The sequence below is a fragment of the Aethalodelphis obliquidens genome, unplaced genomic scaffold, assembly GCF_003676395.1.
Source record: "Aethalodelphis obliquidens isolate GAN/ISIS:26980383/991018 unplaced genomic scaffold, ASM367639v1 scaffold104, whole genome shotgun sequence".
Taxonomy (NCBI): Eukaryota; Metazoa; Chordata; class Mammalia; order Artiodactyla; family Delphinidae; genus Aethalodelphis; species Aethalodelphis obliquidens.
The window spans coordinates 1,715,422-1,774,049 of record NW_020838048.1 but is presented as its reverse complement, the minus strand read 5'-3'; the positions used below and the strand labels follow the sequence as shown (position 1 = coordinate 1,774,049).

The following is a 58,628-nucleotide window of genomic DNA, read 5'->3' as shown; positions in this document are numbered from 1 at the left end:
TCTCTCTCTCTCTCTCTCTCTCTCTCTCTCTCTCTCTCCCTTCCTCCCTCCCTCCCTCCCTCCCTCCCTCCCATTTATTAACTCACAGTTCTGTAGGTCACAGTCTGGGTAAACTTGATTGGGTTCTCTGCTCAGGTTCTCACAAGGCCAGAATCCACTTGTTGACTAGGCTGGGTTCTTTTCAGGAGGCTCTGGGGAAAAATATATGCTTTCAAGCTCATTCTTATTGTTAGCAGAATTCAGTTCTCTGTGGTTGTAGGACTGAGGCCCTGTTTCTTTGCTGGCTATTGGAAGGGGATTGATCTCATCTCCTAGAGGCTGCTCTTAGGTCCTTTCCATGTGGCTCCCTCCTTCAAGCCAGCAATGGAGAACTTCTCATGTACTGAGTCCCCCTTATACTTCTACTCTCTGACTTCCTCTTCTGCTGCTCTACTGTTTCTTGACTGTTCCTCCTTTGTTTCTTCATTCCCTCCCTTCCCTGATTAGCAACTGTTCCAATCTGCCCTTTGGAACTCAGGGAAGGTCAAGGAGGCTGAAGCCTCTTTCCTGCAAATAAGAAATGGAGCTGGGGAGGAGGACACGGAAAGAATCTGTACCAGGGAGGGCCCCACAGGGTCCTGCTCCACTTCAGTATTGCTTATAAACTTCATAAGATTTCAAGCTAAAATCACAAGTTTAAATCAGTAATTCAAATACATATTTTGAATTGGTATCACAAAGCTGATTGGTTATTTTAATAGGATAAATTCTCTCAAATGTTAGAAACACCTTAAATAGCAAATAGGTATAGGTTATTCTTAACCACAAAAATATTAATGCTATAGTTTTGATTCTCTTAAAAATTTTTTCTGAATTCTAACTTTTCCTTGGATTAAAGGATGTCTATCCACTAAGGAAACATAACTGTTTCCTTAAGCATTAAGCATCTTAATGTTTTCATTCAAGCAATTATGGCATCCTCCAAGAATGTTGGGTTACCTCTCTGGGTGATGTTTAGGCTTGTCTTCTAGTTCCCTGAAAAGAGGCCCATGCCTCAGACCCTATGAATAGATGCTCATACACAACGCTCAAGGGACACACTGAAGGCTCTTTATAGCTGACACATTAATGCTTTCCACATGGGGTGGTCTCACAGCTCAATTCCATGTAATCTGAATCTTCAGTTCACCAATGAAAGCCTGGAACCTCTCCCCCAAATCTAAATGATGAGGTTTTGAATATATTTGCCTGATGAAGATACTGAATACTTTCTCCTCCAGCTCCAGAGTCCTGAGTGAACCCTACAGTCTTTTTATATCCTGACTATCTAGTAAAGTCACAGTACTATAGTTATTAAAATAACTTGTAAATGGAAAATGGATTGTGAGGGCAAATAGAGAAGCAGGAGGAAGGGTTAGGAAAGTATCTCAGTGGTCCACAGGAGACATGATAGTGGCCAGGACCAGAGTGATGTAACCAAGCAGGAGGCTATGGGGCCTTCCCAGGACAGACCCTCCCCACACGTCCTCTGCCTGCCTCTTCTCTGTTGAAAAGCTGTAGTCTCCCAGTCCTCCCCTGACTCATAAAAGTCTGGCTCAAAAATTAATGATTGTATTGCTTTTGGAAAATTGGGCTTTATTATAAAATATTTTTGTTCCAAATGACTTACTAGTCAAGAATCTGCTAAATATTATCGTGATGGTTAAATATGATGTGTCAACTTATCTAGGCTATGGTTGGTTGGTTGATCAAATACTAGTCTAGTTAAGGTATTTTGTAGATGTGATTAACATCTATGATCAGTTGTCTTTAAGTAAAGGGAATTACTCTCCATAATGTGGGTGGGCCTTATCCAATCAGTTGCAGGCCTTAAAAGCAATAACTGAGGTTTCCCCAAGAAGGAGCAATTCTGCCTTAAGACTGTTACAGAGAAGTTTTGCCCGAGTTTCTAGCTTGCTGGCCTACCCTACACACCCAACTACTGTCTGAGTTGCCAGCCTGCCAGCCTGCCCCTACAGATTTCAGAGCTGGCAGCCCCACAATCACATGGGCCAATTCCTTAAAATAAATCTCTTCAATGTATGTTATATAGGTATATATGTTATATAGGTATGTATGTATAATGTACATACACACACATACATATACATACACATATATCCTATTGGTTCTGTTTCTCTAGAGTTAGAGAGACTGATACAGTTAATTATTCACATATTTCATGTAGATAAAAATTAATAAGAAAACTACATTTAATGATCAAGAAATGATCCTTGGGGCTCCTCTAATTATGTATACTACCTCAGGTAAATCAGAAGTGTTTCAAACTTTTTTTTTTTTTTTTTTTTTTTTGCGGTACGTGGGCCTCTCACTGTTGTGGCCTCTCCCGTTAAGGAGCACAGGCTCCGGATGTGCAGGCTCAGCGGCCATGGCTCACGGGCCCAGCCGCTCTGCAGCATGTGGGATCTTCGCGGACTGGGACACGAACCCGTGTCCCCTGCATCGGCAGGTGGACTCTCAACTGCTGCGCCACCAGGGAAGCCCTGTTTCAAACTTTTGATGAATGGAAGAAGGAGGAAGGGAGGGAGGAATTTCCATTTGCAAACTGAACTGTTCTGGAGTTTCTGCTTGGAAATAGAGATGAAGGTTGTACCAGCTGGCCTTGCTGCTGATAAAGACCATCCTCAGTACCTCTTGGAGGCCTCACCATGTGCCACTCATAAAAGAAAGGGGATGATGAGTTGTTCTGCATAGAAGCTGAGGAAAGAGATTTCTAGAGACAATATGGCATTGATAAGAAATTATTTCAAATTGCGAAATGCATCTGTGTAAAAGAAAAGTACGGAAAAACCTGCACATTCTTTTGTTAGCAAAACTGAATTCAGCTAGATAATCTTTCCCATATTATTACAAAGCGAGTTGTACATTAATTAGCAAGCTCTCCCAATAGAATGAAAGGCAGCTGATTTTCTAAATCACTTGCTTACTAATACATGATTGCAATTTAATAGGCCGCTATGAATAACTTATTTTTAGGACATATGTTTTGCATGCCATTATTTTCACAAAGAGATGTTTTGTCATATAAGTTGTTTTTCATATCCCTGACAGATGTGTATATAAGTAGAAAATGATATAAATACCTTCATAGGATCATAGGCCTAAATGTAAACGCAAAAACCATAATATTTCTTGAGGGAATCACTGGAAAATATCTTCTTGACCTTGAAGTAAGCAAAGATGTCTTTAAACAGGACCCAAAAGGCACTAACCATAAAATAAAGTCATTAACCACACTTCATCAAAATTAAAAGTTTCTGCTCACCAAAACACAACATCAAGAAAACCCACAGACTATGATCAGATTTGCAATAATCCATGACAAAGTACACAAATCCAGATGCTAAAAGGAACTGCGACAAATCAATAATAAAAAGACAACTAAAATTTTTAAACGGGACTTGAAAATACACTTTGCAAAAGAAAATTATAGATGACCAATAAGCACCTGAAAAGATACTCAGCAACACCAGTCATCAGGAAACGCAAAGTAAAACCACAATGAGATACCACGATACATACTATAAACCTAGTAAGATAGTTTAAATGAAAAGATGAGCATGAACAAGTGGTAGCTAGGGTATGGAGCAACAAGAATTTTCAGACATTGTTGGCGGGGGTATAAAATGGTAGGATATAGCTTGAAAAGAGTTTGACACTTTCTTATATAGTTTCCATATTCTTAATCCTGGTATTAGACTCCTAAGTAGTTACCCAGGGGAAATGAAAATATATGTCTACAGAAAGACTTGTATGTAAATGTTCATAGGAACTTGATTCATAGCAGACAAGAACTGGAAACATGCAAATTTCCATCAACAAGTGAGTGGATAATCAAATTGTGATGTTATATTACTCAGCAATAAAAAGGAAGTACTGATACATGCAACAACATGAATGACTCTCAAAATCAGTATGTTGAGTGAATGAAGTCAGATGGAGAGAGTACATATGGCATGGTTCTATTTATATCCATTTCTAGAACAATCAAAACATCTATAGTGAAAAATTCAAATAGTAGTGGCTTGGGGTTGGGAGTGGAAGAGGTAGAGGGAGTTTTGACTGGAAAGGGACAGGAGGGAACTTTCTGGGGAGATAGAAATGTTCCATATCTTGACTGAGGCGATGGGTACATGGACGTATTCCTCTGTTAAAACTCCCTGAACTGCGCACTTAAGATCTTTGCATTTTACTGCCTATACGTCATGCCTCAACAGAATTTCCTTCTTCATGGGTAATATACATTGCTGTTTCCCTGCTTTCCCCATTCATAAGAGATTTTCCAGATCTCTACAGGACAGTCAAGATTTTAGAAAGTAAGTTAGATTGTTTTCAGAAGCTCCAAATAGAGCAATAGTCTAAGAAATTACAGCAACTATTCTAACACGGTTTTTACTAATGTTTAGCTCCTATAAAAGAGGCAGAATGAATGATAATAACTGAATCCTTTGCTCTATGCTTCTGTGGGCCATAACATCATGGACAGTACGCAGGCATGAGGTCACATAAGGAAGAGCAAATAGCATCCCTCCTTTGCAGCTCACCTGTCCTCATCAATGTGCCACTGGCTCCATACGTCATGGCATCTTATGTCTGTGTTCTGTTGTGACAGCTGTGTGGCTCTCAGGAGTCTGTGGTGGGGCTCTGTGTCCAGGCGGCCGTGGTCCCCTCTGAAAACGTTATTGGCTCGGTGGCCACCTAGGCCTCCTCAGTGACCCCCTCAGGCAATCCGAGCAAGCCTTCTAGTCTTCCAGCAGCACATGGGTGCCCCCATCACTTAAAAAAGACTCATATTTTCAGTCCCCTCTCCTTGCAACTAGGGCGTATGTCTATGAAATGGGACTGGAGGACGGTTCGAGAGCATGCAAGGGGCTATTTTCACAATGGCTCCTCCATTCTGCCTTGCCCCAAACCTCTGATTTTATCCCGACTGGGCTCTGAACGGTGAAGTCTTGACCTCTACCTAGTTCACCTCTAAGCCTTTGGCCCTGCTGTTTGAGGGGAACTTCAAGGAGTCGGACTCTCAGCTGCCTCCCTATTGGCTTGGACCTTAATAGACCACCTGGCTCTCAGCAACCCATGTTCCTGCAGATTCCAAATCCTGGTCCAGGTCCAGGGCCAACCACAGATCCAGGTACGGGGCCATCACTTCACTATCATTGGTCACTCTGAACGGAGGTTGAGAAATGGTTGCAAGTGGTAATCTGTTGATGAGGAAGCTTCTATGTGAGAACAGTTTAAAGAACTCAAAGATTAGCAGGTTTACATTATCCCAAATTTACCAATCAGTTTTCCCTATTTTGTAAATGTAGTTGAAAAAATTCCTACCTTATGTAAAACTTTGGGCAAGCAGTTCAAATTGGAATTTTGATATATTGAAATCTTTTTCTCAGTTTAGTGTTTTGAGGTGTACATCTGAATGGGAATTTTCTTTAAAATGCTGTAATGATGCATACACATTTCCAAATTTATGGGATACTAATACATTTTCATACATAAAGGATTGGATTGAGAAAATGGCGAGTTTTCCTGTTATCTGAGAAAAGTATTTTCTTTCAGATCCATGTACTGACCCTGAGCGAGCTTGCTGTCTGAAGGAGGCTTTGCTTTGGTCTCCCCCAGCTATCTGAGCGTAGGAACTAACTTTAGTGTATAGCAAAACCCAAGTAGCACAGCTTTATAGACTGAAATGAAGAGTTTCTGCAAAATTAAGTATGCATCACACTTGAAAACACTGAGGTCAAAGAGAAACTTACACCCTCTAAGGAAACTCTTTTGTCCTAGGCTGAAATGCAACAGACTGAAGTTCAATTTAGAAGGCTGGAACTATCATCTATTATTTTTTACCCTGGCCACCGCACTGTCAAAATGGAAGATGCGGCTAATCAATTACAGCAGCTGAGCTGGAATATTGCATAGCTTGTAATCTTTGAAGCTTAAAAGAAAATCCGTTTACAAAAATTTGGAGATACATCAAAATGACAAGGGGACTAAAAGTGCCATCACTTTTAGTTAACACCAGCCAGAGTTTTAGAAAGCTATAACATCCTCATTCCCCTTTCTCTTTACCTCTTCTAACATCTTCCAATTTGATCATCACCATGTCGTGGAAACAGAATTGATGGGATGCTTACAAAACAGATGTTTTCAAGGAATGCTAATAATATATTTAAACTGAGGATCTACCTTTCCAAGACGACATAAATTACAAGTGACAGAATACAAGGTACACAAGGATGCATTAAAATGTATACCACAGAGCAGACAAAATCACAGCAGATATTGTCCAGTCGGTATTTATTGAACACTCACTATATGATAGAAAGTCCCCAAATTTCTCCTGAAGAATTAATAATCTTTCACTCTGTCAAAGTATGGACTATCTGTTTAGAACATGACTCAAAAAGAAAAGTATAACAATTCACCGTACTCAGAACCAACAGGGGAAGAAGCAATAATATTCAGGATACTATCGTCTTATGACTAAATGACGAAAGAATCATACATGTGAGTGTGTATATATGTATATATATACTCATACACAAACATCATAATGATGAAGTGCTTTTCCTTAACTTCATTACAACTGAAATATGCTTGTGCCTTCTGATGGCGAGTGTTTTCCAAAGGGAACTCTATTAGTGGTACGGAGGTCCGATTGTTGTTGATACTTTGTTCTTCCTGTCTCTTTCTTTCTTTGCTTCTCTGCCTGAACGTAACTTTCTCATACCAAATACAGATTTTTTTAGCTCTAACTTCACCCAGCACATAGCAGTGAGACTATTCTGGTAGTGCATCCTCAGTTTCTCTATCACCACTCTCTAAGTCAGTGGTTCTCCACCAGGGGTGACTCTGCACCCCTAGGATCTTGGGCAATGTCTGGACATATTTTGGATTGACACAACTGGGGAAGGGATGCTACTGGCAACCAGTTGTTGGAGGCCAGGAATGCTGCTAAATGTTCTACAATGCATAAGCCAGCACCCCCATGGCAAAGAATGATCTAATCCCAAATGTCACTCATGCTGGGACTGAGAAATCCTGGTCCAGAGTTAGGTATAACCAGGCCTACTATGTGACTGGCTCACTGCTAAGCAATTGTATTTTAGGGTTTCTGATGCAGAAGGTTAAATTAATCAAACTCCCTGGTTTGTGGCACATTTTCATCATTGGACTCTACAAGGCCTGATTTTCTTTCTTTCTTTCTTTCTTTTTTTTGTGGTACGCGGGCTTCTCACCGTTGTGGCCTCTCCCGTTGCGGAGCACAGGCTCCGGACGCGCAGGCTCAGCGGCCATGGCTCACGGGCCCAGCCGCTCCGCGGCATGTGGGATCTTCCCGGACCGGGGCACGAACCCGTGTCCCCTGCATCGGCAGGTGAACTCTCAACCACTGCGCCACCAGGGATGCCCTCTGATTTTTCTTTTATTTATTCTCTACCCCCATTCCCCCACTCTACCACTCTAGTGTATTTGATGTGTATCTTTTATTTGTATATGACCTTGTATAGCATTTAGGGGTGTGTTTGTGTACATGTATTTGATGTTACATGCATGGCATTGGGCTCTAAACCCACAGCATTCTCTTCCTGACTTTTTTTCACACAGCACTGTTTTCACGATCTACCCACGTTGCTGTGTGCAAATCCAGTGTGCTCCTTCTCATTGCTAAGAGATATTCCAGAGTATGCTTTCACCACAGTTGACTAATAACCTCCCACACTCCCACCACTATAAATGTCATGATGAACACCTTCATAAATGTTCCTTCTGTATCTGTGTGAGAATTTCCCTGAGATATACATCCAGGAGAGAGGCTACTCAGTGCTATTTCAGATATTATCATAAACGGTCTTCAAAGCAATGCTGTGAGATAACAGGCATCATTGTTTTCTACTGTAGAGAAGGAACAACAGAAATGTCCAGGGATTACATAAATTGCCCAAGGTTACTCAGAAGAGCTACGATTTGAACCTCTATTTTCTGAAGCTCACACCTTACTTTCTCCTTAGAAACCTCCAGATGTAGAAGAGAATGAAGTCCAGAGCAGAAGCAGCACTGACAGAAGGGTGACATGGAAGGACAAGCATGAGTCTGTACTCACAAAATACTCTAGAATCGTCTACCCTTCCCCAGATGAGGTATCTTCCTCTCCAGCCTCTTATTCCCAGGATAAGAGGAGCAAACCTCACAGGGACAACTGAGCCTCTGAGTTTGCTCCTGACCCTCTGAGTTTCCTGAGCCTCTGAGTTTGCTCCTGACCCTCTGAGTTTCCTTAGAGGGTCAGGAGCAAACCACACAGGGACAACTGAGCCCATCACAGCCTGAGTTTCAAGCCAAAGGACACCTCGCAAAAAAAAAACCCAAATCTCTCCCGGTGTTGCAATGTCCTCCCCATTCATTCTTTCATTCACTTTCAATATTAATCAACCATCATTTCCACTTATCTTCCAGTTGAATCATGTTTTGAGAAGTCAAAACTGGATTTGGCTGTGACTCTTTGGACCAGGTACGCATAATGAAAGGACGAGGAGGCTAGTGAAACAGGCCAGGCTCGGGATCCAGATTCCCAGGCCTGGGTCCAAGTGTTATTGAACCACTGAGCAATTGTGAGCAGCTCAGCTTCTCTGAGTCTCACTGAACTGCCCTGGGAAAGAGGTGAGGTTTAAGATTTTGTTCCAATGCACCTTCAGGGTCAGTGAGGGTCCCTCAAGAGCCCTTCGGAATGGCAGAGTGTTTGGGAATGAGAGCTCCAGAACTCGCCCACTTCGACCAATTTTATATACAGTCGTCCCTCGGTATCCACAGGGGACTGTTTCCAAGACCCTCCTTGGATACCAAAATCCGAGGATGCTCAAGTCCCTGATATAAAATGGTATGGTATCTGCCTATAACCTCCACACATACACCTGTATACCTACTTAAAATCAGCTCTAGATTACTTATAATACCTAACGCAATGTAAATGCTATGTAAATAGGTATAAATACAATGTAATGTAAATAGCTGTCAGTGCATGGCAAATTCAAGTTTTCCTTTTGGGAACTTTTTGGACATTATTTTTCCAAATATTTTCAACCCATGGTTGGTTGAATTCGCTGACGCAGAACCAAGGATGTGGAGGGCCAGCTGTACTGACGTTGCATATAATAACGCATCTTTTTACCACAAAGGGTTCCAGCACTAACAAAAGATTTTGAAAAACGACTGATCACAGTGACTTTCAAACTCTGCTCAGTGCCAGATACTCTCTGCTTCTATAACAAATCCCCCTTCTCTTGTCCCCAAAGCTCTGGCTTCCCTTAACTTCCCCTTCTCCTAGAAAACAAAGAAATTGAAGGAAGAATCGTGTTAGAGGGGCCAGGCAACATTCTCCATTAGACACAATCAGCCTGGGATCCAGGGCCCACAGTATGTCTAGAGGCCCACACAAATTATTTGCATTTTCATTTCTTTTAAAATCACAAGAGGGGACTTCCTTGTTGGCACAGTGGATAAGACTCTGCACTCCCACTGCAGGGGGCCCAGATTCGATCCCCGGTCAGGGAACTAGATTCTACATGCCTGCTGCAACTAAGAGTTCACATGCCACAACTAAGGAGCCTGTGTGCCGCAACTAAGAAGCCCGCATGTCACAACTAAGGAGTCCCCATGCTGCAACTAAGGAGCCAGTGAGCCACAACTAAGGAGCCCTTGAGCTGCAACTAAGACCCAGTGCAACCAAATAAATAAATAAATAAATGATTTTTTAAAAAATCAGAAGAAAAAAGAGGATAATAATAACGTATATATAAAAATGACTCCAGCCTGGATTAGATTTGTCTTCACGCCAAAACAGTAGTAAATAGTAGTAGTAATAAATAGTATTAAAAGATAATTTTTAATACTTTTTGGTGGAAGATGGGGCCCACGAAGGTATCATGGGCCCTAGCAGTGGGAGATACATGACCTCTGGGAGGCAGATCTGGGTTCAGATCCCTGCCTTTCCCTTCTTGGCTGCCTGTTATTTACCTGTGTGTCTCAGGCTTTTGTCAGCTCAACGGGGACCCAGATCCCCCTGAGTTGTTGTTGGGAGGCGTAAGTGAGCACGTGCGGGAAGCTCTGGCCCACAGGAGCTACACCCGCGCCTTAAGTGAGGACGTGGGCAGGAGTTACATCCGCGCCCGGCCTCCTCCTGACGCATGCTCTTGGCACAAGCCTCCAGCCAGATCACACAGGTACACGTTTCAGGAAGCACTTAGCCAAGCTTCGCTCCTTGACCTCGCCTCTAAATTTCTAAAATCTCCTGCCAGATAATTCAGCCCTGCTTTGTTCTCTCTGTGAGGGATTAAACAGAAATCATAGAATGGTCTTAGAATACCCCCTGCTTCTCTGTGGAAAAAAATCCCAGTTTTGACAGAAATAAGCTGATGTAAACGCAGGAGCCACAGCCTGCACCTCACCCTTTCTCATTTTTCCATCCTTTTTTTTTTTTTTCGGTACGCGGGCTTCTCACTGTTGTGGCCTCTCCCATTGCGGAGCACAGGCTCCGGACGCGCAGGCTCAGCGGCCATGGCTCACGGGCCCAGCTGCTCCGCGGCATGTGGGATCTTCCCGGACCGGGGCACGAACCAGGACCGGGGCAGGCGGACTCTCAACCACTGCCCCCCCAGAGAAGCCCCCCTTTCTCATTTTTATCCCCCAGAGCTGAGAAATAGCCAGACCTGACAATAGAAATAGAAATGAACAGAATGTATGGCTTCATTGACATGAAAGATCTGTCCCTGGAAAGGTGCGCCTTTCAGAAACACACAAAAACTTTTAAACTTCGAGGTGAGTATTTGCTGTTTTAATTTTAAAATAAGAATATAAGGGCTTCCCTGGTAGCGCAGTGGTTGAGTCTGCCTGCCGATGCAGGGGACACGGGTTCGTGCCCCGGTCCGGGAGGATCCCACATGCCGCGGAGCGGGTGGGCCCGTGGGCCATGGCCGCTGAGCCTGAGTGTCCGGAGCCTGTGCTCCTTAACGGGAGAGGCCACAACAGTGAGAGGCCCGCGTACCGCAAAAAAAAAAAAAAAAAAATATATATATATATATATATATATATATATAGCATTAGCAAAACCACTCCAAGTTAAGAGCACACTAAAAATCAAGTGGAACTTGTAAGGCCAACTGGCCCGAGGCAGGGGAACGCAATCCGACTCACAGGTTGTATCAGACTGAAACTTTCCGGACCACCCAGTTGCAGAAACTGACCTGGAGACTTTCCGGACCACCCAGTTCCAGGAACTGACCTGGGGACTTTCCACCCGGCCCAGCCTTCCCGCCTTTCGAGGGGCGGGACTAACGGTCCCTCACGATACCCGAAAAGACCACCAAATAAGGAATACCCTGCGCCCCGTCCCCGGATTCACCACACCCCTTTCCCTTCTTCCCCTATAAATTCTGCCCAAACCCCCGCCCGGGCGCGACTTCTCTGGCCCCTTTCTCTCGGGACAGTGAGCCCTGTCCAGGAGCGTTCCCAAATTAAGCTTGTTTAAGCTCTCCTCCGTCTTTGGTGCCGTTCCTTACATTTAGTGCCGAAACCCGGGAGGGGTACCAAGCCCCGGGGTTACCGCGCGGCCTGCTCCTCCCCTCCCCCAGGAGACAACCAGGGAACCTCTACTCATCCACCCGATCCGGCAGAAAACGGGGTAAGTCCCCCTCCCTTGTTCCCTCCGACCCTCAGAGTCCCTGCCCACCGGACTCCCTGTCCTTAATCGCGGCCACGTCAGGGACTCCTCCGTCCTCTCTCCGGGCCTCGGGCAACTGTGGAGACGTCCCAATTGCCTGACCGCTCTCCGACCCGCCGGGCCTCGGGTGATTGTGGAGACGTCCCAATCGCCTGACCGCCCTCCGACCTGCCGTGAATTGGAGACGGAGACCAGGGACGCCTCTCTCCCTCTCCATTCACTCAGGGACAGACTAGGGGTCATGGGAACCTCACAATCGAAACCAGATCCTAAGACGCCCCTGGGGTGTCTCCTAGCCAATTTTACAGCCCTCGGTTTCTCCCAAATCTCCGTCGCTGACGGCTTATTTTCTATTCCACTGTGGCCTGGCCACAATATCCTCTAGACAATCAATCCAAATGGCCTCCTGAAGGGACTTTCGATTTTAACATCCTCCGTGATCTAGATAATTACTGCCGCAGAACGGGCAAATGGTCCGAGGTCCCCTAGGTCCAGGCCTTCTGGTATTTGCGCTCCCGCCCTTCCCTCGGCGTCGATTGTTCCACTTCCCAGATCCTTCTTGTCAAACAGACATCTCCTACATCCAAGCCCCTAACTTCCTTTGACGATGACCCCCCTCCACTAGCCGACCCACCCGAATCTCTCGCCTCTCCCCCATCCAGAGCTCCTCTCCAACCTCCACCCTACCCTGAAGCGCTCCCTCCTCCTCCCGAACCCGCTCCCCCGCCTCCCTCAACCGTTTCTCCTCCCACGCCCCTTGCTTCGCCAATTAGTGCACATACATGCTCTCACGACTCCCAAGATCCAAATCTCCTCTGCCCTCCGAGGGAGGTAGCAGGAGCGGAAGGATTAGATAGAGTTCATGTTCCCTTTTCCCTCCAAGATCTCTCTCAAATAGAAAAGCAATTAGGCTCCTTTTCTGCCGACTCTTCCCGCTACATCAAAGAATTTCGCTCTCTCTCAAGCTTACGATCTAACCTGGCACGATATCTTTGTGATCCTATCTTCTACTCTGACCCCTGACGAGAGGGAAAGAATTCAAACTGCTGCCCAAAACCATGCAGATCAGGTTCACCTTACCGACAACTCCATGCCTGTCGGAGCGACTGCCGTACCTGGCACCGATCCAGGCTGGACATATCAGGATGGCCAAGATGGCCGCCGTAAACGCGACCTCATGATCCAATGCCTCCTGGCTGGCATGCAGGCTGCCGCTCATAAGGTGGTCAATTTTGAAAAACTAAAAGAGATAACCCAAGAACCTAACGAAAATCCAGCTATCTTTCTCAGTCGCCTTACAGAGGCCTTAACTCTCTACACCCGGCTGGATCCCGACACGCCGGCAGGGGCAGCGGTCCTAGCCACCCATTTTATCATCCAATCAGCCCCGGACATCCGAAAGAAATTAAAACGGGCAGCAGATGGCCCTCAGACCCCTATTCGAGATCTGGTAAAGATGGCCTTTAAAGTCTATAATGGCCGTGAGGATTTGGCAGAATCCAGCCGACAGGCTCGGATGCACCAGAAGGTGGCCCTCCGAACCCAAGCTCTTGTAGCCGCCCTAAGGCCGGCCATCTCCCATGGATCACAGCATCCACGGGGTCCGCAAAAGGCAACCCCGCCAGGTGTCTGCTTCAAATGCGGAAAAGAAGGCCACTGGGCTCGCCAGTGTCCCAATCCCCAACCTCCTTCTAAGCCCTGTCCCAGCTGCGGGCTAACGGGCCACTGGAAGAGTGACTGCCCTACGACTGGCCCTCCCTCAGGCCCTCCCTCAGCGTCTCCACGCGGGGGGCAGGCCGACCCAACGGCATTACCACTCGAACTGCTGGGATTGGCTGACGACTGACGGCGCCCGGACTCGAAGACCCCCATCACCCTCGCCGAGCCCAGGGTAAAGCTACAGGTAGCAGGTAAGTCCATCTCATTTCTGGTAGAAACGGGGGCTACCTATTCGGTCCTGCCTACCTATTCCGGGCCAGTTTCTCCTTCCCAGATCTCGGTCATGGGTATTGATGGCAAACCATCCTTCCCACTCCAGACCGGTCCACTCCCATGACATATCGAAGGACTCCCTTTTACTCATTCCTTCTTAGTCATACCATCCTGCCCAGTTCCCTTGCTAGGCCGAGATGTCCTTTTCCACTTAGGGACCTCCCTCCAGCTGGTTAGACTTGACCCTAAAGTCCCCTCTTCCCAACTCCTGCTTCCTCTTCTCGGCCTGTCTCTAGAACCCTCCCCCTCCTATTCCCCTCTTCCAATCACACCGAACCCAATCAATCCCCAAGTCTGGGATACTTCTAAGCCCATAATAGACTCCTTATCCCCACTGACTCTCCCTGCAACACCCCCATCCTGCCTGTCCGCAAGGCCTCTGGGGATTATCGCCTGGTCCAGGACCTCCGACAAATCAATGAGGCCATAATTCCTCTCTACCCAGTAGTACCAAACCCATACACCTTGCTCTCCCATATCCCCCCATCCACAACCCACTTTACGGTTCTGGATCTCAAAGATGCCTTTTTCACTATCCCCCTACATCCCGACTCCTATTTCCTCTTCGCCTTTACCTGGACGGAGCCGGATACTCATACTTCCAGTCAGCTCACCTGGACAGTTCTTCCCCAGGGCTTCCGCGACAGTCCTCACCTCTTCGGTCAGGCGCTGGCACGGAACCTCAATTCTTGCTCCCTTACCCCCAGCACACTCCTTCAGTATGTAGATGACCTCCTCCTTTGTAGCCAGTCTCTCAGCCTCTCAAGACAACACACTGCAGCTCTCCTCAATTACCTTGGCTCTCGTGGTTATCGGGTCTCCCCAGCCAAGGCTCAGTTATCTGTATCTTCTGTAATCTACCTGGGGCTCCACCTTACCCCCACCATGAACGGTCAAATAGCCGACCGCACCTGGATTATCCGTGAACTCCAGCCTCCGGAAACAGCGGAACAAATTCTCTCCTTTTTGGGCCTTATAGGATTTTTCCGGCACTGGATCCCTAACTTTGCTCTTCTCGCTAAACCCGTATATCTAGCCGCTAAAGAAACCCCTCAAGGACCCCTCACCTCTCCTTCCGCCGTTCGAGAGGCCTTTCTCACCCTCCGTAACGCTCTGATATCTTCTCCTCCCATTTCTCTGCCCAACCCAAACCGACCTTTTCACCTTTTTGTGGATGAACGGGCCGGAATAGCTACTGGACTCCTTGCCCAGCCTGTAGGGCCTTCCTACCGCCCCGTGGCTTACCTCTCCAAACAGCTAGACCCAACCATTCGGGGATGGCAACCATGCCTTCAGGCCCTAGCAGCGGCCGAACTGACCAAACAAACACTCAAACTGACTCTGGCCCACCCACTAAGCGTGCTTTCCTCCCACCGGCTGGTCGACCTCCTAGGCCACAAGTCTCTCTCCCTCCTGGGCCCCTCCCGCATCCAAGAGTTCTACCTGCTGTTCATTGAAAACCCTGCTATCTCCCTCGACCTCTTCCCCCGCCTAAACCCGGCCTCCCTCTTGCCTATCTCCGATACCGGGACCTCCCCTTCCCACTCCTGCCCGCAAGTCGTAGAGGCCCTCAGCCCGCCGAGAGAGGGACTCTTTTTTTTTTTTTTTTTTTGTGGTACGCGGGCCTCTCTCTCACTGCTGTGGCCTCTCCCGTTGCGGAGCACAGGCTCCAGACGCGCAGGCCCAGCGGCCATGGCTCACGGGCCCAGCCGCTCCGCGGCATGTGGGATCTTCCCAGACCGGGGCACGAACTCGTGTCCCCTGCATCGGCAGGCGGACTCTCAACCACTGCGCCACCAGGGAAGCCCGAGAGGGACTCTTTGACACCCCTCTTTCAAACCCGGACCGCACCCTCTTCGTAGCATGCTTGCTCCCTGTTTTCTTAGGTTCCTTCGCAGGCGCATGGAGGAAGTCTCTCGGGTGGCCACAAACCAAATGCTCCCCGGCCCTTACACCTTGCTTCCTACAGAACCCCCCACTGGTCTCCCTTAAGCCTCGGACCTCTGGTCGTCTGACTCCCCTTTTGACGCCCCCATTCAGCAAGAAGTAGCCAGAGATCAGAACGCCGCCCCATTACACCAAAGATGTCGGGATGTAAGGCCAACTGGCCCGCCAACTGGCCCGAGGCAGGGGAACGCAATCCGACTCACAGGTTGCATCAGACTGAAACTTTCCAGACCACCCAGTTCCAGAAACTGACCTGGAGACTTCCCGTACCACTCAGTTCCAGACCTGGGGACTTTCCACCCGGCCCAGCCTTCCCGCCTTTTGAGGGGCGGGACTAACGGTCCCTCACGATACCCGAAAAGACCACCAAATAAGGAATACCCTGCGCCCCGTCCCCGGATTCACAACACCCCTTTCCCTTCTTCCCCTATAAATTCTGCCCAAACCCTCGCCCGGGCGCGACTTCTCTGGCCTCTTTCTCTCGGACCAGTGAACCTCGCCCGGGAGCGTTCCCAAATAAAGCTTGTTTAAGCTCTCCTCCGTCTTTGGTGCCATTCCTTACAGAACTGATGGGATGCGTTAAAGCCATGGAGGTAGAATGAAGAACTCTGTGCCTGAAAGTGAACTAGAATCCATTTTGGGAACTGTGCACAATATGTATGTGTGTGTGTGTGTATATGTGTGTGTGTGTAGAGAGAGATAATAGTCATGCACACATACACACAACTAGTTAAAAGGAAATTAGGGTACAAGAGTGACCCAGGAGCCCACCTCCAAACCCCAGCTGGATCACCTGGACTGAAACCGGGCTGGGGTCACGCGTCATGTGAGAAAGATGCTTCCACCCCTTCCCCAGTGAAAGGGGCCTCACCTGAACACACCTTGCCCTACGCCCATTGGCTCCCTTCCTGAGACAGAAGGGGCCGTAAGTTCCCATGGACTCCAAAGGCCTTGGGTCTTGGGTAGCTGACATTTATGGACAAGTCTTGCAAACAACTGGCATCCAAATCTAGACCTGTGAGTGCCAACCTTTGGATTATTCCACCTCTGACATGGTTGCTCTCATGCTCTCTTGTGAGAGTGAAAACTCACAAGGGGCAAGGTGATTTTACTAGGACACAGACCTTTGATGCATATACAGCAAAAAGCCTGACTCTGTTGGGAGGATGGGGTGCCGGTGCCTCTTGTCTCTTGCCAACACTGGCTTGATAAATCTGACCTTTCCCTATAGGACGTACTCCATATTCCATACTACGTGACATCCAGTTAATCCCAAATCCTGATGAATGACCCGTTGGCAGCCAAAGGAACCACCCACATGCCAGATGTAGGCTGAAATATTGGTGCTGATCTTGTCTGAATGGTGGGGCCATAGGCAATGGATATTTTCTTCTTTCTACTTTTCTGACTTTGTCAATTTTCTACCTTACCCTTAGAATGGAGGAGGGGATAGCTACTATCTAAAATGAACATGAAATCAGGCACATGGCAGCCCCTCAAAAGAAACAAAGTTACTTGGTGATGCGGTCTGGAATTAACCACTGGTTCCTTTAATGATGTAATCTATCAGATACTGATTTTCAAGGAAATCTAAACTTTGCTCTCATTTTCTCACCCTAAATGTTGCTGAAAGAGAAACTAGTCTGTGTCTCTTTGGCTTAGAGGATAACAGTCTCTGTTACAAAAGATTCTTTCTTAGAAAATGTCTTGTTGCATCTTTACAAGGTTGCTTTCCCTCCAGGACACTCAGGAAAAGCTATTCTTGCCAGAAATAATAATCAAGCTAAATAAAATATGGCCTAAAAAAGGATTTACACTTCCATTCATGAGAATGGAACATGGCAGGAGATGAATCAGGCACCTCATTTAATTCATTGTCCTAACAAGGGTGGTTATCTGGTTTCACAGCCTACAGGAAAGAAAAGAAGCGAAATAGGAAAGGGATGGAGAGAGAAGGGTCAGAGATGTAGTTGGTAAGGTTGACGGGGGTGAGCAGACACAAACGCCTGCCTAACTCAGAGGGTAAAGAAGAAGAGGTGTCAAAAGATATTTTCAAAGCAGATATAAAAAATTTCATACAAAATTTGTGAGGTGCTATTGAACCAAAATTAAGAAATTGAGTCTTTTTAATTTTATGAACAGTGCCTGGCACGTGGCAGGCATTCGTTTTATGGATACTGAATGGATAAATAACACAGATCCCTGAGCGGAATGCAGTGAAATGGCCACACAGATTCTGCTGGTGCCAGTAGAAATTCTATTTTCTTTTTGGCGAGTCATTTAGAAAGATGTACCAGGTCTTAAAAATGCTATAACTTGGGATTCGGCAATTATATTTTTAGGAATCTGACCTAACAAAATAATCTTAAAGTCGTAAAGAGCCTTATGCAAGAGTATTTCTAATTGATAGGCTACTGGCAGTAACACCGGAATACAAGTCAAATTTCCAACAACGTGGAACGGCTAAATAAACTCAGTGCAATACTACAGAACCAGTATCACAAGATGTTCAGGACAACCTGTAAAAATATTAAAAAATGCTCTAAATTCTTTAAATTTATCTATCAATCAATCAATTTATCTATCTACGAATATATGTATACATATGTGTGCCTTTATATATGTGTGTGTGTACAAAGTCATATATATGGTATGATTATACTTCTGAATTAAAAGAATAACTATTATTTCCTATACCAACAGTATCACAGAGTAATCAAATAGTTGTTGAAGGAAAGTTTCACTTTATGGAAGTATTCCAGCTAATAAATGAAGACTGAAGGAAAGGATGAGAATAACACTGAATTAGTTACCTTTGCTGAGTAACGAATTACCCCAGGACATAGAGGCCGACAACAACACAGTTTCTACGGGTCAAGAATTCAGGCTGAGCTAGGGGTTCTGGCTCAGGATCTTTCAGGAGCCACCATCAAGATGCCATCTGAAGACTTGCCTTCCGAGCTCACTCACGGGGCTATTGTCAGGAGGCATCAATTCATTTCCACATGGTCCTCCTGACATGACTGCTGGCTTTGCTCAGAGCAAGTGGCCCTGAGAAAGAGGGCCAGAAGCTACACTGCCTTTTATGACCTCAACTTGCAAGTAACATACCATCACTTCTCTCATATTCTATGGGTCATGTCCACCAACTGTGATACAGTCCAGAAGAACATCACACAAGGGCGTGCATACAAGGAGGCAGGGCGCACTGGGGGCTGTCTTAGAGGCTGCCTACCATGAACACCATTTTTCAACCCCAATGAATTAATGGATCTATGCTATAATCATCAGTGGCTGCTGACATCACAAGAGAGACAAGACCAGATATGAAAGAGTACTTAAGTAACAACAGCAGCTATGAAGTAGTCTTGTCAAAAAACTTGAACTTGAATCTGATTAAGCCTCTGGTCCCATCCACTAATGTACAGAAACTAGAGGGGCCAAAGGAACATGTTAAACAATACCATGCAAATGCAATTAGCAAAATCCAGACTGTGAGAAATTTTACAAGACAAAGAACTAATATCTTCAAAAAATAAATGTTTTGAGGATTAAAAAAAAAGGGAGGAAGGGAGAAAACCTACAGAAAGAGACTTAAGGACATATCAACAATTACAATGTTTGAACATTATCTCAATCCTGATCTGAACAAATTATGAAAAAGAAGACTTAGCATATAAATATTAAGTAAAGGAGAAACTTTAGACAAATACAAAATACAACATCCTGAAATTATTCATTTTAAAGGGAAAGATAATTCTACACACCCAATATGTGTTTTCTTAAAAAAAAAACCATTATAAACTTACGGTTACCAAAGGGGAAAGATGGGGGGAGGGATAAATTAGGAGTTTGGGATTAACATATACACACTACTGTATATAAAATAGATAATCAACAAGGACCTACTGTATAGCACAGGGAACTCTACTCAATATTCTGTAATAACTTATATGGGAAAAGAATCTGAAAAAGAATGAATATATGTATACGTATAACGGAACCACTTTGCTGTACACCTAAAACTAACTCAACATTGTAAATCAACTATACCCCAATATAAAATAAAAATTAAATTAAAAAAAGAAAACATTATAGTAAGAACATTTATTTATCCAATCAGGTAACAAATGCTTATGAAGTACCTAATATGACCAAGGCAGTAATTATTCTGGACCAGAATAGAAAAAGTCATTATTCTGCTTGATACCTGGTGGAGAAGGCAGCAAAATGCAAGCAGCATTTCTGAAAATTGTTGTAAAAATGACTGAGTCGAATAATCTGAAATTTGACTTGGGTAGAAGACATCAAATAAATTATCTTATCTTCTTTGCTTTGTTTAATTTTATAACATGTTGCTAAAACACATCACCATTTTACCTTAATGATTAATATGCCTGCCCTAACTCAAGCTTTTAGTGTCAATCTATTTACTTTCTTTTGGTGTGATTAAATATTCTTATTTCCATAGCCTTATTTAGATTGAGATATGATTCACATATCATAAAATTCACCTGTTTAAAGTGTACAATTCTGCTTTAGTGTATTCACAAAGTTATACAACTATGACCACTATCTAATTCTAGAACAATTCCATCACCCCCATAAAGAAATCCCATACCCATTAGCATTCCCTTGCCAGAGCCCAACCCTCTTACCTGTGGCCCCCTCCTCACCCTAGGCAACTATTAATCTATTTTCTGTCTCTGTGGGTTTACCTATTCTGTATATTTCATATAAATGAAATCACATAATCTATATGTTCTTTTGTGACTGGCTTCTTTCACATAGTATAATGCTTTCAAGGTTCATCATGTTGTAGCATATATCAGTACTTTGTTCCTTTTTATGGCCAAATAATACTCCATTGTCTGGATAGACCACATCTGTTCACCTCTTTTTGATGGACATTTGCATTGTTTCGACTTTGGGGCTATTATGAATAATGCTGCTATGAACATTTGTGCACAAGTATTTTGTGTGGACATATGTTTTTTTTTTTTTTTTGTTTTTGTTTTTGTTTTTGTTTTTTTTTTTTTGCATTATGTGGGCCTCTCACTGTCGTGGCCTCTCTCGTTGCGGAGCACAGGCTCCGGACATGCTGGCTCAGCGGCCATGGCTTATGGGCCTAGCCGCTCTGCGGCATGTGGGATCTTCCTGGACCAGGGCACGAACCCGTGTCCCCTGCATCGGCAGGTGGACTCTCAACCACTGCGCCACCAGGGAAGCCCTGGACATATGTTTTTAATTCTCTTGGGTAGATACTTAGAAGTAGATTTGCTGGGTCATGTGGTAACTCTTTGTTTAACTTTTTGAGTAATTGCCCACACTTATATCTTCCCCATGTCTAATACATTCAAGTCTTATTGGACTGGCTTGCCTTGTTCACGTGTTCCTCCTCAACCAATCACCATGGTAGCCAAGGGTCTGTGAGGAGCGGACTGGCCAGTCTATGTCCTGCACCCAACTTTGGAGCTGGAAAGGAAGCCACCCACTTCATATACAAGCCACGGGGACTGGGAGTGAGGAAGAGGGGTGGCCCCCACAGGAAATGTGAGAAAGGGGGAACAAAGAAGGGAGCAAGAAGCAAAAATGCGTGCCATGCTGGCTTTCTATGGGTACAGATTTAGCCGACCCAAACTAATCATGAATTGAGAGCAAGACATAATCTACTATGATCTTTCTGCCTCTATCTGGCACTTGGTACAATAGCTTGCATGTAGTCAAAATCATTTTTAATACTTTCAAAATCATTGCCAAAGCAATAAATCTCATTCTGAGAAATTTGTAAAACAAGAAATACAGAAATACAAAAAAGCAAATAAAAGTCTCACTACTCTGAGCAACCAGGGTTAAAATTTCAGAGATTTAAATTTTTTTTCTATACATATGCAAATATACAAATATGCGTACAGACAAAATATTTATTGACCAACCAGAACATTTCAATTTGACTGGCTCTCAAGTTACACCTAACTTATTATTTTGGAAAAGTCTGGTTTTCTGCCATAAAGTTGACATTTAAATGCCAAGGCCTCACTCCATTTCTTGAATTATGTTGACATAATAGCTGTTATTACCTATTACCTGTTTATACTTTATTTTGTCCAACATTTTAAAATGCTTCCATTTGTCAAGGTATTTTTACATGATGTGATATCTGGAATTTACTTCAAAAAAGTTTGAGAGCAGTACAAGAAGTGGATAAAAGTATGGATAAAACAGACTGGCTATGAACTGATAATGCTTGAAGCTGATGATCATACCTGGGGGCTCAATATTCTACTGGGTCAACTTTTGTATATGTTCAACATTTCTCAAATAAAACATTTAAAAATAAACATATCTTATACATTACTTTCATAGATCTAAGCCAAATTCTTTAAAAGTACTGAATTTGTAATTTTCATTTGAGCTGAAAAATCATTACACTATCCTTTTCTGTTATAAAACATAAAATATATATTATTGGACAAATTTTCTCTTCTTCCTTTGTTCAAGAGGTACCATGAATGAAAATAAAAACAAAAATAAACAAATGGGACCTAACTGAACTGAAAAGCTTTTACACAGCAAAGGAAACCATAAACAAGATGAAAAGACAACCCTCAGAATGGGAGAAAATATTTGCAAACGAAGCAACTGACAAAGGATTAATCTCCAAAAATATATAGACAGCTCATGCAGCTCAAATATCAAAAAAAAAAAAACCCCAACAAACAACCCAATCAAAAAATGGGCAGAAATAGGCATTTATCCAAAGAAGACATATAGTTGGCCAAAAAGCACATGAAAAGATGCTCAGCATCACCAATTACTAGAGAAATGCAAATCAAAACTACAATGAGGTGTCACCTCACACGGGTCAGAATAGCCATCATCAAAAAATCTACAAACAGTAAATGCTGGAGAGGGTGTGGAGAAAAGGGAACGCTCCTGCACTGTTGGTGGGAATGTAAATTGATACAGCCACTATAGAGAACAGTATGAAGGTTCCTTAAAAAACTAAAAATAGAACTACCATGTGACCCAGCAATCCCACTACTGGGCATATACACCTGGAGAAAACCATAGTTCAAAAAGATACGTGCACCCCAATGTTCACTGAAGCACTATTTACAATAGCCAGGACATGGAAGCAACCTAAATAGCCAGCAACAGAGGAACGGATAAAGATGTGGTACATATATACAATGGAATATTACTCAGCCATAAAAAGGAACGAAATTGGGTCATCTGTAGAGATGCGGATGGACCTAGAGACTGTCATACATAGAGACCGTCATACAGAGTGAAGTAAGTCAGAAAGAGAAAAACAAATATCATATATTAACGCATATATGTGGACTCTAGAAAAATGGTACAGATGAACTTATTTGCAAAGCAGAAATAGAGACACAGATGTGGAGAACAAACGTATGGAACCAAGGCAGGGGTGGTGGTGGGATGGACTGGGAGATTGGGATTGACATTTATACACTACTATGTATAAAATAGATAACTAATGAGAACCTGCTATATAGCACAGGGAACTCTGCTCAGTGCTCTGTGATGACCTAAATGGGAAGGAAATCCAAAAAAGAGGGGATATATGTATAGCTGATTCACTTTGCTGTACAGCAGAAACTAACACAACATTGTAAAGCAACTATACTCCGAAAAAAAAAGAGGTACCATGAAAACGTACACATATATATATATTTATGTTGGAGTCCATGTGGAAAGAATGTCCTTGTTATACCAATGCAAAATGAGTATTACAGAATCATGTAGCAATGAATACCCAAGTTAAACCACTTAATTTAATGCAATGTAGTGCAGACTCCATGTTGACAAATTAGCTACAGAACAGTCAATTATGAAAAATGGTGCCACAGTCAGAGGGGCCCAGGCATGGGTTCTTCGTCAACCTGGCCATCGTGAAGCCCAGTAGGAGCCATGGGCCCCGAAAGCATGTGACATTACTCAAGCTGACTGGAGGCCAAACCACGATTCTAGCAAGTCTCCAGCAGAAAGCATGTGACTGCCACTAATTACTAGGTATTATTTGTGTAATGCTGCCTTAAATAACGGCATTTTTTTTTTTACTGTTGCATGTTTTGTTTTGTTTTTTTAAAATAACTCCATACTTTAAGGTGACTAAAATCTGCTCAGATGCTCTTTGGCTGACTTCATCGAAATACACAATTCAGTCATCAACACTGAAAACAATTTGCATTATATCACTCTCTTTGCACATCCTGATAGCGAGCTAATTTTGTGGTGTGTTCCTGCAAAAGATTACATTTGGTTCATTTAGATGTAGGAAAAGTGGGAAATAGGATACTATCCTTGGGAAAAGAATATCCTACTTAAGATTACTGTTTACAATGAGACGTTAAAGATAAAATAATCAGTGTGGTAGTATTGAACAGTCTATTGGAAGAATAATTTCTCAACAATACATACTGTGAGGTATCCACGGAATGCATCCCGATGTTTCTCTGCAGGCAATTAGGCTGAAAATTAAAGTGTTCATTTTCCACCTGCCAAGGCCCACATCCTTATGAGGTGGCAATTTCCACAGTAATCGAGGAAATCGAATTGAAATAACCGTCACTTCTAAGTCTTCAAAAAAGTCATTACTGGCACTTTCAAACTATTCTGTGCCTTTTAGAAAATATAGGAAAAGGGCTTTTCTGTTTCATAGTGGATCCTTGATTCTCCTCTCAAGCCCTGAATCACCTCACAAGCGTATTTCATGTCTGAATTTCAGTATCTCTAAAGAAGATACTTCAACAGATGGTTGAAAAGGAAATAGGACAAGAATCAAAGGAGATGGTTTCGAAAGGAAGCTTAGAGAAGCTAACCCAATGCACGGTAACTTCATATGTCTAAAAAAAGTGCCACTCAGCTGGCTGGTGGATGAAATAGAATAAGGTCTGTGCATCGCTGTGCACTGATTTTCCTCAAGGAAGCAGAAAAGAGAAACAGCCCCTCCCAGAGATCCAGGCTCTGTGCCGGGTTCTAGAAGCCTGATCTCATCCAGTAGGAGGGGTGGAGTCAGCCTTCAGGCTGAGCGCTCTGGAGCTGAAGGAAAAAAAAATCATGAAATGAAAAGGTAGTACAAAGGAAGCATCAGTCTGAAAGGGCCAAAGAAGAAGGCAAAACCCACTTCCAAACAAAGGTGTGAGGAATGGATTCTATTTATTTATTTACTTTATTTATTTATTTTTGGCTGCGTTGGGTCTTCGTTGCTGCGCACGGGCTTTCTCTAGTTGCGGCGAGCTGGGGCTACTCTTCACTGCGGTGCATGGACTTCTCATTGCGGTGGCTTCTCTTGTTGCGGAGCACGGGCTCTAGGCACGTGGGCTTCAGTAGTTGTGGCTCGTGGGCTCTAGAGTGCAGGTTCAGTAGTTGTGGCACGTGGGCTCAGTAGTTGTGGCTCGTGGGCTCTAGAGCGCAGGCTCAGTAGTTGTGGCACACGGGCTTAGTTGCTCTGCAGCATGTGGGATCTTCCAGGACCAGGGCTCGAACCCGTGTCCCCTGCGTTGGCAGGCGGATTCTTAACCACTGCGCCACTAGGGAAGCCCGGATTCTATTTATTTTTATTTCATTTCTGAGACAGTTCCTGGAGAGGTTCATGGTGGGTACAGGAGCTGAGAAGGAACTTTCTGTGGCAGGAGGAGGAGCTCAGGCAACAACTGCTATTCTAGTGATGTTGAAATTTTCAACCTAAGATGTGTTGTCTGCATGAAGCCACCGAATGCCCAATGCTATTTTTTTTTTTACATCTTTATTGGAGTATAAGTGCTTTACAATGGTGTGTCAGTTTCTGCTTTATAACAAAGTGAATCAGTTATACATATACATATATCCCCGTATCTCCTCCCTCTTGCGTCTCCCTCCCTCCCACCCTCCCTATCCCACCCCTCCAGGCGGTCACAAAGCACCGAGCTGATCTCCCTGTGCTATGCGGCTGCTTCCCACTAGCTATCTACCTTACGTTTGGTAGTGTATATATGTCCATGCCTCTCTCTCGCTTTGTCACAGCTTACCCTTCCCCCTCCTCGTGTCTTCAAGTCCATTCTCTAGTAGGTCTGCATCTTTATTCCCGTCTTACCCCTAGGTTCTTCATGATCTTTTTTTTTCTTAGATTCCATATATATGTGTTAGCATACGGTATTTGTCTTTCTCTTTCTGACTTCCTTCACTCTGTATGACAGACTCTAGGTCCAAGAGCAATACAGACAAGGGATCCACGGGAGAAGCTAAAGGAATCCCTTCACACTTACAAAACAGACACTTAGTCAAAGCCACTCTCCAGACAGGTGACAGTTTTCTCAAGCCCCTCCGTGCATACAATAGGCACACACCTCTGGGGTTGGGGGTGTGACAGCCCAGGCGGGAGCTGGAAAACATGAAGACAGGACAACAAAAAGCAGCGTTTCCACCTGAGCTCTTACAGACTGAGAAAACGAAGCCCAGAGGGCACCACGAGCTTTTCTGTTCCGGTGTCTCACTTGAAGGTAGAAAATAAACTATGGTAACTAAGAATGAAATAGCAGAGTAATATCTGAGAGTTGTAAAGGTCAATACTATGACTATAAGTTTGAAAAACATTTAAAATATTTACTTTTTCATAGATTACGTATTGTTTAGTGTCCCTATTTTAATTTCAAAAGGAAATACTCTCTTTGGATTTAATGTAAGTCATATTGTAGCAATGAGAAGAATGGCATATCTGAATTATATAATGCTCACACAAAGAAATATTTAGATGAAAAGAAGTATCTTTGGTGCTGAGGATGGAAATTAATTTCCCGGGGATATCTTGTACTTTTAAATGCTGTGCAAAACAAACAAAACAAGCAAACAAAAAAGTGGTGTGCACACTAATAAAAAACTCTCCACAATTTCCACCCACATACGGGCATGTGTGGGTGTGAAAAAACCCAACTACGATCTCATAAAGCACTGCTGACTTTTAAAAAATGCACAACGTGAGAGTTGTGAGTTAAGTTTTATTTGGGGCAAAATGAGGACTGCATCCCAGGAGACAGTGTTTCAGACAGCTCTGAGAAACTGCGAGGAGGTGAGGGGGGAGCCAGGTTATATAGAAGTTTTGTAACAAAAGGCAGGTAGTCTGAACATCAGAAGATTATTGTTAATTAAAGAAAACCAGACATCTCAAGTTAAGGAATTTAGCGCTTTTCTATGTATGGGAAGATGCAAGAGCCTGGGCTCGCTGAAATCCTTCCTTTGATAGGCACCTCAGCTATCTGGGACTAGTATCCCGTGTTTTCACATCGTGAGTTTCCTCGGGGCTCACCGCGGGGAGTGGCTGCAGCCTAATGGTTGCTAGATGGCAGGTATTCTTCCCTTCCTGAGTTCCCTCAGGGCTCACCAGCTCACCTGGCTGCAATCACTGATGACTGTGACATCCTTTGTTTGCCGATACTGCAGGCAATATTCCATTTATCAGTACTAATGTATCACGAATGAAATATGAGATGTTAAGAGTTTACAGAAAAGTGCAGAGGTCAAAAAAAATCATTTACTGCAAAAAAGTGGTAAAGAGGGTTTTGAAATCATGACTTTCCGTTCGCTTCATTATTAAGAGCCCAAGAACTCAAATATTTGGAGTCACAGGAACATAAAGCTAGTAAATGTATTTTGAAAATAGCAACTATCCCACTGTTTGCCAAATAGGATTTCACATTATCAAATATCCTTTCTCTGAGGACATTAAGTGATTTTACAGAATCTAAAAGGCAATGGTAATCAAGTAAGGAAAAAGGATGTACCACCATGCATCACTCTCAAGTCATAAACAGACTCTACAAACGGTGCTTGATGCTATTAGCATGGGGTGATGCTAATGGTACAAAAATAACAAGTACAAGCTCACTACTTGTTCATTATTATATTAACTTTAGTTAGTTTCAGACAGTTTATGTAGGTATTATTAGAATCTGAAATCTCCTTCCTAGGTAATTTAAAATCCCTTTAGAAAGCAGGAAAAGCAGTACAGGATTTCCCTAGACCAGGGGTGGCAAAACACAGCCTGCAGGACAAATCCTGACCACCACCGGCTTTTAGTAAAAACAGTTGTACTGGAACCCACCCCTATCTATTTATGTCTATATTTTCTGTGGTGCTTTCGCACTCTAATGGCAGAGGTTGAGTGGTTGCAGTGCAAACTGTATGCCCCAGAAACTCTAAATTATTTACTACCTGGCCCTTTACTGACCGATGCACTAGACATTTAATTATTTATCCCCACTGTCCCACGGCACAATGAATACCAGATATGTAAAATTTCAGCATCTAGGGGATTATTTTCCTGAATGTAATTCATGGGATTTACATTAAGTTTTTAAAAAAATTATTTATTTATGTATTTATTTTTGGCTGCATTGGGTTTCGTTGCTGTGTACAGGCTTTTCTCTAGTTGCGGCAAGTGGTGGCTACTCTTCATTGCGATGCGCAGGCTTCTCATTGCAGTGACTTCTCTTGTTGCGGAGCATGGGCTCTAGGTGCACGGGCTTCAGTAGTTGTGGCTCACGGGCTCTAGAGTACAGGCTCAGTAGTTGTGGTGCACGGGCTTGGTTGTTCTGCGGCACGTGGGATCTTCCCAAACCAGGGCTAGAACCCGTGTCCCCTGCATATTGGCAGGCGGATTCTTAACCACTGCACCACCAGGGAAGGCCCTACATTAAGTTTGGATAGATTGTCTGCAAATATCGTTGCCAAGGAGTACTCGCCTGGCTGTGGTGCATTCTGCTCTCTCCGTCAAGGCATGGAGTTTATTTTCTCTCCCTCTGAATCTGGAGTGGCCCTGTGACTTGCTTTGACAGCAGAATATGGTGGAAGATGCCTGGTGGCTTCTGCTTTGCTTTTGGCACCATGAGTCACCATGTGAAAGTCTGTCTCCCCTGCTGGACAGGCCCCACCAGTCCCCAGACATAGCAGGCACCCCAGGTGCGGTGCCAGTCTTGAGTGAAGCCGTCCGGGATGTTTCAGCCCCAGCTGAGCTCTCAACTCAATACAGTCGCAGGAGTGGCCACAGCCAACACTGCGGGGAACTACGTGACAGTCTAGGTAACCGACAGGGCAGTGAAAAGGAATACTGTCATTTTAAACCACCAAGCTTTGTCATTACGCAGCAATAAATGCACTCAACTTAAGGTTCTGATGTCCCATTTAGTATTTCAAAACTTTGATACTTTAAAAGAATTTTAAAACAAGCCAACTCCATCATCTTCTTTCATAGCTTCAAAGCAAAAAACATCATTCTGTTCAAATGGCAGTGTGAGCAGGTTGGATGAAAAATGCCTCTCCTAAACTACAAGTAAGACATGGAGAATCATCTAAGAAAGAGTGAAATCATCTGGCAACGGCAGTAAGACACAAAATATAATCATATTCTAACCTCTGGAAAGATTTTTATGTTTTAAATCCACCGTCTCAGTGTCAGGGGTTTCAGAATCCCATCTTTGAAGAAAGCATTATTTTCCAATTCTATCAATACTTGTCTTATTAAACAGAAAACAGGTCAGGAGAAACAAAGACTTCATGGAAACCAAAAACCATAGTTGTTGAATTTAAGTCTGCTGATGAGAAGCAACTTGTAATTGACTAGTGATAAAAGGATCAAAGTTGATAACTCCTCCCAGGGGGAAAAAAAAAGAGGGACTTCCTTTGCGGCACAGTGGTTAAGAATCCACCTGCCAATGCAGGGGACATGGGTTCGAGCCCTGGTCTGGGAAGATCCCACATTCTGTGGAGCAACTAAGCCCGTGTGCCACAACTACTGAGCCCATGCGCCACAACTACTGAAGCCTGCGCGCCTAGAGCCCGTGCTCCGCAACAAGAGAAGCCACCGCAATAAGAAGCCCGCACACCACAACGAAGAGTAGCCCCCGCTCGCCACAACTAGAGAAAGCTGGGGCGCAGCAGCGAAGACTCAATGCAGCCAAAACTAAATTAATTTTTAAGAAAAGAGAGAGAAAATGGTTGAGGAGAGGAAGGCTATGGAGAAGAAACTGATATACACGTGAGAAAAGTCCCATTGGAGTCACAGAAACGTGGACTAGGGGGATTAGATTTCCCAGAGAGTGTGGAAAAGGGCACTTAGGCAAATGTAATTTAAATATCAGAGAACAGAGGACTTCAACTAACCTTTGAAACACACGTGCCTCAAAGAGGAGATAAGAAAAAACTCCAAAATGATTAAGGCACCTGCTATGGTGGTGGGAGGATGGATGATTTTTCCCCCTTCTTTTTAATTGTGCTTCGATGTGTCTGTGCCTTTTCGTTTTAACTTGGAAAGCTTTGGGGAGGCTGAAAATGTTCGTATGGTGATTTTTTAAAAGAGATGGGGGTTGGTTGGTTTAACAATAATAAAAATAATATCTTAACATTTTCAGAAAATGATTTTTTAAGATTAAGCAGAACGAAGACAATAATTAAAGCATAAAAAGAAATACATTAGAAAACAACAACATAGCCTTATTGATAAATCCAACTGCAAATTTCTTGGGGAAAAAAACCATAAAAGTGGTCCCTTTAACAAATAAAATCAATTAAAAAGGAGGAAAATGCCTCAATAATGAGGGTTAAAATGGGCCTAACAACAGCTACTGAAAAATAACTCTGAAAATATAAAAAATAGGCAGGCACAATTGTCATATATTTGAAAACCTGGATCAGGTTTGGCAAACCTTATCTATAAAGCACCAGATAATACATATTTTAGGCTTTGCGGGTAAAAGACAATGATGAGTTAATTAAGAACAACCAATGCATGGGAGTGGGCCTTCTAGAAGCATTTTCACACATAACCAGTGAGAGTGTAAATCACAATAATTCGTCTGGAAAGCAATTTGGCAAATGTATCAAGAACTTTCCAAATGTGTAAAACGTATTGATACCTGTGGAGGAGATAGCGCTGCTACCCGGCTGCCGCTGGGACCAGGGGTTTAGAGAAGGGTCTCCTGAGGAAGGGGGCGCCTCCCAGTAGGGTGCTTCTGGAAGTCCTGAAAGAAGGTGCAAGCTGCAACCAGGGGCGACCGCCAAGGCGAGGTGCCCTCGCATCCGGGACAGGAAAAGCGAGCCCGTCAGGATGAAACCCCGCCTCCCTGCCTCCGGCTTCCCTCTCCAGTGCCCTCTACTGGCAGAAACGGGAAGCAAGCCAGCACAGGAAAAAAGGTGGTACGCAGAGCCCCATTTTCCGCAAAACGTAGCAGAGCAGAGACCCGTGGATTCGGAACCGCCAGATAATCACTGAAAAACTGGCAACACCTAAAACCTCTTTATAAAATTTCCCTTAAGGGTACAAAATATGCTGGATATTTCCAAAACCAAAGCCTTGATTCTAAACAGCGAGGACAGAACAAAAAACCCAGCATCAGGTGTTCCCTTTAGAGTGATTTCTGGGAGCAAGCAGGAGTTTACTTCATTTATATTATTTTTTTTATTTTTTGCGGTACGCGGGCCTCTCACTGCTGTGGCCTCTCCCGTCGCGGAGCACAGGCTCCGGACGCGCAGGCTCAGCGGCCATGGCTCACGGGCCCAGCCGCTCCGCGGCATGTGAGATCCTTCCGGACTGGGGCACAAACCCGTGTCCCCTGCATCGGCAGGCGGACTCTCAACCACTGCGCCACCAGGGAAGCCCTTATCATTGGTTTTGCTTTCTGTGGTTTTACCTACCTGTGGTCAGCCGAGGCCAGAAAATATTAAATGGAAAATTCCAGAAATAAACAATTCATAAAGTTTAGAGTGCGTGCCATTCTGAGTAGTGTGATGAAATCTCGCGGGATGAAATCTCGCGATACAGCTCTGTTTCCTCTGGGGTATGAATCGTCCCTTTGTCCAGCGAGTCCCGCCCAGTAGTTACTTAGTGGCAGAAGTTATCACCTGTCACAGTGTCGCAGTGCTGTGTTCAAGAGGCCCTGATTTTACTTAATTCTGGCCCCAAAGTGCCAGAGGAGTGATGCTGGTGATTTGGAAATGCCAGAGAGAAGCCCTAAAGTGCTTCCTTTAAGTGAAAAGGTGAAAGTTCTCGACTCAATAAGGAAAGAAAAATATCAGATGCTCAGATAGCTCAGACCTCTGGTAAGAACACATCTTCTCCCCGTGACATTGTGAAGAAGGAAAATGAAATCTGTGCTGGTTTTGCTGTCGCACCTCAAACTGCAAAGTTAACAGCCGCAGTGCGTAAGCGCTTGGTTACGAAGGAAACAGCATTCAGTTTGTACGGTGATATATATATATATATTTTTTTGCGGTACGCGGGCCTCTCACTGTTGTGGCCTCTCCCGTTGCGGAGCACAGGCTCCGGACGCGCAGGCTCAGCGGCCATGGCTCACGGGCCCAGCCGCTTCGCGGCATGTGGGATCCTCCCGGACCGGGGCACAAACCTGTGTCCCCTGCGTCGACAGGCGGACTCTCAACCACTGCGCCACCAGGGAAACCCCGTTGATATTATTTTAATCATGATTTTGTGATCGGTCTGGCTTGGACGTTTTGAAGACAAAGATGTAGTTTTCCAATAGTTTTATTTCTCCTTGTTTTTCTGTACGAAATGCATGATAGAGTATTACTCCTACAAATCAGCAATTTTATACTAAGAGCAGCTGCATTACGGAGCATCTATAATGTAACCTGACATAAATCAAAAAACCTCAGGTGGCTCTCAGATATGGTTACACATTGAAAGCAATACAGTTATGTTGACATCATCCTGTCATGATCTACCCGTCTGGACTGAACTCAAAGGACAAAGGGTACACGCAATTCGTTGAGAAGAACATTTATGGGGAGGATAGGCTCGTTCACTTTTGACACAGGATGTGTAAAATCTAAGAACATTTAGCTACTGACTCTTTAAGCAACAAGAGTGATTTTCTCCTGTTTACAGAGAGAATGTTGTTTGACCTAACCTTGATTGTACCATAGTACGTTTACCATATCATGTCTTGGCATGGTAAAATGCAGGTTTTTAAATTTGAGCTCTCAGTTGAGAAGACCAAAGGAACTGGTTTGCCTTATGGACTAATGAACCCGTGACCCCTCAGAAATTATCTAATGGGGTGCGTTTGCCCCATTCAACACAATATTTGAAATATTCCTTGGGTGACCTTTCAACTCCTTTCCATAATGTCATTTATTGTTGCCCTGGAAACCAATTAGTCAGCAAAGTAGCAGACCATCACCTCCTACCCTGCTTTTTTACCACTGTGAAGTTAAGTTTTTATTTCTAATTTCTATGAGCCCATCAAAGAACAATCCCCAATACCGCCTAAAAACACTCTTGTTAGGGAAGGGTCGATGTGAGTTGAGGTAATGCGGAGGACGTTTCAAAGCGATTTCAAGTTTTCATCCAGTTTTTCTTTTCTTTTAGCTCCCTGTATTATAAATGTCTTGCAAGACAACTGCCCTGAAACTTAACACCCGGGAACTCTTGCAAAGTCATTTCTAATGGGGTAACTTTAGACTCTAGAAAATGTGGGAAAAAAAACCCCACATGTCTGACCATCCAACAATTCTGGGTGTATGACCTGGAGAAAGACTGGCATTTGAATACAAGGAACTATGTACAAGTGCTAGTTCTTTGCAGCACTGTTAGTAAAAGGGGGACCTGGAAACAATCTGTATGTCCAACAATGGTAAAGGAATTAACACAGGGTAGTATATCCACGTGATAGACTTTTATACAGCAGTTAGAACTAAATGTGTGCCTATGTGAAAACACAAATTGATGTCGTTTTGTATATGTACATACATGTATATTTATACATGTATGTACATATGTATATTTATACATGTATGTATATATGTATATGTAAATATGCATCTATATATGCTAAAATATGATGAAGAGTATAAGAGCAAGAAGTTTCATGTGCACAATATTTGTCCACACTACCCCAAACTCAGGATAGTACTGCCTCTGGGAGAAGGGCAAAGGATTGGGATCCACGTAATGGTAAAAAGAACTTTAGCCAAATCCAAAATGTTTTATTTCTTTTTCAAACAGTGTCTGGAAACAAATATTACAAAATAAAAAGTTATTAATTTTATGGCAAAAACATATTTTATATTCTCCTTTCTAGTTTTCTGCAAACTTTTATTCCTTACAAAATAAAACCCAGGTCATGCTAGCTACAAGATCCCAAAGATGTGTTGCTGCCTCTATCCATTCTCTCCCTTGGTACCTGAGTAGGAGCAAGAGCTGGTACACGTTCCCTTGGTTAGCTGATGGCTTCTGAACATGCCAGAGTTTCAGCAATTTCACCCAAGGCAATGAAGTTTGAGCTGTTCCATAGATAGTGTGCAAAACATATACACCACAAAGGCACATTGTGACGTTAGCTATTGCTGCGTAACAAACCACCCCAAAACAGTGGCTTAAAATAATTAGCATTTATATTCAATAAATAATATATGGATCAACTGGATGATTCTGCTAACCTAGGATAGGCTTGGCAGATTTTGGCTGGCTTGTTTATGCATCTGTGGTGGGCTGGTAGGTAGGCTGGGGGTTTATCGGTCTAAAATGGTTTCACTGACATGTTGGGCAGTTGGCTGGCTGTTGGCTGAGTGATGAGAATAACTAGGCAACATGTCTCTTATCATCCAGCAGGTTAGCCCGGGCTTGTCCACATCTCAGCAAGGTTCTAAGGAAGAGAAGGGAAGTGAATCGATCCTGGCACATTTTCTTGGCCAAAGCAACTCCTAAAGCCAAACTAGTTGGGGTTTTGTATGTAGCAAAGCAGCTCTCTTGCTGAGATCTACTGAAAGTCAGTCTTATACACACACACACACACACCCCAGACCAAATTCAAGGGGAAAGGAAAATCTTTTTGAAAATTTAAGTAGATTTGAGTTACAATATTATATGTTAGATTCTACCTCTTGATAAGAGAAACCGCAAATTTACATTTCAGGGGTTAGGGACAGGGAGATGGTGTATGTGTAAAGATTTAGAAATTTTTCAATCTGTCTACCACACCATGGCTTCTTATGGACCACCAAATCAAAAAAGGGCTTTAATGCTATGACTGGTTAAGTTTTACGTGCTAAAGAATATAAAAGATAAGATGGATTATCATATATCAAAAGAAAATCTTACTAGGTTTTCCCTCTAATAGTGCATTTTGGTTTTCAGACTTCCTTTTATGTACCACCCAAACATATTTAAACAGCCTCCATCCTCTGACTCTAATAGGTGTGTTTCTATACAGTTCACAAATCATCTCACCCAGAATTATTTTCTGGATAATAATGGGCAACTAATGGAGGCTGATGACCTGAAATTTTCTCAAAAGTCACCTTTACAATAGTGAAGATTGAACAGTAAATAGAACTTGCAGGCTGGTGTAATTTACCTTGTGCCAAAGCAGATCTCCTAAATGACTTATTAAATCATTCCACTGAAAGTTGTAAATCTGAATGAGAAAAGTACAAATCAATAGAAAAACACAGTTGAGCACTTTACCTCCTATGATTTTTTTATGACCTTCTGGAAGGATGAAGATTGATGCTGCAAAGAAACTCCAAAACAGGAAGACTTGAAAAGATGAACTGGCTATGGTTTGCATTATTCTTAATTCACATTACTTTTGCTGTCACTAATCTCTCTGTTTGTTAACCTTTTTTGGCTTATATCAGAATATCAGTATATAGTTATTCCTCATGCCCTGGCATGCAGAAGAATTTGGGAGTCAAAGAAGTTTGAAATCTGCCAACTCCCTATTTGCCTAAGAAGGACATTGTATGAAGGCACAGCCCTGGATCTTCTGACCTTCAGGTGAAGTGTGAAGTCAGGGTAGTGAGAAAAGGAGCCTTACCTGCCTTGGGCAATGAGGCATGCCGGAGTATTAGATCAAACAGCCTTTCAGCTCTCAAAAATGGATTTCCGTGCTGTATTTTTTTTTTTTGAGTTTTAGGCATAGCCAATCCCTAGATCTCCCTGTTTTAACTGAGATATAATTCACATGCCATAACATTCACCTTTTAAAACTATAAAATTCAGTGTTTTTTAGTAAATTCATAGAGTGGGAGAACGATCACAACGAATTCCAGAAATTTCCATCACCCTGAAGAGACCTCAGACCTATGAGCAGTCAGCTCCAATTCCCTCCTCTCCCGATCCTCTGACGCCACTGATCTACTCTCTGTTCCTATAGTTTGCCTCTTCTGGACACTTGACATAAATGGAATCACACAATATGTGGCCATTTGTGTCTGTCTCCTCCCGGACCCCTTTTGGTGAGTGAAAGAACACAGGAACCTGACGTTACCAACCCTTGGGGTATCCTTGCTCTCTCCCCACCTGACTGGAGGCAAGTCTCAGCCTGGCAATCCATCTCCACAGAAGGTCAAAAGCACAAATCCATCTCCTCAAGCATGAAGTGAATGGTTGATATTTTGGCCGCGGTCTCCTACGGAGATGAAGGGAAGGCTTACACTGCAAGTCACCCAGCAAACATGCCCCAATCCTCTTTTTCTGAAGTAGATCCTTCATTGCTTTTCCTTTTGTCCTCAGAAATCCCCACCATCCCCTTGAGTCCACAACCCGACTGTTCACTAACACATGAACTCTTGCTTATTCACTCATTTATAGTAATTGTATTCCTTGCTGAGGACAGATGTAATATGTATGCTTTCGATGCCAGAGGTACATTGGCAACATGTATAATCTCAGCAAGATGATCTGGGCCGGCCTCCTATTTGATGCACCAGTCAATGTACAGAGGGAGTGGAGCTGGGGAAGCACATCATCCCAGGCCTTGAAAACATTCATTGGGGACTTATATTCTGCTTATTGGTCCCGCTATTTACACCAATCAGAGGGAAAGTTGAAGCAAAGAAATGGCCGTTTACAAATTCACTTTGAGTTTATAAGATGTATTCCAAGAAAGAGACACGGAGAATAGCATCCTGTTTTTACTGAAACTAGGTAAAACCAACATAATTCAATCAGCTTAAAAATGCACTATCTAGGGCTTCCCTGGTGGTGCAGTGGTTGAGAATCTGCCTGCCAATGCAGGGGACACGGTTCGAGCCCTGGTCTGGGAAGATCCCACATGCCGCGGAGCAACTGGACCCGTGAGCCACAACTACTGAGCCTGCGCATCTGGAGCCTGTGCTCCGCAACAAGAGAGGCCGCGATAGTGAGAGGCCCATGCACCGCGATGAAGAGTGGCCCCCGCTCGCCGCAACTAGAGAAAACCCTCGCACAGAAACGAAGACCCAACACAGCTAAAAATAAAAATAAATAAATGTATTAAAAAAATGCACTATCTAAGGGTTTGTCCCAAATGAACATCTGGAAGAATCTGGCTCAAGCATAAGACAAGCAGAAGCTGGAAAAAAGTGTCTCTCCAATTCCTAAAAAAGAAAAAAAAAAAGATTTAACTGGTGTATTGGGGAGTCTTATCTCATTGGGGTATAAAAACACGATTTCCCCGTTACTGCTTTTTTTTTTTTTTTTGCGGTACGCGAGCCTCTCACTGTTGTGGCCTCTCCCGTTTTGGAGCACAGGCTCCGGACACACAGGCTCCGGACGCGCATGCTCAGCGGCCATGGCTCACGGGCCCAGCCACTCCACAGCATGTGGGATCTTCCCGGACCGGGGCACGAACCCGCGTCCCCTGCATCGGCAGGCGGACTCTCAACCACTGCGCCACCAGGGAAGCGCCCCCGTTACTGCTTTTAATTTTAATGTTGAAACTTCTTTTCCCAATGGATACCAAGTCCCTTAACACCATCTTGCCAGACTTTATAACTAGTGAAAACTTAGTAATCAAACCCACCTAAACTGACATCCACACACCAGTTAAAAGAGTAGAGTTACCCATTCTTTCTTGGACGAGCTTAATTTGGGGAAATGTTGCCATTTATGGTTACATTATACTTTTTAAAATTAAGAACTGGTTAAAGTAACACACTTCCTAACTCAACTTGGTTAGTAAAAATAACAGTGGTATGGCTGTACAGATTCTCTTAACTATATGCCCCCCACCAATGCCTTACTCATTCTCATCTTTCAATACCTAGCAGTTTTTGGTACCACAGTTGTCAGTAAATGTTCAGATAAACTTACCTTTGGCTAAATGTTAAAGGGCAGGGGCCACTGAGTTATTAAGAAAATAATGGCAAAACAGGGTAATTGCACTTGCTCAAATGTTTACAGAGTTGATAAAATAACCTAATGACAGACGTCAACTTTTGTAAAATGGTAAATTTTTCTTTTTTTGTATACACTGTACTATGAAATGCTTTACAATCTACTTCTGTTCGGAAATGTTTTTTTCCTTCTCACATGTTTTTTTCAAAGTCCTAGTACAACTGATATGACACACAAGTTATAGAAATACTTTCAATACATCTTTAAACAACTTAAAAGGAAGATATTAATCCAATGATGTGATACTTAACTGCAAGATTTGGCAGTTTAGGAAAGTAACTATAAAAATTGACAAAAAAAGGATAATGTATAATTTTTATAAGGATGGTCTGGACATTTAAATTCATTTACTTTAAAGTTTTTAAATTTATTTTAATTTTTAAAAATTTATTCATTTTTGGCTGCGTTGGGTCTTCATTGCTGTGCGCGGGCTTTCTCTAGTTGTGGCGAGCGGGGGCTGCTCTTCGTTGTGGTGCACGGGCTTCTCGTTGTAGTGGCTTCTCTTGTTGTGGAGCACGGGCTCTAGGCAAGTGGGCTTCAGTAGTTGTGGCACACGGGCTCAGTAGTTGTGGTGCATGGGCCTAGTTGCTCCGCGGCATGTGGGATCTTCCCGGAACAGGGCTTGAATCCGTGTCCCCTGCACTGGCAGGCGGATTCTTAATCACTGCGCCACCAGGGAAGTCCAGTCTAGACATTTAAATCATTTTTTTAACTGATGAATTATTTGAAAAATTATTAGCAATATACAATAAAGGGATAATACTTTGAACAGTTATTTAAATCAAACCTAAGGTACAAATAATCAGCTTAAGGGAAGTTGTGATTAAGAACCTGGCAGTCCAGTGGTTAGGACTCTGCACTTCCACTGCAGGGGGCACACGTTTGATCCCTGGTCGGGGAACTAATATCCCGCATGCGCAAGCCACACACACACAGAAAAATGCCTTTAAGGGAAGAAAATAATTGTTCATTATTAGAAAATGCATTAATTGTAAACTCAAGGTATATAACTATATAAATGTTCCAAGAGACAGTCTGTGTTCATTTCATTGGGGACATTGAACAAGTAGATTCTTAATAAAAGAAAAATTTTTTCTTTTCCAGGCTATGATAATTACTGATTTAACTTTTTCAACAATTCAGAGCATACTGCAGGTGCACCAGATTTAAACAAGCATTGCATAAACCAAATGGAGATGAAACCTAGCACGAACCCAAATGCTACTCCAGGTTAGAAGCCAAAACCTGACGTTTGCTTAGCAACTATGTGCACTAAGATGACATTACTCGACTTCGAGGTTCTGATTCTCACGGGTCAGTGTATACAGAAGTCTCTTTGATGGAACCATTTAGAGAGTTTTGAAACTCCCTGTGGCTCTTGTCGTTCATGTCCAGTGATCTTTGGAAATTAAGGTCAACTAAACCGAGCTACGAGAAAATGCAGATGCTATGTTCAAGGCTTGTATGGTACTGGTATCCCTCAAACAGAGCTGGAACTTTCTAAAATATCCTGGGGAAAAGGGCAGGCATGTGAGAGACTTAGGTGAGGATTAGAAGGATGACTTCAGAGACCATCAGCTGGTAATGTTGGAAGAGGATAAATACGTTGGCCCCAAACCAGCGAGGAGCTATCCCAACTTCCAGTAACCACCTTCTAGTCAGGCAAAATCAAAGAAGGAAAGGAAAACAAAAGTCCTTAATAAAAAAGTCACAAAGGGAAAACAAAATAAAACACAAAAAAGTTATGAATCAAAGTTACCTTGCTGTTTTTCTACAATGAAGAAAGAGGACAAGACCAGAGTGAAAACTCTCTCTTGGTTCTTTCCAACAAGATGATTTATTTGAGATCACCCAAAATAACATCCTACAGAAAGGGAACTATAACATTACACAACCAAGTGTAGCTATAAAATCTCAAACATTCAGGCAATGCTTTATTTAGATCACCAAAAATAAGGTTTTATAGAAAAGGAACTGTAATAAGCAAATGTATAGCTGCAAATTTTCTTTTGCCATCAATATCAACCCCCTCTAAAATATTCTGGGACTACTTTTTAGTTTCCAAGCAAAACTAATGTTTTGTTGCTCAGCCTTATCACAGGAATGAAAACGGTTTGCAAAACAATTTTGTTTAATGCTAACAAATAACTAAAAAATGTGGTTATTGCTAACAAGTAACTCCATCTACTGAAACAGCCCAACCTACGCACACTTTCGTGAACATTTCACTGTGAACACAGCTGCTCTTTGCCCGCTGTCACAGATGACATGTACTGTGGCAAGGGTCACACGTTGGAGGCCGTTCAGGTACCTAGGAAGTAATCCTTAACAGAAATAACTACGGTAGGTAAGCAACTCAAACAAATGGGCCCGCCTCTGCCACACACCCCCAAGGCGAGTGTCGCATTCGCTCTGCCTGTAAGGAAGGCCCACCAACTCCCTAGTTCTTTATCGGGAACGGAGAGTGCAAAGCTAGATAGAGAAGCTGTTCTTCCAGAACCATCAAAACCTTAATAAATCGCCCTGGGGTTCTTCGTGCTGTAGTGCGCCTCACAGGCAGCAACATAGGCAGACTCTGGGAAAAAGTCATCATGGTATTCTGCTAAAAACCTGGAAAAAGAAAACAAATAGCCTCTATGATCACCACAACAAAGGCCAAATACCAAGAAGCAAAATTTTAACTTCCAACCACTCTAACATTTCACTCTTTTCTGTATGAGATAGAAAAAAAAATAATGAATATAATCTTGATGTCTATATACTGGTTACTTTCATTGCACATATCCGGCTTCGACGTTAATGACTATTTCATTGGAATCCTTTCACTATCAAGTGTACAAACAGAAATAGAACGTAAACTCCACTAGGTGGCAGTCTTGATTATATAATCACTCCTGTGCAAAAAGGCCTCGTGACTATTTCTACATTTTCCTCATTTCTTTATTTACTTATTTATATTTGGCTACGCCAGGTATAGTTGAGGCTCGCAGGATCTTTAGTTGTGGCATGCGGTTCCCTGACCAGGGATGGAACCCGGGCCCCCGGCATTGGGAGCATGGAGTCTTAGCCACTTGACCACGGAAGTCCCACATTTTCCTCTTTTAAAAACAAACTATAGGGGCTTCCCTGGTGGCGCAGTGGTTGAGAGTCCGCCTGCCGGTGCAGGGGACAAGGGTTCGTGCCCCGGTCCGGGAAGATCCCACGTGCCGCAGAGCGGCTGGCCCCGTGAGCCATGGCCGCTGGACCTGTGCGTCCGGAGCCTGTGCTCCACAACGGGAGAGGCCACAACAGTGAGAGGCCCGCGTACCGCAAAAAACAACAACAAAAAACAAACTATAAAAAATCAATTATAAACTCAATAAATGTCACCTGAGAAATTCACAGTACTTACATGGCCTAAGTTAAATCAAAACTGAATGGTTTAATTAGTGAAGAGCATTTTGTGGCCCAATTTGCCATGCCAAAAGGTGCTGCAGTTCCACCAAAATAGGTAAGCAGCACTGACTTATGCCTGACTATGGATGGATGTTAAAATGTAGCCACTCAAGAATCTGCAACACAGAGGTACTACCTTGACTCTGAAGTATCAAATATTTCACCATGAATGGCTAAAACATTCTCACACGGGCCACATTAGCTAGTAAGCTAAGTAATTAGCCCCTTGTTTGTTTCCCCTGCCTCTTCCCACCTGTCCAAATTCCTAAAAAGATAAGGATAAACCTCTGCAATACCTTCTTTAGTAAAAACCAAATCAAAATTCATTTGAGAGATAACTCTGTCTTCTTTGAGTGTACCCTTCCTACAGCAATTACTGATCCATTGATTCTCTAGTTAACGTCTTTGGATACATTTTCAAAACCCATTACAGCTGACCCTTGAACAATGTGTGGGTTAGGGGCGCCGACCCCCTACACAGTTGAAAATCCCTGTATAACTTACAGTTGGGCCCTCCATATCCACTGTTCTTCCAAATCCCTAGACTCAACCAACCACATGGATCATGTAGTACTACATAGTATTTACTATTTTTAAAAATCCGCATATAAGTCGATCTGTGCAGATCAAACCCATGTTGTTCAAGGGTCAACCGTACTACATTTATTTGTAAATCTTTCTGAGTTACCTTCTAAAACCCTAATTTCTATTTCGTATTGCGCATAACTCAAAATCAGCAGCCTCTCCTATGCTAACTTGCAGCTGTCTCATTTTGGCATTATTTGATTTCAGCTTAACGAAATGTTGAAGCCAAACAGAGCTGTGGCTTTTTTTGAGGGGGAGGCTGGAGGGAAAGAGAGCGTTTTTGAAACTTGTTTCTAATAAAATGTTATAAAGTCTAATTCCACTTATTGGATACTTTATTCAAAATACCCACACAAATATCTTTTAAAAACTCCAAGACCCATTTCTCTGGCTGGAGTGGTCTCCACTCTGGTGAATCCTACTTGATTAGCTCTTGCAGGTTGGGGACTAAATACAAGGAAAAGGTACCCCCTTAAAGAGAATCAAGAAACAGGTCAGGGAGATGTGACAAGCTGGGTGAGGCAGAGTGACAACCAGCCTTGAACGCCAAGAGGAACTGGTCAATAGACATCTGGGTGGGAGAGTTAGGCCACAGGCATAATGGAGCCTGGGGTCCACAGCCCCAGATGCGGGGGAGGGGAGAGAGCCTCGGGACAAATGATCTGACGCTAATAAAATGACTGGCTCTGTCAGGTGAAGGAAACAATACCTTTCTCCGAACTCACAAACTATCAGCACATTTATCTTAACTCCAGAACAAACACCAAAATCAGACCTGTAAATTTAAGTTAGTTTATATACATGCAACAAAGAAAAGTCACATACTTAGGGTACTCCTGAATAAAATACATAGAATTAAATTATTATCAACCTCAATCACTTCTTTAGAAAATTAATTTTCTATTCACATGGTTATCCAACTGGATTCTTCTAGTGACACCAAAAAATTTTACCTCCGTACATTGAATACCCTTCACTTAGAAACCAGATAAACTATGAAAAAAATAGCCCCAAACCCCCATGTTACAATTACTGTTAGAACCAACCATACTTGGGTAATACTGCTACCATTTAAAATACCACAGAGCTAGCTTCCACATCTGCTGAAGACAAGTTCAGAAAAGTCATATATAAGGTGGCAGAGTAAGTTTTGACAAACTAATAACAATACCTCAGAAAGAGATCAAAGTGCTTCAGTAAAGCCTTCAGATTCTTCTCAGAAAAGGACATCTTTCCAAGGATTTCTGGAAGTTTCACTGCATTAAAAATAAAAGCAAAACCATTTACAATCAATCGGCAGAATCTGGCGATGAGTAGGACACACTCAGGGATCCTCTGGCGCCCCATGTGTCTTTATTTGAATTGAAATTAACATCTACGTTGCCGAGCAACACCAAAACTCTTACTGAACACAAAAACAGAGTAGTAGTACAAACATTACAAACACAATTTTTATGAAATTTAAGATTCTTTCGGTGTTTTTTTTTTGAGATCAACATTTAATGATTTTTCTTAGACGCCAAAATTACCACAAGATGTACATAAGCTTATAAGTGTTAAAATCAAAAAAGAAAATAAAAAGGGCAAGAAGAAAGCAGGGACCAGGATTTCTTACCGAACAATCGCAGCAAGTGTTGCGCCCCATAAATGTAAGAGGGTGGAGGTGGCTGGTCACCTGGCGGGTAACTGTCGGGTACAAGTTTCCAGGAGAGGACCTGGGAAAAGCAGATTGAATGCTTTGTTGTTATATCCTAACACTCCACTACCAACAGATCTGAACATTTGGAATCCCGGCAGAAACACATACACATTGACATTCTCAGGCCAGCAGAAAGACATCACCCATCAAGTGTCACATTTCCACACCCAAGCTTCCCATCCCTCTGGCACCTCTGGAGCTGCCTCACAGCTGGATCAGAAAATGGGAGGAAACCAAATGTGGAACAAAACAATGACAAGAAACCAATGTGGAGGTTCTGAAGCCATCCCACCTTCCTTGGCAACATGGAGACACTTCTAACCACCTAAAAATTATGACAAATTGTATGACGATGAAAAAAATATGCCACTCGGGCTTCCCTGGTGGCGCAGTGGTGAAGAATCCACCTGCCAATGCAGGGGACACGGGTTCGAGCCCTGGTCCAGGAAGATCCCACATGCCACGGAGCAACTAAGCCCCTGTGCCACAACTACTGAGCCTGCGCTCTAGAGCCCACGAGCCACAACTACTGAGCCCACGTGCCACAACTACTGAGGCCCGCGCACCTAGAGTCCATGCTCTGCAACAAGAGAAGCCACCACAATGAGAAGCCCATGCACCGCAACGAAGAGTAGCCCCCGCTCGCTGCAACTAGAGAAAGCCCGCGTGCAGCAACGAAGACCCAACACTGCCAAAAATAAATAAATAAATTTTAAAAATGCCACTATATCAAATAACACAAACTTATAAAATTAAATAAAATGAGGAAGGAAGACTTAAAATTAGATTAGGGAAATATTTTATTTTCTAATTTTCAATAGCTACTACCTGTAAATTAGCTGTAACTGTTTTGGTCATCTTGCCCCTTTTCCTTTACTGAAAATTCTGCTTTTTAGACAGTGAAGCAATAAAAAGTGATCTAAAGATGTTTTGAGTAATGATGTTACCATTGTTTCAAGGTTGTCTAATTTTCTGCTATGTTAGATTCACTTTGGAACCTAATTTCATCCACTGAATCAAGTGAAAATAGACTTCAACCCTGGTAACTGATTTCTTTTCCTTCGCTTTGAATTTCAGAACTGTGGGTGGATTGGGGGCTTTTGTTAAAGTAAGAGTTGAATTTCAAAACTCTCTGATGAGCTTCCACAGAAATACTTCAGCAAATTATAGAACACTTCTCCTGAGTTGCTGTTTTGCTTTTTGAGATCTGTCAAATTTAATCTGGAAATAGTAGCGTCAAAGGAAACCCTCTACAAGACCAAGCAGAAGGATGCCAAAACGACCCGAGAAAGGCTGATGATGTAGTCAATTTAATCAAATGAAATCGTAGAAGTTAACAAGTACCACCACGGTTCCATATGACTCCATGCAGAATGTCTGGGCTTCAGCCCTTGCCTCACTGACCCCACCGTTCTGTGCTGTACAAGGCTCAGGGTAGGAGTAAGTTTCAGCACCTTTACACTATCCCCAGCACCTAACCCCGTGGTGCACACAGCTGAAGCTCGGGAACTGTTTTCGACAATGATACTCAAAGTGAACATAGGGGAGTCTGAGATCACTGGAGGCATGAAGTGCACGTGTGCAAAAGCAGCTCATCTGGTTAGTTAGCAAGCCAGTCTACCTCACTCAATTTTGCATCTCAGTGCAGTGAATCATCTCCTATTTATCAAAGATGCATTATGGGGGAAAATAACAGGTTTCTAGTGGAGGATTCTTAACTGGGGTGTGCACGGGAACCACCTGTGATCTCAAGCAGGAATGTGAGTCCAGACCCTCCGCATGTGGTGGGGCAGTGAACGTCATTGGGAGAGTGAGTCTCAGGTGGTCAGGATGCAGAGCCCTGGGGAAAACATACTCCAGTATAGGCACTTATGGAGGGGGAATGCACTAAGGTCTCACGAATCATTGAGAGTCTGCCCAACTCCAACCATTGACTAGAAATCCTTTTTCACTAGAGCTTACAGCTCTACCTATAACCACTAGATGGCGGCCTTGCACCAGTGACCAGATAGGGAATGGCCGTGCCTCAATATTCAGATGTCTTCTAGAAGAAACATGATTCCCCATAAATAATAACACTTGCAGGGCCCTCTTGTCTGAAAAATGTAAAATCAGGGACTGCTTGCACTAGGAATTTCCTAAATCTTCCCTCAACATCACTGTAACACAAATTGAGTTTTCTAGCAGGGGTCGGCCAACTTACAGCCCTTGGGCCAAATCCAACCCCCATGTGCTAAGAACGGTTTCGTTTTTTGTTTTTTGGTTTTTTTTGCAGTACGCGGGCCTCTCACTGCTGTGGCCTCTCCCGCTGCGGAGCACAGGCTCTGGACGCGCAGGCCCAGCGGCTATGGCCTGCGGGCCCAGCCGCGTCCCCTGCATTGGCAGGCGAACTCCCAACCACTGCGCCACCAGGGAAGCCCCACGGTTACGTTTTTAATGGTTTTTAAAAAATCAAATGAATAGTACTTCACGACATATGAAAGTCATATGAAATTCAATTACTAGCGTGCGTGAATGAATTTTGGAGGGACACTGCACACTCATTCATTTGTGAACTTTCCATACTGTTTTCACACTGGTGCACAACCCTGAAGATATTTACAATCTGACCCTGTATAAGAAAAGTTTGCCGACCCCTGTCATCAAATATTCTTTCTAGTAAAGCCATCCTTCCCTATGCACAGAAACAAGAAAAATCCCACTTCCTAGGTGAGATTCACAGAATACCCCAGTGGGCTAAGACATCTCCCGAACTCCTGAAACACTCACTACCTACCTCAGTTAACTGGCCTTAAAAATAGTTTTAAATTGAAGTTTTCCCATCCATAAAATGGAACTCTGGTGGTGAGGCTATTCTCGAGAACTCGAGGTAATTTAGGTCAAGCGCCTGGCACAATGCGGGCATATAGCATGCCCTCAAAGGGATGATGATAATACTACTGTTGAGGATGGTTTTTAAAAAATATTTATTTATTTCATTTATTTTATTTATTTTTCTCCACGTTGGGCCTTCGTTGCTGCGCACGGGCTTTCTCTAGTTGCAGCGAGCGGGGGCTGCTCTTCTGTTGCGGTGTGCGGGCTTCTCATTGTGGCTTCTCTTGTTGCAGAGCGTGGGCTCTAGGCACGCAGGCTTCAGTAGTTGCAGCACGCAGGCTCAGTAGTTGTGGCTCACGAGCTCTAGAGCGCAGGCTCAGTAGTTGTGGCGCACGGGCTTAGTGGCTCCGCGGCATGTGGGATCTTCCTGGCCCAGGGCTCGAACCCGTGTCCCCTGCATTGGCAGGCGGATTCTTAACCACTGTGTCACCAGGGAAGTCCCGAGGATGGGTTTCTTATTTTTAAATGATTGAGAAAATGCCCAAAGTGGAATATTTCATAACATACAAAAATTATCTGATGTTCCAGTTTCAGCATCCATGAATAAAGTTTCATTGGACCGCAGCACACTCATTCATTCACAGAGTGCCTGTGGATGCTTCGGGGGTGGGTAGGCTCAACAGCAACTGTGTGGCCCACAAGGTTTAAAATATTTACTTTCTGGCCTTTTGCAGAAAAGATGTGCTGATAACTGTTCCATAAAATGAAAATCCTCACACTTCAATACTTGTACTTATTTGAAATAAAAGATGAATGTTAAGTGTAGGGCTGGAGTCCTAACCATTGTCTCATTTTAGAAACCACAAATACGTTACAATCATATGAACAATTCTGTTACTATCCGCAGCAAGAGTAACATAATGCTTCTTCTAAGAAAACCCAACTTCCTCCTGCAGGATTTAAGAAACCACAGAAGGAAGGACTCACTGGGGATGAACAGCAGGCACTAACTCTTTACCTCATTTATTTCATTAGTTCTTCTGCCTTCAAAGCCAGCAAACACCGCACTCCCTTCCTTGCTAGGGGTCAGAGGAACGGGTGAGGATGATCTGCTATGAACGGGTGTCTCTTCAAAAGGAAAAGATGTCAATTATTCACTTGTAAATCACACAGTTACTGAATTAAAGATTGCTGGAAGACCTTTACAAGCAGCAGAGACGTTATTAATCTTTAACAATAAGACTTCCCTATTAAAGACAATACCTGGAACATTATTTGGCGGAAAAAAGCAAAGCAAAGGAATCAAGTACTGAGATATGCTATGTGATGAACCTTGAAAACATTATGTTAAGTGAAAGAAGCCGCAAACAGAAGGCCACATATAGTACGATTCTACTGATATGAACACACGCCCAGCAGAGGCAAATCCATAGGGACCGGAAGTAACTAGCGGTTGCCCAGTACCGCCCAGTACCGGCAGATTAGGGCTGAGGGGAGGGGCTGCTACCAGACTTGCGGGCCAGTTCTAACCGGTCAGCGCCAAGGATCCACGCTGCGGAGCTGAAGGCGTGGGGGGCTCCCTTCTCCTAGCTATAGCTGAGGGTAGGTTAGGGACAATGCCTCATGAGCCTCAGGCGGGCCGAACTGCGGAGTCAAATTCCCAGAGCTGAGCAGGCGAATCTGGATGTGACCCTGTGCTCGTCCTGTTCTCCCCCAGCACCTCCTGCCGGCTGCAGTCGTTTCAGGAGCACGAAGTGCAACATCGGCTCTCCCCGGCGGAGCCTTCCTGCACGGGGAGTGGACCTACTCTTTTCCAGGTGCAGGAACAACTTGGGCATGCTGGCAGACGCGTCCTGCTGCCGGCGCTTGGGCTGAGGCGAGGCGCTGCTCTCCGACAGCCGGTCGCAATTAGCGGAGTGGCGTGTGGACCGCCTCAGAGACTGCAAGGCTTCCGGCTCGGCTTTGCGCCTTTTGGGGGTGGCTGGCTCGCCTGTGGTTGGCTGACTCTCTGCGGACTGTGGTGTGGATGGATTCAACAAAGGTGGGCTTGGAGAGAGCTCCTCTGGGTTCCTGCGGAAGACAGGGGAGAACGTCACACGTGCCTGGCCCACAGAATCTCTGTAAAACCTGGAGGGGTTCTTCAACGTCTTCTTTCACACAGTAAACACACCCTCCACTCCACTCCAGGAGGCTTAGAAACTTTCACTTCCAGATGTGCCAAAACGAATATTTTCTTCAAAAGTAACTAAACCTATTAAATCATTTTAACCCTTTAAATAATTTCTCAAGGCACACTGGCATTAAAGATTGTGATGCCCTTTTATACTTGTTTTAGATCAGTGGTTCTCAACTGGGAGTGATTCCACTCTGCCAGGGGACACTGACACCTTCTGGAGGCAGTTTTGATTGTCACAACTGGGAAAGTGCCATTGGGATCTAATGGGTGGAGCCCAGGGATGCTGCCCAACTTCCTACAATGCACAGGACGGTCCCACCACAAAAGATGATACAGTTCAAAACATCAGTAGAGCCAAGGTTGAGAAACCCTGGTGGAGAGAATAATACCACATTATCTCATCACAGTGTAACTACTGGTAAGATTAGAAACGCCATAAACATCGGCCAAATTTTGTGGCAACACACGGTCCACCCCAGACACTAGGAACCTCGAGGTTTGGAGGAGGGCATGGGGACATCAACACAGGTCCCCAGTGAGTCACACAGGCCTCTCAAATGGGGTGGAACCAATGGGGAAGGAAGGCAGGCTGAGAAGAGACGGTCATGAGGCAGACAACCAGGAGACAGGACCCGGAAGGAAAGGGATGGGGTGGGAGGAAAGGTGGCCGACACATGGCACACCAAGTGGGAGGTTGTCAGTGCCCCTTGGGAGCAGAGGGAGGTGGGAGACAAAGGCAGATGGTAAACAGGCAAGAGATGGATGAGTGGAAATCATGAGAACAGACCACTCTCAGGAAGACAGGCCTCGGGGGAGAGGGAAGTAGCTTACACAGATGTAGGCATAGACTCAGGCTGGGGGACTTTCAACCCCGCCAAAGAAAATATATTTGGAAATGCTTGGCCACTGAGGGAAGAAAGTGGTGACACAGCAGACCGGGAAGGAAACTAACCTTACCTGAAGGGCAAAGGTGGCCAGCCCTTTATGAACGTCCTCATTTAATAACTACCTACAGAAACAAATGTTCTTTCCATCGTACAGAGGCAAAAGCAAGAGGCTCAGAAGACACCTCCCCAAGCCACACAACCTATACGCGAGGGAGCCAAATTCAAACCCACATCTACCTTTCTCAGGCCGTGCTCTCTTCACCCAACTGTCTTTGGAAAGCACAGGATGGCTACACGAGAGCCAACTTCTCTACACTGAAATCTTCACTTGGTAAAACCTTTTAGAGCCATTTGCAAGTGAATGACGACTTAGCTTACCCAGGAAAAAAGAAAACCACCAGTATGGGCGCTTTGCAATTTACTCCCTCCTCCAAACGTGTTGGCCCCATAGCATCCAATGGAAATCTTCAAAAACAGATTTAGCTATTTCATTGATGATATCTGATGGTTGAACTGCAAGTTAACTTACCTATTAGTGTTTGTGGTACTTTCCTTAATCGGAAGAAAAAATTTGGACGAAGTCACCTTTTTATACTGAACTTGTTCATATGGATAAAGCAAAACCAATGGAAGAGTGTAATCAAAGGTTATTCTTAATCCATCCACCATCTCCTTACAAAGGTCAACGCTGCGAGGATTAAAGAGATTAGAGATGCAATAAAAGAACTTTCCAAAATGTCACAATGAAATTGCACATTTTAAGAAGGAAGAGTTTTAAATGCTATATACTATACCTATGTGTGTAAAAAATAAAGTTAGCCTGTAGATGCTAATAATAAAGAATTAAATGGGAACACAGATCTATAATATAAAGTGCAATAAGTAATTTTACCTTACCACACTGAACACAAATGAATATGCCCAGTGCCACACAAGGAGCCCAAGCAGTCTGTGCTGCAGAAGGTGGACAGACCCCAATCACCAGGAGCTGAAGGGGGCGGTCCTGACGAACTAACACACCTGTTTAAACTTGAACAATCTACGTGTCTCATTCTACTCCTGCTGGCTCATGTGCCCAAGGCAAGCTATAAGGACAATTACTCAGACTAGGATAAAGACCTGTTTGTAAACAAGCCTCGATAAAATTCTCATCCCCCATTCTGGTTCTTCTCAAGGAAGAAAAAGAGTTATCTCCCTAAATTACATCATTGAAAAAAACTCCAGGTGTTGAGGCACTGCATATACTCAATGGATCCACACCACATACCTAAGGAGTTACTGAACATTCCGAAAAAGGGACAATATTTTGAAATTAAACTGGTTATTACGTGAATCATCAAGTGCTATAGTAAATGAATTCATAATAACTGAAACAGAGACATGTTACTTGTTCTAAATGGAAGTCACTTCTCTAATACCCGAAGCGAACCATGAAACGCCAACCATCCCTCCCCTACTTACTTCTTTTCTGCTGGGATATAATGCACATTCATGTTGGCATGTGGCATAGCGTGATGGTGGCGAGGCCTCTCATTGGCTGAAAAGGCTGCATTGATAGCAAAATGCTTCACGTATGATTCCAAAATAGTTATGATGTTGGTCTGGCATGGAAGTTTCACTAACTGTTAACAAAAATATAAACATCTGATGTATGCATCCCATTGTATAAACCATACATTCCAAGAAACAGTGGTCTTGTCTACATCATTTTTTTTTTTTTTTTTTTTTTTTTGCGGTACGCGGGCCTCTCACTGCTGTGGCCTCTCCCGTTGCGGAGCACAGGCTCCGGACGCGCAGGCTCAGCGGCCATCATGGCTCACGGGCCCAGCCGCTCCGCGGCATGTGGGATCTTTCCGAACCGGCGCAGGAACCTGTGTCCCGTGCCGATATCGGCAGGCGGACTCTCAACCACTGCGCCACCAGGGAAGCCCTCTACATCATTTTTGAAGCTCAAAAATAAAGCCAATTGTGTTTGAATATAATTTTTTAAGCAAATGTGCTTTGAAGCTCTTTGACGTTTTTCTTCTACTGATCATATCCCCATGTAGATTATAGTAATAATTTTTAAAATAAATGCAAGCAGTGATTCTCAGCTTAGTGATCCATTAGAACCACCTGCGGAGCCTCTAAGATATCCACAGCTGCCACCCCCAACACCAAGAATCAATTTCACCTTGACCTCTTGGTTGAAGCCCAGGCATCAGGACTTTGCGAAGCTCCCTAGAAGATTCTAAAGGGCAGCCAGGGCTGGAAAAGACTGCACACTTTCATCAGCAGAACAGTACTGTCAGAGAAGTTTAAAACCCGACTCAGTACAAAACTTAAAATATGAATTTCATTCCTCCAAGGTTCTCAACTTTTTAAGATTGCAAAATACAGCTAAATGAAAGCTCTATTACAGATCCATGTTTTATATGTTATCCCTGTATACCCGTTTCCTCCTGTTGATATAGTAACAATCGTCCTCAAGCTTCTTCTTCAGAACTTCAGGGATTTCTATAGTTATTGTTCTTTCTTCCATTTCCTTTTTTGCATGCAGCTCCGGTTCTTCCTTCTGCAATATCACAATTCCATTTTTAGCTACCTAAAACAGAGAGTCTATATCCAAAGAAGGACTAACATAAGGACAGCCTACAATGAAACAAACCCAGTTAATCTTCGACATTTACACCAGTAATGATGCCAAGTGTTCTAATGAAAAGTATATTAAAAGCCAAAAGTTAACTTGTTTTAGGCCACTAACCACACTGCAAATGATTATTTTGCTTCTTCCCAACTTAACTTTACCAGTGGGATTCATGTTAACTTTGTAGACAGGCAAACAGAATATGCCAAACTCTGATACTTAATCGGCATTATAAAAAGTTCACACTTTCACTGGAAAGAAAGAGGTAACTATGATTTGTGAAAACCCTTTATGGGTATGAAGAGCCATGGAGAGGTTCTTACAGTAACTATAAGTAAGGGTTAAGGGCTATTTCCCCTTATATATGAAGTACAATTTTATAATATTTGGTTAAAAAAAATATTTCACAACTAGAAATTTACCACTAAAATATATGCCAAAGACAAAGAGTTTTTACAATAAAAACTTTATACCACTTCAGTCTTTTCTTCAATATCACTTTCTTCACTTATTTCTTCATCCTTTTCTTCACTACTGTCATCAGAGGAACTGCTTATTGCTAGGTAAAACAAAAAACACCAGGCAAACCTGCATTATACACTTCCCTAACCCTTATGTTTACAATTCTTTAAGGTGGCATGCATGTCCTACTGCTGGTAATAATAAACTACTATCCTGCATAAATTTTTTTGTTTGTTTGTTTGTTTGTTTTTTGTGGTACGCGGGCCTCTCACTGTTGTGGCCTCTCCCGTTGCGGAGCCGAGGCTCCGGACGCGCAGACTCAGCAGCCATGGCTCACGGGCGCAGCTGCTCCGCAGCATGTGGGATCTTCCTGGACCGGGGCATGAACCCGTGTCCCCTGCATCGGCAGGCGGACTCTCAACCACTCTGCCACCAGGGAAGTCCTATCCTGCATAAATTTTAAACGCTGAACACAATTACTGTACCTTTAAGAATAGAAATTTATTTTGAAAAAATATAACACCAATTTCAAGGGAATGCAAAAACCACACAGGTAAATGATCTGCAAGTGTTCAGTCACCTAGGACCCTATGGTTCCCTGGCGCATTCATAAGTGGAGCAATGTACCAAGAAGAAAACATGAGAATGCACCTCTGAGGGGTCCATATAAAGACACTGGCTGAGAAGGCAGTGGTCATGTGCAAGACTGATGAAGTCTAATTAGAAACTTATTGACTGCTACTTTAATTGTTACCAACAAAAGGGGCAAATGTTTTATGTAATGAGCTTAAAATGTTTCCCTGTCTGTAATTCGAATGAATCTTCCCCCTCAATCCTGCGGTATAAAAGAACTAGGTAAAACTCCTTTTAACCAGAGAAAATGAGTCAAGCCACTCACAGTTTTCAACATTTTCATCTTTTTCTTCAGCAGGGAGGCTTTTTAAGACAGAGTCCACACCAGGCAACCTGCAGCGCTTCCTCTTTCTTCCTGTGCTTCTCCTGAAACAAACACAACTGAAATGCTGACGATGACTGATATTGGTCTTGAGAAAAAAACCAAAACACAATAACAGTAATTCTTAAGTACCTAAGATATAATTAAACTTTAAAACAGAACTGGTAATCTCCACTTCAGAATACTACACAATAACCTCTCTGAAAGCACAGCAGTTATTTCGAATACAATAGAAACACTATTCGCTAACACACTTTAAAAATGTAAAATTACTTAAGAAACCATGTTTACCAGATTTTAGAACTTTTATTCCATAAAAATTCTAAACACTAAAAGAAAACACACTGAGTAACATTTATAGGCTCTTTGTATTCTTACAGGCGAGCTACAGCTTTCCTTGCCAATTTACGCTGTAATCTCCGATTTTCATCGGTGTCACGAAGGACATGATCTTCAGCTGCCCATCTATCCCAGCTAATCAAACAAAAAAGGAAAAGAATGTAAAATTCATTATTTTAGTTTGATATGAAACAAATGTTAAAAGCACCTCACAGGAACAGATGTGTCTCAGAATTACGTACATTTTAGAAAACTATTTAAATATTTTAAAATCACAAAAAAGACGTAAATAAACTGAAAACGGAACTCATTCAGACACAGAAGCAACTGGGGTTTCCAAAATTACCCATAGAGAATCCAAATATAATCGACTTAGAAATAATCATTCTTCAGAGTAGGCAAGGTTTGATTTTTTTAAAAAAGCAAAAACAGGAAATGAAACTTTCCTAGGAGTGTCTCTAGAACTTAACAAAGAAGTTTGCAATGTTCCTGTGCAGAGGTGATCAATTTTCAGGCCGGTTTAACAAGTACACTCACCTTCTGTTCCAACCATTAAAATGGATCAGATATTCTGGGATCTTTCTGCCTTTTTCGTCTTTCCCAACAATAACATCGACAATCTGAAACCAGGAAATATCGTCCACAAACGATAGAGCATAGAGAATATTAGAAGCTGAATCAGAAAAACTAAATCATAGACCTTTTCGTAAAAGAAAAGAAAGCATTCTCTCCTTTTTTAGACAGAGAGCTGGACTGAAACATTTTTCCTTTCAATTCCATTTTTTTTTCTGAGTGGATGCCTCAAAATAGGAAGCATCCCTCCAACCACCCCGATTGGTCTCTGAGTGTGAGAACGGGTGCAGCTTCCGAAACCACTGGCCGGCCGAACTGTCACTAACTAAAAAGGGTACAGGCTAGACAAGCGAGCTGCAGCCGAGAGACCTTTGGGAGTTGTAGTCTCCTGGGCTCCGCTGCGTCCAGGTCCAGTTCGGCTCGCAGCTTAACGCCATCCCTCCCAAAGGTGTCCCCTGGAAAACGCCTGGGGCAAATGATGGGGCGTGTCACCCTTGGGGAGACTCAAGGCGGGGAGGGAGGAAGCACAGCAAACAGAACACTGAGACGGGGGCAGCGGGGGTAAAGTCCGAAAGTAAAATGTAGAGCCCGGAAGGCTTGGGCAATCCCCCAAAGGGCAGCACCTCCCAGACACACCTGGGGCCCGGGGCTAGTCCCCAACTCCCGGAGTGCGAGGCCAACTCCCTCTGGCCGTTCAGACCTTAGTTGCTGCAGATGTGGCTCAACGTCCCCCGAGCCCCGGAGACTTAGGCGGACAGGCACGGGGCGCGACACGGAGATTGAAAACCTAAATGCTGCAAGGCCCCGAAGGACTATGACAGCCGGGCAACCTTGCCCTCGGGGTGGGGGTCGCGGCCTACGGGAGGGGGCGAGCCTAGACACGACTGGGAGCCCACGCGGCACTAGATCGCACAGAATGAGGGGCTAAACGCAAGGCAGAAGCTGTGTGCCAGCGATCTCCTGGACAGGCGGATCCCGCTGCCAGCTCCCCGGCCTAAGACTTCGCACACCATATTCCGAGGGCGCCAGTACACCCCAGGCACCGGACGGAAGCGGAAGCGGAAGCGCCCGGGCCCAGGCTCCCCAGCGCGGTGTTCTGAGAGCGCCCCCTGTCGCCCGTGTGGCGCCGCGCAGGCCGAGGAGCCGCGAGCAGGGAGCACCCGGGCCCCGCCACTTCCCCCGCTCCGCGGCGCCGTCCACACCCGCATCCGCATTCGCCTCCCGTCCCGGGGTCCCCGTCCCGCGCCTCCTCCCTGTCCCTCCGCGGCGGCACCTTGGCATCGTACAGCACTCGCGCCTTGGTGGGGTCAGGCTCGAAGCACAGCACTTTCTCCCCTGAGTGGAATTTAAATTTCATGCCCTCGCTCGCGCTCATTTGCTCATCGTGGCGGAGGGCGAGGCTCCGGGGCGGGAGGAGAGCGCGCGGTGGGGGAGGGGAGTGGGGGCGGGGAGGTGGCGCGCTTCTGCTGGGGTGGTGGGGAAGGAGCGGGGACTGGCGGAGGCTGCGACCGGCCCGCCCTCGGCTCCGCCTCTGCCCGCCTCGCGCCACTGCCGGACCTCGGAGCAGCCGGGCGCGCGCGCTCCCGATCGAGCGCGCCCCTGCGAGTCCCCGCTGGGCTGCGAGTGGGGAGCCCGCGGCCGAGGTCCGCCCGCAGAGCGGCCGGCCCCTCGCGCCCTCCTGGGAAAGGCGGCCGAAGCAGGGCCCACGGGGTCTTCGCGCCGGACACCCGCTCTCCGGTCCGGGGACGGGAGACGCTAGGAGAGAGCCCGTCTGGGGTGGGCACTGGCTGTGGGGAAGCCGGCCGGCGGCTGCCTTCCGGGAGCTCCCTGGCCGCGCCGCATCCTCCACCTTAGCAGAGCACGGTGGCCACGCGGGGAGGACGTCGGGCTGGGGTCGGGTCTAGATGGGCAGTGGCCTTGGGCGGGGGGCGAAGGGTGGTGGAAGAGTGAATAAAGCACTGGGACATATCGGGGCCAGGACAAGCAGGTGGCAGGCCTGGAGGCTCCCAGTGACAGCGGGTGAGCCGTGGGCGGCGAGGCTGATGGGTCCTTACCAGGTCGTTCCATGGTTTTCCAACCCCCAGAACTCGCAGAGATGCTCCCTCAAGGTCTGTCTTCTCCAATACTGTACACCGAAAACTCCCTACAGGTGAGAGGTGTTGTACTAGCAGGTACCTGAGGGGATGCTCAGGACGAATGACAAATGCTGGGAGACGCTTCTTGAAGGGCAAACCTCTACAGACAGGAAAGATGGTGCTGGGTTTGTTTTCTTTTGAGGAATGGAAAGTCTTTAGGCAGTGTAGTTGCTGAATTAAGACCCAACTGGAGACCAGCTTTGAGGCTCTGGGGTGGTAGTGAATTGCCAGTCCGCCACACTCTGGGCTCTGTTCTTGACTCCAGAAATTTGCACTTGCCTCCGCCTTCACTGGGTTCCTGGTACACATACAGACTTCACTTTGGACACAGCCAAGAGAAAACCCCTCAGGCTTCCCTAGATGATGATACACCCCTCCGGGATTTCCCCCACCCCACCAGCCCTCTATTTATCCATTTCTTGCATTTACTACTCTGCAGTAGGAGGGCTGTTCATTTGCAAAATGTCCTCTTTAAGATGCTCAGCTCCTTGAAGATTGGGAAGGCAGGGCTGGAGGGAATCTCATCCAGTTCATCATTGCACACTCTTAGCATACAGTGAAGACTGATTGGATAGATTATGGATTTATGAAATAGAATCCACAAAACTCAGAGATCAATTGAATGTGAAGGAGGAATTTTGGAAGACTTCCAGATTTTCTGGCATAACCAGTTGGGTGAGTGCTAGGTCCATTGGCCAGAATAAGGGCTATCAGAGGAGGGACAGGTTGGGGGAAGCCACGGAAGACTTGTGTCTGGGATAATACAGTGGAGAAGCCAGAACTGGAGTCATGATTCCTCTTCAGGTTGTGGTTTATCAGGGACGAGATTTTGACGATGGTGTTCCCCGTAAATGGCAGGGGGAGCTCTGGGGCACAAGCAATTGCATGTCATGGTTAAGCCATAACTCAAGTATTAATGTTTTTATTTTTCTTGCTGGTGAATGGAGATTTCCTCTCCAGATTCTAGGCTTTCACAGCAAAACTTTGGCTGCTTTCTTTTGTTTCTCTCCATTTCTACCCCTTATGTCCTTGAGCAATGTCTTTTTCCCCGTCTCCCTAAAAAGTCCAAGAATGCAAAAGCCTTCAGTATCATAAAAGCTACGAATCCCACCAATGGGAACACCCGTTGCAGCCCTCATCCAGATTAGGACCCACCAGAGAGGTCTCCGTGTCTAATGCGGGTAGAGCATCTTTTCTTCTTGCGGGTAAAGGTAAAGAACATGGTGGGCTCTGGGATCCAGTCCCACACTTGTCACTTCCTAGTTCATGTGTAACCTTGGACAAGTGATTAGCCTCTCTGTGATGCAGTTTTCTTACATTTAAAGTGAAGATAATAGTGGCTTCTACCTCAGTGTTGTTTTAGGAATAAATCAGTCTATTAAGTGTATATGCCTTTGTGTAGTACTTGGCATAAGTGCTGGGTAAGGGCTTGCTATTAACATTAGGCATTTCTTGACCATTTCTCCTTGTCCCCGATTCATTCAACAAATATTTATTGAGCCTCCTGTGTGCTGGATGCTAGACACATAAAGTAGGATACAGATATTACCCCTGGCCTCAAAGAGGACACATTTCAGGAGGGGCAGAGCATGCAAGCAAGTGCAAGCCTCATGAGTGCTCTGATAAAGCTGTCCCGGAAGAGAACAGACACAAGTGCTTACATCTCCCTAGGAGGAGGGAGAGTGTCAGAAAAAGCTCCCGAGTGGAAGTGCTCTTGTTAAACAAACTGAAGATATTAAACATTTTAAGAGTTTATTTGAGCAGAAATCTGTTGGAATCTGGCAGCACCCAACCAGATGTTGTTAGGAGTGCCACACTGTGAGTAGCTCAGGGAGAGGCTTTCACAGAGAAAAGGCAGATGTAAGGCAAGTGTTAATTGGCTACAGCATAAAGACCAGTTGGCTGTTTGTGATTGGTTGTCCTTAGCATTTTGATTTCATAACCCTGAGGAACTTACAGGCTTAGATTTTGGTTTGCTTACCTAGACTGCCAAGGCATTAGAGCCACCTCGGTCTAATGGCCTCTTTGTTTAATTAATTAGACTGTTATTCCCCCCCCCCCTTTTTTTTCCCGATAC

General features: G+C 44.2%; 1 protein-coding gene across 3 annotated transcripts; it reads right to left on the bottom strand.

The window, feature by feature from the left end:
- Positions 1-39,683: 39,683 nt before the first annotated feature.
- On the bottom strand, positions 39,684-55,885 carry MSL3 (MSL complex subunit 3). Of its 3 annotated transcripts, XM_027096590.1 has the most exons (13): positions 55,690-55,885; positions 54,381-54,463; positions 53,883-53,978; positions 53,448-53,548; positions 52,561-52,646; positions 51,893-52,015; positions 50,923-51,083; positions 49,991-50,149; positions 48,206-48,468; positions 47,417-47,526; positions 43,501-43,600; positions 43,057-43,141; positions 39,684-40,475 (listed from the first exon to the last, which is right to left on the bottom strand). In XM_027096590.1, exons 1-13 carry the CDS (start codon positions 55,789-55,791, stop codon positions 40,376-40,378), a joined length of 1,569 nt encoding a protein of 522 aa, XP_026952391.1. In that variant the 5' UTR covers positions 55,792-55,885; the 3' UTR covers positions 39,684-40,375. The 3 variants fall into 3 exon arrangements, with proteins under 3 accessions (XP_026952391.1, XP_026952392.1, XP_026952394.1); XM_027096591.1 differs by lacking the exon at positions 53,883-53,978 and having other exon boundaries at positions 55,690-55,819; XM_027096593.1 differs by lacking the exons at positions 53,883-53,978; positions 55,690-55,885 and adding an exon at positions 55,053-55,329.
- Positions 55,886-58,628: the final 2,743 nt, after the last annotated feature.

Coding starts and splice junctions, on each gene's coding strand:
- MSL3 (XM_027096590.1), bottom strand. CDS start 55,791: ATGAGCGCGAGCGAGGGCATGAAATTTAAATTCCACTCAGGGGAGAAA. Junction 52,016..52,560: donor TTGAAGAAAAGACTGAAGTG/GTATAAAGTTTT, acceptor GTGATATTGCAG/AAGGAAGAACCGGAGCTGCA. Junction 43,142..43,500: donor ACACTTGCTGCGATTGTTCG/GTAAGAAATCCT, acceptor TTTTTAATGCAG/TGAAACTTCCAGAAATCCTT.